Raw genomic sequence first — 72089 nt, 5'->3', positions numbered from 1 at the left:
CTTTTCAAAGTGAGCAAGGCTGATGTGTTTCCACTTGGAGTACATTTTGCCAAGGTTCCATTTCATAAATCTTGGGAAGCCTTCTTGTTGGATGGTCGGAGGAGTTTACTGTGCTCACAGTACCAGTACCGCAAAAAAAAATTGAAATATGTTAGATAGTTAGAAATATGTGGATGTTTGATATTTTTGTGTGAAGTAGTTGAGTAGTGTGTTTACCAAGAGTAACATGACGCATCCGGTGACATGCCTTAGGTTGTTGTTTGCATTTGCCATTGAATTCATCAGTGTGTCTTTTATTGCCTCAACCCAATTGTACTTCTTGATGTTGTTGAGATTGTCAACATAGTTGAGGAAACTCCAACTAAGTGTATGGCCTGTTGTAGGCATAAGAAGTTTCAAGAACAAGTAAAGGGTAATGGCCCTTGCAAGATCTTGACGATCATTGGTTGATTTTCTCTTTTTTGTTTATTGAAACATTTTACTCAAATGTTTCAATCTCTTTACTGATTTGCATCTTCGTTTGTAAAATGCAAGCTCAAAATCCTTTGGTCTTGCATAGGATTTGGTGGTGATGTTGTCTTCTCCACAGTCGATACCAAAAATAAGCTTGACATCACTGTTTCTGAGTTTCATTTCATTTTTGTCAAGTATAAATGCTCTTTTTCTTTTGTTGTAGAGTGTTGTCATTTTTGCTACAATGGAATTGTAGCATCTGCACCAAGAGGCCTTCAGTTGTGTTGAGGAGAGAGCATTTATAATGGGCCAAAAAGGAGTTTTTTCCAGCTCTGTTTGTTGGGCTTTTGTGGATTTGACCCTCTTCAACAGTTTGATTACTGTTCCGATGTTGGAACGGTAATTAAACTGTTGGACTCTCTTTACAGGGATTGTTGTTTTTTTCCCTTTTGATGCCTTGGTTTTTGTTTTGGGAGTTGATTGGCTTTCTTGGAGCTTTCTTTTTTTGGGTTAAAGGAGCTTCTTGTTTTTTGTTGGCTTTCTTTTGTTTGTTTTTGTTGTGGTTGGAGGTGTGGTTGGTGTTTGTTGTGTGGATGGGGTCTATGGTGTAGTTCTTGGGCTTTTTCTTGTAGGTAGTGTGGTTGTTTTGTAGGTTTCTGTGGTGTTTGGTTGTTTTTTGTTATGGTGGTTGGATTTTTTGTGGAAGAGGAGATGTTGGTGGCATTTCAGTGGATACAGGCGAAGGACTTTCAAAAGGGGAGATACTTAAATCCCTGATTGGATTTTTGGGCATATGGGTTTGTTTTTTCCAATATCTTCCAACGGTTATTTTTGAAAAAATGAAAGTGACAGTAGGGCATGAGTAATATAGTGACAAAGCTGTATAATTTTGCAGTTTTATATGCAGTTTAATATGAAGTTATATCTATTTGTTGTTAATAGTTACAAAACTGTATAATTTTACAGTTTTATATGCAGTTTAATATGAAATTATATCTATCTGTTGTTAATAGTTACAAAACTGTACAATTTGATAGTTTGATTTGCACTTTATAATAAGTTACCTATTTGTTTTGAATAGTGATTAAACTGTGTAATTTTGCAGTTTCATTTGTAGTTTGAATAAATTTAGATATGCTACTTATAGAGTGATGAAATGAAACTATATAATGTTGCAGTTTTTATAAACAGTATCAACAATAAGAACAACCCATTGTATTTTGTAAACAGCAACAATAACAACGAGAAAATTAAGTATTCAACGAAATGTAGCAACAATACGAAGAAGAAAAGCCAATATTGAACAACAAGAAGAAGCAAGAACAACAAGAATAAGAATAAGGTGTTGAATGTGTAAAAACAGTGAATTAGAATGTTTAAAAACAGGGAACTAGAATGTTTTAAAACAGGGGATTATATATAAAAGAGAGTTTATCCATTTTGAAGTATGTAAAATGTGTTTTACAAGGGTTTTTTTATGAAAGTGTTATTGAAACGGTATATACGAAATATGAAAGAATAATGTACAAATTTGAATGAAAAATAATGGATAGGTGAAGAGAGATGTTATTTTTTTTCCCCATTTCTGTAAATCGGAAGTCAGGAACTATGAAATTTCTTTAGAGTGGTGATAGTTCTTCGTGTTGTTGAGAGTCGCCGATTGGAGAATATGAACGGCTTGGTGTTGTGTTGAAGATGAACGGTTTCGTTTTGTGGTTAGGGTAGGGTTTCAGAGGGAATGGAGTCGAACGGAGGAGAGATGGAGGACTGCGAATGCGATCTCGAGCGGCGAAGATGTGACAATGTACTGATCAGACTGAGATGATCATGGGTGATGGTTGCGCGCGTGTAAATTGGATGATATATTGTGGGTATTTTCGTCTGATTGATAATTTGAGGACTTAATGGAGTATTAAATTTGTTTTGGGCCTAAATGGGGCATGACATATTTGGTTTGGACCTTTGGGTCAGTTTTCCAAAAATAAATAAACAAAAGAACTATCCATTAAAAATCATGGGTGGTGTATGTAAATCAAAAGTATGTTAGTGTGAAGCTAATTAATTATCATATTAGATCAGCCTTGATCAGCTCTCTTCTCCATTGAGGATCATGAATGCTCTGCATTTGACAAAAACAAAATAAAATGAGAATATATTGGAGATGCATGAATATGGACATCCTGGACTTCAGCAACTTGCTTAATAAATTCACTGAAACTGATAGATCCCAAATTAACATCCATACAGCTATTATTTCAAAACCTAGCATTTACTCAAATTTGTAAATTACTCTTCAACAATTTGCAGGAAATCATTTACAATCCATAAATCAAATCCCAAGCCCACAATAGGGTTGGGGGTACGTGTTGTGCGGCTAAGCACAGTAGGATTTGCAGCCATTTGAAACAGTAGCACTAGATTGAATTGGTTGAAATGGTTTAGTACTGTTGTGCCAAAAAGCTGCATTAATTTTATTTATTTATTTATTTTGAGGTTTTATTAGTTAAACACTTTTGAATTAAATCACAATGACCCTGTTTGGTAGAGCTGTGAGAAAGTACTTATAGCTTATGCCTCAACAGCTTATAGCTTATAACTTTCAGCTTAAGCTGATTTCCAGCTTATTCTTAAAGCATCTCCTGCCCCATTCAAAGAATATGCTGATTTCTGACTTCCAATAAGCTATAAGCTATAAGCTAAACTAAACACATCAAAATAGCTTAAATTAAGCTGAAAGCTGAAATAAGCTGTAATTAAGCTCTGCCAAACAGGCACAATGACTAAAACAAAGACCACTTTGATCATAATTTAAACAATAATCATAATAGATCACAAACACAACAATAGGTGCTAAAAATAATAAAAATAAAAGTTAAAAACTTGAATATTATAACTGAGTTATAACTACAAATCACTTAACGTATAATCAGAAGACCACAAAATGTCAGGACCGGGCATATAGTACACCCCAAAAATGGGTGTGTACTACTCAACTCTATTCAAGTGTGTCCTGTCAGATCAATTTTTATCTCCTTTAAAAATAAAAATAAAAAAAATTGAAATCAAATTTATTTATAAAAAATTACCAACTTAATACAATACGCACTGAAATTTATGACCTTATAATGCGTGAGGACATAAAGCAATCAATTGCAAATAAGTTGATGGGTTCATGATTTTAATCTTATGAATGTTTAACTAAAACCTAAAAAATAAAAATAAAAAATCAATGCAGCTTTTGCACACAACAGTGCCTGGAAATTGGCAGGAAAATCAAGCTACAATTCTCTATTTTTCAACTTTCATACAAATTTAACCCAACATATGTGAACTATATAATTAAACAAATACGGAATTGTTGTTTGTTTTTTCTAACAAAGCAAAAATTCTACAGTCATGGGTATGAATTTTCTTTGTTGTCCTCTACTTCACAATCAAACAAACTAATTTCTAGGGAAATCTCAATCCAAACATTACTACAATAAAAAGGCAGAGTTTTGTTAGACCGGTTATAACTGGTTGCCATTTTATTTTTGCATGGTCAAAATCCCATATTCTTATCTAAGGGCTCAAATGGTTTTTATATATGGTACACAAACACCACTTTTGCATGTCATAGTCGGATCCATATCTCATCAATTAATATGTTAGTTAGTACACTAATTAATACATATAACATTATTTTTTTTCATTACTTGTTTCACATTATTGATGCGACAATTTGAAGCACGTGCTACTTTTCATTGGGCCATTCTATCAACCGGACTACCGTACCAAGGTATGCTTGCAAATGTTAGAATGAGGCCCTAGGATAAAGTTAGAGGCAGAGTAAAGAGAGGACACGGAAAATACACCAGGACTAGTAGATGCTGAAGCCCAGATAAGATGATCAGCCCTGTCAATTGACAGAGATGGAGCTGAAGATAGTAGACCAAGTAAGTTAGCTTCTTCTACCAATTCCCAACTGAAAAGCACTATGTCCTCTTGTCTCACCTACAATTTGCAGATGACTCAATTCTTTTTTCTGAGGCAGATTGGGATCAAATGGTACTTATCAAAAGAATCCTTAGGTGCTTTGAAATCCTATCTGGGCTTAGAATTAATTATCACAAAAGCGTGGTGTGTGGCGTCGGTGTGTCTGATACTTTATTGCTCTCCTTTGCACATCTCCTTAACTGTAAAGTACATAGCCTTCCTTTGAAATTTCTGGGACTGCCTCTAGGTGCCAATCCTGGTAAAAAATCTACCTGGAAGCCTGTGATTGACAAGATCAGATCTAAACTCTCAGGGTGGAAGAGGAAACTACTATCCTTTGCAGGTAGATTAACCCTAATCAAGTCTACTCTATCTAGTTTACCAATGTACTTTCTTTCTTTGTTTAAGATGCCAGAAGGTGTGGCAAAAGAATTCGAAAAGATTGAGGCAGCTTTTTTATGGGGCAGTAATGATCTTAAAAGGAAAGTGCATTTAGTGAAATGGGGGGAGGTAACCAAAAGCTTGAACCAAGGGGGCCTGGGTATCAGAAGAATAAGAGATATGAATGCTTGTCTATTGCTCAAATGGTGGTGGAAATTTGGAACTCAAGTAAACTTTCTTTGGAGGAGAGCTATCTGTAGCAAATACAATATTGATGAGGCTAGTTGGCATCCACCTTTAAAGTCCTCCTACAAACATTCTAGAGTTTGGAAGGACATATTATCTATTGGGATTCATAGCACAAATGTTTACAATTTCTATATAGATAACTGCCAAATCCAAGTGGGGGATGGGAGTAGGATTAAATTTTGGCATGACAGATGGTGTGGCAGCTCTAGTCTCAAGTCTTCTTTTCCCCTTCTCTTTAATCTTTCTACAGATAAAGAAGGCTCTCTACAACAGTTCATGGCAAGAAAGTCTAGCCCAAACAATTGGAATTTTCCTATTAGGAGAGTGCTTTTCAGTTGGGAATTGGTAGAAGAAGCTAACTTACTTGGTCTACTATCTTCAGCTCCATCTCTGTCAATTGACAGGGCTGATCATCTTATCTGGGCTTCAGCATCTACTAGTCCTGGTGTATTTTCCATGTCCTCTCTTTACTCTGCCTCTAACTCTATCCTAGGGCCTCATTCTAACATTTGCAAGCATATTTGGAATGGGGCTGTCCCCCCTAAGGTTTCATTCTTTACTTGGCTGGCCTGGAAAAACAAAATTAAGACAGCAGTGTTTATGCACAGAATTGGCATCTTAGATGCTTCTGCTTCTCTCATCTGCCCATTTTGTCGTTCTGAACCTGAATCTGCTGTCCATATCTTGCTTCATTGCCCATTTTCTTGGTTGATTTGGTCATCTATAATTAATGAGTGGGGGTTCTCCTGGTGCATTCAAGGATCAGTGGATGATCTTCTCCAATGGTGGATGACTGTCAAGCTCAAAAATTTTGATAGGTTAATTTGGAGAGCCATCCCCCTTATCGTTCTTTGGTCGCTTTGGAAACTTAGGAATGAATGTGTCTTTGCAGAGGCTCAACCTAGTCTCTCTGGATTGAGTGAAAATATCAAAATTAGAGCAGTACTTTGGCTGAAAGCATCTATTAAAGATCTTCCTTATTCCGTTGATGATTTAACTTTCAATTGGCGCCAAATCAGAGGATGTTCTTAACTGTTCCGAGCTGCTTTGTGTTGAAATCTGGGTTTGTATGGATGTCCTGTGGAGTTTGTTAGCATGTAGACAGTCAGTAGTCTTCAATAATGCATGTCAGTGGCTGGGGATGGTCTGATAGTGTTTGGCTGTTGTCTTCTTATTTTTGTCTTGTTTTGTTCTGCTCCGTTTGTTGGTTTCTCACCATCTTGGAGCCTCGAGTGTGTGCTAGCAGATGATTGGGTGTGCGTTTTGGTGCCAACCTAGTTGGGATCCAAATGTTTCACTGTGATGCTTTTTGCACCCTCTTCTTTATTGATGTATTCCTATCATACTTGTTATGTTTTTCATCAATAAAGCTTTTCTTTTGCCGATCAAAAAAAAAATATATATATATATATATTATTTTTTATAGGATAAATTGCTAATAAATTCTAATAAATATACTTAATTCTCATTAAATCTTATTAACAAATTAATCCTAATAAAATCGTCATTAAAAATAATTTTTGTGACAATTTTTTATATGTTGTTAAAAATTGATAATTAGTATTTTTTTTGTCACGATTTTTATAAATTGTCGTTAAAAATTACAATTAGTGACGTTTTTCTATGACAACTGTCATTGAAAGTTGAAAACTAGTGACGTTTTTGTGACAATTTTTTTAAGTTTTTAAAACTTACAATTAGTAACTTTTTGTGACAAATTTTTCAAACTATCGTTGAAAATTAACAATTAATGACATTTTTAGTAGTGTTTGATGAAAAATGCCGTTTATTATCACGGAACTTATTGGACAATAAATTCACCTATTAAAATCTACACGTAAGTCTTCTTTTTTATATACCAAAATAGAGTGTGTGTGTGTGTGTGTGTGTATATATATCATATTTTACCCCTATTTTGGTCAACATATTTATATGGCAATTATTTTATTTTATGTTTCAAAATTTTAAAAATTTTGTATAACTTTCAAAATACATATCGATTTTTGATAAAATTTATATTTTTGAAAACTACCCGACACCTATTAAATGAGATCTTTAATGAATGTATGTAAAATGAAAAAGGAAAAAAAGTACAAATTTTGAGAAAATTAGTAAAAATCTCTCTCCAACTTTGGATAATAGGAGAGGTCTAATATGTTTTTTTCTTATTAGTTAGGGTCCTTCAATAATATTATTAGAGAAATTTCTTTGTCTATGGATGCTTGAAGGATGAGTTTCCTAGACTTTATTCTTTGTCTAAGGATAAATTTGAATCTATGAATGTGTTGCACAATAGAAGTGGCAATGAGAAGTGAAATCTGAACTTCAGAAGATCTCTCTTTGAATGGGAAGTGGAATAGTTAAGGAGGTTGAACATGATGTTACTCAGTGCACCTATTATCAGGGGAAGCCTGGCTGATAGCTTGAGGTGGAATGCAGGCAGATCCATCAGGCATATTAATTGTTTCCTCAGCCTATAAGTGGTGTGAGTTGACTTTTGGCAAAGTATATTTGGTAGTTTCCCCACTAAAGGCTCGGTTCTTTGGATGGCTAGTATGGTAACGGAGGATTAAGACCTCAAGTTACCTTCAAAGAATTAGAATTCTCAGTGATCAAGCTTGTTAATATATCATATACATTAGATATTAGATAGTACATTGTAGCTGTAAATTATCTGTAAAGGCAAACACCCACTACCACACTTTCAGCTTTAGCATTAGTGCTTATATTGTTTAATGTAACCTTTATGCTTTCGGTGCTCCATTATATCCCTCTTCTCTCTATAAAGAGAGCTCATTGTCTTTGTAAACGTACACACAACATTACAGATTAATACAGAGCTATTCAGTTGCTCTCTCTCTCTCTCTCTCTCTCTCTCTCACTCTCTCAAACTATTGTTTCATATACAGTTGCTCTCTCTCTCTCACTCTCTCAAACTATTGTTTCATGGTATCAAAGCCCAGTGTTACATTTCTGGCAATTTTCAATTTTGGTGTTTAGTCCCGTACACAGTGGCACTACATCAAACCGCTCGAAATTTTCTCACGATTCCAACGGCACCACGCCCGTCCTCAGAAACCCTTCCACGCGCCCACACGCACCGCCTTTGTCCTCGACGCGTCACCACTTCCACCACCACTCTCACACGCACCTGCATGCGCCATCTATTGCTGCTCACATCCGCCACGCGCCCACACGTCCGCGGCTGACGTCAGCCCTGCCGCTCCCGTGCGCCGCGCCTGCTACTGTATGCCTCTCGTCCGCTCCCGTGCGCCGCGCCTACTACTGTACGCCTCTCGTGCGCCGCTTCACTAGTGTGCACCCGCGTGTGCCAAAACAGCTACCGTGCGCCGCACCTGCGCCAATCCGCTACCGTGCGCCGCCGGTTTCCTGCTAATGAGCTCCTCCCTGCACTTTGCTAACGTGCGCCGCTGACATCATTGTTGACATCATCTCTACACAGCATACCTTTCCTTGCTATATTCGACCTTCCGGACTCACTGGTACACTCTGTTTTACCTAATTTTGCTCCTACAGGTCTATTCCTATTGCTTTAGCCCTATTCAACCTTTATTATGGATCGTCATGATGCCTCCCATCCCATTTTTGTTATTTTGAATGGTTCCAACTATGTTCTGTGGGCCCAAGCCATGTCTTCCTTTCTCAATGGAAAGAAGCTCTGGCGAATTATCACCGGGGATGTGACCCAACCAGTGAAAGACACTACTGAAACCACTGTTTCCACTGCTACTACTACATATGAAGACCGACTTGAGGAATGGGACAGTAAAAATTATCAAATCATTACCTGGTTTCGAACTACCTCTGTTACCTCTATCAGTCTTCAGTTTGGTCGCTTTCAGCTTGACTCTATCACTACTCCTACAAAAGACATCTGGGATTTTTTGAAAGAACGATACCAGACTACTGGTCTTACTCATCAATATCAACTTCAGAGCCAACTTCATCGGATACGCCAAGACTCTAGTTAGTCCATCAATGACTTCCTTTCTCAAATGTACTCCGTTTGGGACCAGCTTGCTCTTTTCGAACCGACTTGGCCTCACCGCGAAGATGATGTCTTATTTACTGCCCATCATAATCAACAAAGGTTGGTGCACTTTCTCATGGCTCTCACTTCATCTTTTGAGCCCGTACGTGCCTCTCTTCTTCATCGGCATCCTTTGCCCACTCTGGAACAAGCTATTTCTGAGCTGTTATCAGAGGAGACTCGTCTTGGTACTCTCCAAACTCATCATGTGGACTCTGTTCTTGCCACTCCACCGTACCGGCCATTATTTACCCAGTGGACCACTGTCTGCCTCTATTGTCAAAATCGGGGCCTTCCTTCAACACATCTCCTGGTCAATTGCCCCGTCAGAACCTGCCGATACTGCAACAAACTTAGTCCTGGTCATCTGCAACAGGATTGTTTTCGCAATCCCTCATGTTCATCCTCCAACAGCCACTCTTCTCGCAGTGGTTCTTCCCGGGGGAGCTTTCATCTTTCCGGGAATCAGTCTCATTCCGGGAATCAATCTCATCACACTGCTGCTGCTGCCTCTGAGGGGTTTTCTAAGTCTCCTGCTCCGTCTACCCCTCTCTTTTCTGCAACGGATGTAGAGGCCATGTTCAAACACCTTCTCTCCCCTTCCGGTACACCTTCTCCTACTGCTTTGTCTGTGATTCCAGGTAACTCTTCTTGGTATTTTGACTCTGCCTGTTGTAATCATATGACCTCCAGTTCTACTATATTTTCTTTTATCTCTTCATCTCCTCATATTCCCTCAATTCAAACTGCTGATGGTTCTCTCATGACTGTCCGTCATATTGGTACTGTTTCCACTTCTTCTTTATCTTTACCTCAAGTTTATCATATCCCTACTCTCACTTTAAACCTTATTTCTATTGGTCAATTATGTGAACTTGGTCTAACTGTCACATTTTCTGCTACTCATTGTTTGGTGCAGGACCCTCAGACGGGGCAGACTATTGGGATCGGCCGTAAGCACGGATGTCTCTATGAGCTCATTCACCTTCATGTTCCTGACTCTCCTCAGATCGCTGCTCCTGCATCTGCGTCCTCATTATCTCCTTTTCATCTTTGGCATTGTCGCTTAGGGCATATTTCTGTTAATCGATTAAAGTCTTTGGTTTCTAGTGGACAATTGGGTTATGTACTTCCAGATACTTTCGATTGTATACCCTGTCAACTTGCCAAACAACCTGCTTTATCATTCAATAAAAGTACTTCTATTTCCTGTGCACCTTTTGATCTTATACATTCGGATATTTGGGGCCCCTCCCCTACTACTACTATGGGGGGATCTCGTTATTTTGTTGTTTTTATTGATGATTTTTCACGATTTACTAGGATTTTTCTCATGAAAACTCGGTCTAAACTCAAAACCCTTTATTATAAATTTGCCCAAATGATCCACACCCAATTTTCCAAAACCATCAAACTTTTTCGCTCTAACAATGCTATGGAATATCGAGATTCAGATTTCCTTTCTTTTCTTCAGAGTCATGGTACACTGCCTCATCGTTCCTGTGCTGGCACGTCCCAGCAAAATGGTCGTGCTGAACGAAAACATAGGCATATTCTTGACACTACTCGCGCTCTCCTTCTCTCTTCTTCCTGCCCTGAAAACTTTTGGGGGGAAGCTGCCCTCACTGCTATCTATACTATCAATTGTGCTCCTACCCCTGTCATCCATAATCAAACTCCCTTTGAACGTCTGCATGGCACTCCTCCTCTATATACTAATCTTCGGGTTTTTGGCTCTGCCTGCTTTGTTCTACTTCAATCTCATGAGCCCACCAAGCTTGAACCTAGTTCTCGTCTTTGTTGCTTTCTTGGGTATGGAATTGAACATAAAGGCTTTCGCTGTTGGGACCCTCTCTCTAAACGTCTTCGTATCTCCCGCCATGTCGTTTTCTTGGAGCACAAAATGTTTTCCTCCCTATACTCCTTTCACTTGCCCGCACTTTCCACTAATGTCCTGTTTACTAATCCTTCCATAGATCTCTTCTCTGATGATTTTGATACAGGTTCCTCCTTCATTGAGACGCCCTTGATCACTCCTGCTCCCGACCAGACTGCTCTCCCTGAAGGTACACCTATCATTGCACCACCTCCTTCTCCACCGGTTCTTCCTCCCACCGATCCTCTTACGGGTCGACCACACCAGGTAACTCAACCTCCTATCCATCTTTGTGATTATATTGTTAGGTTTGCTGCCTTTTCTACTTGTGAACCTACCTCCTATCGTGAGCCTTGTACTAATCCTCTTTGGCAGCAAGCTATGACTGATGAACTCCAAGCTTTGGACAAAACTCATACTTGAGATCTTGTTGATCTTCCTCCTGGAAAAACTGCTATTGGCTGCAAATGGGTTTACAAAATCAAGACTCATTCTGATGGCTCTATTGAACGCTACAAAGCTCGTCTTGTTGCCAAGGGTTTCAACCAGGAATATGGGATTGATTATGAGGAAACCTTCTCCCCTGATGTTCGGCTTACCTCTGTTCGCAGTTTACTTGCTGTTGCTGCTGCTCGCCACTGGGAGCTCTTTCAAATGGATGTCAAAAATGCTTTCCTCAATGGTAATCTTCTTGAGGAGGTCTACATGCAACCTCCACCTGGGTCCACTTTTCCACCTCATAAGGTTTGCAAACTACAGCGTGCCCTCTATGGCCTCAAGCAAGCGCCCCACGCTTGGTTTGCTAAGTTCAATTCTACCATTCATGACTTCGGGTTCACCTCTAGCTCCTATGACTCTGCTCTTTTTATATGGACTACTCCTCATGGTACCACTCTTCTCCTTCTGTATGTAGATGATATGATTATCACTGGTAATGATGCAGCTGGTATTCTCCACCTCAAACGTTTTCTCCACCGTCAGTTTGAGATGAAGGACCTTGGTACTCTTAACTACTTTTTAGGCTTTGAAGTCTCTCATGATTCTACTGGTTCTTATTTATCTCAGGCCAAATATGCATCAGATCTTCTGGCTCGTGCTGGTCTTACCGATTGCAAAACTACCTCTACTCCAGTTGATCCTCAGATTCGTCTCACTCCTCTCGATGGGGATATCCTCAATGATGCTACTCTTTGTCGCTAGCTCGTCGGTAGTCTTGTCTATCTCACAGTGACTCGTCCTGTCATTGCCTATGTTGTTCACATTATTAGTCAGTACATGTCGGCTCCTCGCACTCCTCACTATACTACTCTACTCCACATCCTTCGATACCTCAAAGGCACTCTGTTCCATGGCCTTCACTACTCTACTTCCTCCTCTCTTAACCTGCGTGCCTTTTCTGATGCTGATTGGGCTGGGGATCCTACGGATCGACGCTCCACCATGGGATTTTGTTTCTTCTTAGGGGATTCTCTTATTACTTAGCGTAGCAAGAAATAATCCCTCACTGCCCGTTCTAGCACCGAAGCTGAATACCGAGCTCTTGCTGATACTACTCAGGAACTTCTCTGGCTTCACTGGCTCCTCACTGATATGGGTGTTTCCTCTTCTAGCGCTACCTCTCTTTATTGTGACAATCAGAGTGCCATTCAGATTGCTCACAATGATGTTTTTCATGATCGCACCAAGCATATTGAGATTGATTGTTATTTCATTCGACAGCATGTTACACGTGGTACTGTTCATCTTCTCCCTATTGCTTCTGCCGATCAACCTGATGATATTTTCACCAAGGCTCATCCTCCTGGGCGCTTCCGTGATCTTGTTTCCAAACTCAACTTGGTCGATGCCTACCCTCCTTGAGTTTGTAAGGGGCTGTTAATATATCATATACATTAGATATTAGATAGTACATTGTAGCTGTAAATTATCTGTAAAGGCAAACACCCACTACCACACTTTCAGCTTTAGCATTAGTGCTTATATTGTTTAATGTAACCTTTATGCTTTCGATGCTCCATTGTATCCCTCTTCTCTCTATAAAGAGAGCTCATTCTCTTTGTAAATGTACACACAACATTACATATTAATACAGAGCTATTCAGTTGCTCTCTCTCTCTCTCTCTCTCACTCTCTCAAACTATTGTTTCAAAGCTAATGAACTGCATTTTCTGCAATGATGAAGTGGAAAGTGTCAACCATGTGCTACTGTTATGCCCATTTGTTTGGCAGATTTGGTCTAATATCATAAAATGGTGGGGTTTGCAATGGGCAATACCTGGGTCTTATTTCATTCTTGGGCTGGTACTAAAATTTAAAAAAAGGAGAGCAAGATTTGGAAAGTCAACCCTTTGGTTATGCTCTGGTTCATTTGGAAACAGAGAAATGATAGTATTTTTAATGGCTCACAGCTAAATTTTGAGGTTATGTGTGAAATTATCAAAGTAAGGTGCAATATCGATCAAAGCTTCATGTCCATCTTTGGACTATTCACTTAATGACATTATTTACAACCTGCTACAAGTTAAATAATGTATCGAGGGAGTTGGCTGAGCAATTTAGGAGCAGAGTTGGAGGCGTGTATATATCAAGTTATAGGCAATTTGGTGTGGTTATCTGATATGATCAGCTGAATAAATGTTGTTGCTTGTTTTGGGTTTGATGTTGGGACATTTTGGTGACTTGGTTGATTGTTGCGTAGGTGTCTTGGTTTGGTTTGTTGTTTTTCTTCTTGTTGGCTTCTCACCATTTGAGGTTGTGTTAGTAAATGATTGGACAATCCACTACAAATGAGGTTGTAGTGTTGTTCTCGGTGTCAACTTAGTTGGAATTGTATTATTTTGTTTTGTTTTGTTTTGTTTTGATACTTTTTGCACTTCCTTTCTTTTATTGATGTATTTTCATATATAATGTATGTTAATTATCATCAAGAAAGTGTTCTTTTTGGCTGATTAAAAAAAAAAAAAAAGCACAGAGAATTTTTTCTTTTTGAAGAGTTGAAAGAGAAATTTCTTTTTGAGGAGCTAAAAATTTCTCGGTGATGTAAAAATGTTAAGAGACCCCAACTATTATAAAAATATTATATGTCATTTATCTTATAAAATTCTAATATTAAGGACCTTAAACGAAAAATCCCATATCTATTTGGTTTGTACTTAAATTTAATTGCTAAATTAATCAATTAAATTTGTTTATCTAATATGTACAAGAAGCTAAAATTTAAAATTTATTAATATGTTGAATTATCTCTTTCCATCTTTATATTGTAGTGGTGGGTTGTAATTACATGATAGTGGTGGTGAAGAAGCAATATAAATTTAGTATTTAAGTATATATAAAAAATAAAAAATAAAAAAATTGACTTAAAATTTTATCATATTTTAAAAAACTCGTTCACATTTTAAGTGGTATAAATTTTAATTATCAATCAAATTTAATTTAATTTTACTTAATGAATACTTACTAACAAAAATAAATGAACAAAGCATGATGTCAACTAAAATTAAGTCAAAAGATTTCAATGTCCAAAATTTTTCATTTTATATTTTTTGAAAATGTAAATTTATGCATATTAATTTCACATTACACTTATTATAGGTCACCCATATAAAATTAGATTAATTTGATATTCATAGTCATATAATTTTATCATAATTTTCTTCAAACAAATGATGATAACTATAATTGTGAAAATAAATTATCTATTTTTTTAGGGTAAATTATCAACAGGCCCTAATTGTTGGACTTAATTCTCATTAAATCCTATCTGTCATGACTGAAAGTTGGTTCTAGCAAAATTGTCGCTAAAAAAAACTTTTTGTGACTAAAAATTGACAATTTAATGACTTTTTTGTAACAATTTTTTAAATTGTTGCTAAAACTAACAATTGGTGACATTTTTTGGGACGGATTTTCAAATTGTCGCTGAAAACTGGCAATTAGCTACGTAGTTTTAACAGTGTTTGATAAAATTTAAAAAAAAAAAAAAAGGCCACTAATTATCACAGGACTTATTAAACAATAAGTTTATCTATTAGGACCTACACGTAGGTCCTAATTTTTTTAAGACAACTATAATAAAATTATATGGTTATAACTATGTGATCAATTTAATATTTTTATATAGATACACACAAGTCTCTGCAAAATAAATGATTCACATCGTTAGAGTAACATGTGACAGGTCCCAACAAAACCCTTGTGCAAATTTGTTTTATTTTTTTATTTTTGATTAGTAAAAATGAATTTTATTGATAAAAATTAGATTACATGACAAATGACAAACATTAATAAACAGACAGTGTAAAAAATATCAAAACAACACTGAACAATCCCAACTAAATTGATACTAAAGAGCAAGTCTAATTATTTGCTACCGCATCAGCTGGTGAGAAACCGACCAACAACATATAGTACCCAAAAAAAAAAAAAAATACAATACAACAATAGAACAACCACCACAAGAGATAGCACTAGTAGCAACCATCAAAAGAAAAATAATCTCATCTCCAGATGCACAAAGCTACCAGCATCAGAACAGCAAGGCTATAGAGCAAATGCTACTCTATAAACATTTCAATCTCACTGTGGGTGTTGATTTTTGACCACACAACCAAATGAGAAAAACTCAGCTAGAGAGCACCAGCATAATAGATTAAGCCCAACAACCTATAACAAGAAGATGAGAATCCGGCGGTAGTTCGTCCACCCGAGGGAACTCCGGCGATCAAGTCAGTAATCAATATCTCTCACAGATAGCAAATTGTACTTAAAACTCAAAAGAAAGAACTCACCTTTGACCGACGAGGGTGCTTTACTTTTATAACCAGTAGTGACCTGATCCTTTTAGAAGCCTCACTTTAGTGGACTCAGGCTCAATGCTTATCCTGGACACTCTGCTAGATAAGGATAAACTCTCCTTCGGCCTTATCTTTATCCAGATTGAGATCCTCTCCTGTTGTAGGACTCTTATCTCTTATCTACTTATCTCGGATTCTGGCATCTCTGCAGACAACCTTGGCTTAGCCGAGATCATATTAGCAAGTGTGACCAGGCCACGTAGCACCTCGACTGACACTTCGACGTCACCTTAGCCACATGTTGTCATTCACAAAATACTTCCCTACAACTGCCCCTAGGTTCTATTACCTCGACAATCTGAGGTGATGGAACCTACATTGTTTGTCCACATAACATGTCGACTCAGAATTCATTCATCTCTCCAACCGAGATCATGACTCGTCAGCTTCAAGTAACCATGACTCAGCTGGCCACTTTATCACGGATCAAGAACAAAGAATCAAGTTCTTTAAGCATCTCAATCGAGATCGCTCCTTTACCCGAGATCATTGCCTCATTATTTAAGGAATTTCAAGAGTTCCCATTACGCATGAACTGTCATACACAGTCGTTTCAACCGTTTCTTCCACGTGTCCCTTCCCCATTGGTTCGTACTTAACACGCGCTAGCAAGCCGCTTTATTTCTGTCAGCACCGCCTGACAGGCACATCATCCAAAGCACTCCATTGCATTTTTGCCATCTTTTCATATTTTTGACAAAAACCCATTCTCTCTCTCTCTCTTCGACTCTTCACTTCCGCAAATTCGATTTCCCTCTCTTGCTCAAAATTTTCTCTCTCTACACTATTTTCGTGCTTCCAAGCTCCTATAATTATTTTATTCGTCTCCTTCGGCGAGCTTTTCTTTGTTCGGTTCCAGTCGTCACCATCATCTGACTCCAGCGAACCTCATCCCGACGTCCACTTCTTTGGCCTCATTCTGTAAGTTCTCAATTTCTGCACTCTACTTTCAATTTCTTCATATAATCCTGATTTGCTGGTCACATTCTATGCTATTTGATATTGCCAATTGCTTGTTCTTGACTCTGTTAGAGACAAACTACGATTTGTCACGATGCTCTGGATATTGCCTTATGCTATATTTGTAATCACTTCTGTGTTGCTATTGAATCTATATCCAATGCTTAATCTGTCTGTACATGTGTTTTTTTTTTTTCTGGTTTGATGCTCACAAATCTGTTGTTGCTCTTGATTGCTCTGTTCATGTGTTTCTAGAGTATCATTTGCACTACTTATGGTTCTTGCACATTGTCTTACACACATCTACTTACTATTCACGAATTTTCTTGTTCTCTGTCTCTTTCTTGATTTGGGATCACATTCTTTTTTTTGTTTTTCTTGCTTGTTTCCAGATCTTTTGCCTTTGATTCTTGTTTCTGTAGTTTTTGGTTTGGGATTTGCTTAGAAACGATACACTTAGGAAAACTGAAACAAATTTCCCCTTAGATCTTCAAAATCCTCACCTTAATGCTTAGCCGACATTCTCAAACCCATACCAGTTCCCTTTCTTTGAAATCCATCACAAAACTCTTTAAGCCAATATCATGGGGATGTTCAAGTGGAGGGTAGACATCCCTGCCAAGTTAGAGTACTTTCAGCAAGAGTTCTCCATCCCAGTTGACGTTCACCTTAGGTTGGCTGGGAAAGATGACTCTATTATGCCTGACAAGGACTACATGCCATTCCCGGTGGTCACCATTATTGAGTGTGGACTTCGGTTCCCTCTAGACATCCTTTTTGGGGAGGTCCTGCACTTTTACAAACTCAACCCCATGCAAATAACTGTCAATTCGTTTTGGGTTATCAACAGTATTGCCAAGTTGGCACGTCGAGAATACGCTAGAATTACCCTTGCCGACATCCAATATTGTTATACCATGTATAGCCTTAAGTCTACCAGTGGCTACATGTACTACCTCAAGCGCAAATCCATCGCCTTCAAACTTATAGCAGACCTCCCAGACTCCAACAAAGGCGTTGGAGATGACTACCTGATCATCTCGGGCAACTAGAAATTTGCAACTGATGATGATCTTCATCTCTTTTCCCTACGCCGATGAGTTTTTAGAAAGGATGAGGGCAAGAACTGAGTACAAGTGTAAATCTTTTATGTTCCTGCATCTGTCTTGTATATCTATCTTGAAGCTTGGTGTCATTTTTCCTATTTTTGCAGTTCTTCCTCAGCCGAGCAAGTCATTTTGAGAATCCTACATACCCAGCCGATTTCTCAAGAGGCTTCTGGATCTGCCAATTGAGAAACTCAAAGTCCCACTACTGCTCAACTACATACCGACTTACAAGTCTCCCTTGTCCGGCGTTCCCAAACGAAGCAAGACTCCTTCATCTGTCACAACTCCGCCAGCCACCTCATCAACATGGCCAAACCAGGCCTCCACATCTGATCCAGCAGACCAGCCATCCACCTCTGCCCCCCACCTTATTCCACCATCGCAGCGTCAATGCCAATACCGAGCTCTACCAAACGCACCTACCAGTAAGACTTACAACCGGAAACACTGAGATTCTAAGGCATCGGCTTACGATCCAGCTAATCCTTTCATTGCCCTTTCTACAATCCACTTCGACACTAGAGTTACCACCGTTGCAACCGCTAACAAGATGGGTCGCAAACTAGCCGTGGTTAAGGACCTCCTAGCTAACATCCTAGGGGTTGTGATTGTCCAATCCTCTTCTTCTCCATGCTAGTGCAAGCCAAAGCCAGAGCAAATGAAGAAGGCCAAGGCTAAGGCCACAGTGACGTAGATTCCTTCTGAATCTGAGAAGGATCTTGATGCCTCTATGCCGATATCAAAACTGGCCGAATCCGAGAAGAGGCCAGCTGAGGCCACAACATCTAACGCCCCGCCACCGAAGAAGCCCAGGTCTGATTGCCCAAAAGGTAACAGTAGCTTCCTCTATGATTAGACTTGGGCCTCCGAGGTTATGGTTGGTGACCAACCTTTGACAACCGATAACAGTGCGATCAAAAGCGTAGAGGTCGGCGCTACTCTATCTACGGTCGTGCTCCTTCTGGCCAACATGAACCACATGGCCAATCTCCATGAGAACGAAAAATTTTCCCTTATGATGCAGCACTCTGTCTTGGTAAGTTCCCTACTGTATCCTTTTTAGCTTTCCAACACTTAGCCAAATTTTACTAATCTATTTTGTTCTTTGCAAGCCATCCAGCATGAGCATTCCTATGCGGTCAAGACCGAGATAATAAAGAATGAGTTAGTAAAGAAGACTCAAGAAGCTACCAAACTCCTCTCTTCACTCAGCCAGGCCAAAATCAGCAACTAAAGTTTGCTGGATAAGGCCAAAGTTGCCAAGCCTGCTCAAAACAAAGTCGAGGCTAAAGCCAAACCTGCTGAGGCCACTGCCAAATGCACCAAGGCCGACGATACGGCTGTCGAGGTCAGAGTAGCAGAGGTAGAGACCAAGCTTAAAGAGGCCATTGAATCGAAAGAAGCCGAAATCAAAGTGGTTAATGAAAAGGCCTTTGAAGAGGGGCAAGTCACCGTCCGTAACCAATACAAAGAGCAAGTTAACCTAGCCTGTAACAAAGGCTACTACTTGGACTGGGTTGCTGCTCTCAACCAATTGTTGGCTCTCGTTGACTCACCACTTCGGGATATCAACAAAATGTAAGATCCCTTCGCCACTTCTCTTGATACTTCTGAGGCCGAGGCCAAAGATGAAGACGAAGTTGAGACCGAAGTTGAAGCCGCAACTAAGGCAGAGGTCAATGCAATGGCCAAGTCCCCAACCCTTAACGATCAAGTCCTGGACTTGACCGGAGAGGATGAACATGAGGTCCCAAAAGACACCTCCATTGAGGTCCCAAAAGACACCTCCATTTAGAGAGCTACATCTGAGGCCGAGATCAGTTCTGCTGAGAAGAGTTTGGACTAGACCCTTCTTGAAATAGACGTCGAGATAGTAGCTGAAAAATCTCACCAAGTATCTGCCGAGGATGAAACAGCACCAGTTGCCAAGGTTGAACAGTCTGGTGAAAATCCCCCAAGATCATAGCACTTAGAATTTTTCCTTCTTGTACTTGAACAGTTTGTGACTTTTGCTTGTCGACAATGTTAGTTTCATTTTGGCCGATGTGCCCTTTACCTTGTAATTGAATAAGTTTTCTCTTTGAATACATGCTTTACTTTTTCTTTTAAGTGTTGAATGCTTGTCTTCTTATGCTTTATTTGTTTTCACTATCTTGTATGCTTCCATACTTAGAATATTTTTGTAACAACTTGTCTCAAAATGCACCTTTTGCTGCGATCTCAGCCAACTAGCACTTTATAAAAATTCTTTGAATACCTTTCAACGAGTGTTGTTTCTGTACTTGTACTTACTGTCTCTTGTCAAGACTTCACCCTTCCAACCCTTCCAAGCTTAACAACCTGGTTGGCTATCTCGAGTAACAAATACCTTGGGTATCCCCTAATTTGGTTACCTAAGCTAACTTCAATTTGTAAGATTTTTCAAAAAATTTAACAAATGTCAAGCCCATTTCTCATTCTTGCTCCATGCCCCCTAATGTGAACCTAAGTACCACTTATGTTCACATTAAGCATGCATCTCCAATTTTTGTCAAAGTCTGATTCAAACAAGTCTTAACCGAGGTTTTCTACCTCAGTGTTGTTGTCAATCAAACTAGATCAAACTTAGTTCAACTCTGCCGTCATGGAAAGTTTAAGTTATTCGTTATGTTTCATTCAAAAACATCGCCAACTTAGTTCAACTCTACCATCATGGCAAGTCTAAGTTATTCGTCATATTTCATTCGGAGACATTTCCAACATAGTTCAACTCTACCATCATGGCAAGTCTAAGTTATTCGTTATGTTTCATTCGGAAACATCCCCAACTTAGCTTCAACTCTACCGTCATGGCAAGTCTAAGTTACTTGTCATGTTTCATTTGGACACATCGTCATAAGACTTTTTGGTCTTATCATACTAAATTTCAACACTACTTTGAAAAATAAAAAGGAGCTAATATTTTGTTAAAATCTCGACTAATAGACTATTACATAGTAAAAAAAAAAAAAAAAGTCAATGGTAGAAAAACTTCAAATTGTAAGTGTTCTAGGGTCTTGGCAACTCTTCGTCATCAGTGTCTTTAAGCCGATATGCCCCATTGCCTACAACTGAGATGATACAATATGATCCTTCCTAGTTTGGGCCAACCTTGCCCTCCTTGGGGTCTTTCTTGCTACCGACAACCTTCCTTAGGATGCGGTCCCCAACCTTGAACTCCTTTGGATTGACCTTCTTGTTGTAAACCCTAGCAAGTTGCTGCTGGTATGCCTCCAGCCGAGTTGCTGCTCTCTGCCTCCTTTCGTTAATTAGGTTAAGATCTCGGGGCAAGAAATGCCTCATTGTCCCGTTTTCCACTCTCTAGGTTCGGATTCCAGAAATGCCGATTTCTAGTGGAATGACTGCTTCAGTGCCATATGCCATGGCAAAGGAAGATTCTCCAGTGGACCTTCTTGGCGTAGTCTAATATGCCTACAAGACATTAGGCAATTCCTTCACCCACCTGCCCTTGGCAGCTTCCAGCCTTTTCTTGATCCCATCCAGGATGGTCTTGTTGGATGCCTCAGCTTGACCATTACTCTAGGGAAAGTTAGGAGTAGAGTAATAGTTCTTAATCTTGTATTTTGCACAGAAGCTCTTGATCAGCTTACTATCAAACTCGGTGCCATTATCTGCTACTATGGCCCTTAGGATTCCAAATCTAGTGATTATGTTCTTCCAAATGAAATTCTTCATATCCACATCTCGGATTTTGGCCAAGGGTTCAGCCTCTACCCACTTCGTGAAGTAGTCTGTTGCTACCAGCAAGAACTTCCTCCGTCCAGTTGCCTAGGATAATTGCCTAACAAGATCCATACCGTGCTAGGCAAATGGTCAGGGACTAGATACTGGATTTAGGTCTACAGCTAGTTGGTGTATCAAAGATGTAAATCTTTAGCACTTCTCACATTTCTTCATGTAGGGCCACCAATATCCCTGAGATATGGGCCTATGAGCAAGTGATCTGCCCCAGCATAGCTTCCGGATACATCTTTATGGATCTCGTACAGAAAGTCCTCAACCTGGGATGAATGCACACATCTCAAAATGGGCCCAGTAAAGGACCTTTTGTAGAGATGGCCTTCTGTTGACAGACAGAACCTAGCCAACTTCAATCTGATTTTGTGTGCTTCTTTTCTGTCTACTGGCAGCCTGCCCCCTTTAAGAAACACAACTATGGTGTCCATCCAACTTGAACCCATCTATACACACATCGCTTCATACTCTGTTATCAGTGGCTCTATGCTTGGGCCTAACAGATAATCTACCATTATTGTCCTTGCCTCACCTGATTTCATCGCGCTGGCCAAGTTAGCCAATGCGTCGGCATGGCTATTATTATCTCGGCTAACCTCTTGTAGCCAACAACTTTCAAAAAGTGTTAGCAACTTGACAACCTCACTGACATAGGTTATCATCCTCTCATCTCAGGCTGCATACTCACATGTTGCTTGATTTACAATGAGCTAGAATTCACAAAAGACTACCACCTCGTCGGCGTCCATTGCTGTTGCTAGCCTTAGTCCAGCAATTAGTGCCTCGTACTCCACTTCATTATTCAAGGCCTTAAATCCCAAATGAATAGACTGCTTTATCATTTGCCCATTTGGCGATACCAAAACTATTTCTGTCCCTGCTCCCTATCAGTTTAAGCTACCGTCAACAAAGAGCTGGAAGGAGTCTCCGATATAGATATCGAAGGTTTTTGGTTTCTCTTCATTATTCTGCTATACTGGTGTGGGGTTCTTTGGCCCCAATTGGGTCTCTTATTGTTCTCCTGGACATCCTAAGCCACAGCTCACCAGAGCCCGTCTTGGGATCAAGCCAAGAGTGAACTTAGCCATAAAGTCAGCCAGAACCTGGCCCTTGATTGCTATTCTAAGCCTGAATTCCAAGTTGTACTGGCCTAACACCACTGCACATCTGGCTACTCTGCCTATCAGATCTCTATGCTGCAATAAGGACTTAAGGGATACTCCGTCAGTACCACAATCTTGTGGGCTTGAAAATAGTAGTTCAGTTTTTTCGCAGCCATTACCAAGGCTAGTGTTAATTTTTTCAAAAGCAGGTACCTGGTTTCTGTACTTGCTAGTTTCTTGCTAACATAGTACACTGTCTTTTGCTCTCCTTCTTCTTCTCGGACTACTACCACACTCACAGTGTGGTCTGAAACTGCTAGGTATAGGAACAGTTCTTCTCATGGTACCAAGTTTAACAACACCGATGGGGTTGTCAAGTATCTCTTCAAGTCAGTTAAAGCTACTTCGCATTCTTCTGTTCATAAAAAATCTGTGGCCTTTTTCAACAAACTAAAAAATGGTTTGCACTTGTCTGAACTTTGGCTAATGAACCTGTTCAAGGCTGCTGCTCTCCTAGTCAATATCTGTACTTGCTTGGTTGTTGTCGGCTCCTCAAGTCAAGGATGGCCTTGATCTGATATGGGCTTGCTTCAATGCCCCTGCTTATGACCAAATATCCCAGGAACTTATTAGATCCAACTCCAAATGCACATTTTAAGGCATTAAGTCGAAGCCGATATGATCTCAGGATGTTAAAGACTGCCTTCAAGTCGGCCAAATGGTTCTCAGGTTCCATGGTTTTCACAACCATATTGTCTATGTAAACCTCTACTATCTTCCCAATCAGCTGTTTGAACATCTTAGTGACCAGTCTCTGGTAAGTCGTTCCTACATTCTTCAACCCCAAAGGCATTACTCTGTAACAATAGAGTCCTTTTGGGGTGATGAATATCATTTCCTCTTCATTTGGAGCAGGCATTGCTATCTGGTGATAGCCTCTGTATGCATCTAGAAAACCTATCCTTTCATGCCCCGAAGTGGCATCTACCAGTTGGTCAATCTTGGGTAGTGGGAAACTGTCCTTAGGGCAAGCCTTATTCAAGATCGTGAAGTCTATGCAGACCCTTCACTTCTCATTCTTCTTCTTCACTACTACTGTATTAGACAACCAGGTGAGATAATTCACCTCTCTGATGGCCTGTGCCTCTAGTAGCTTGTCTACCTCTTCCTCAACTATTTGCACATGTATCAATGTCAACCTTCTTGCTTTCTGAATATCCACGTTAAGTCTGTGACAGGTGACCTCAGGATTGACCCTCGGCATTTCATAAGGTGTCCAAGAAAACACCTCTATGTTCTTCCTTAAAAAAGCCTCCAACTCCCTTTCTTCTTCTTTGGCTAAGCCAGAGCCAAGAAGAAAGAAGCGTTCATCATCTCCTTCCTGCACCAGAACCTTCTTCAGTGGTTCTTCACTCTTCTCGGCAGGTTGCTTGCCGACATCATCTAAGACCTCATGGTCTTCGCTTTCAATTTCTACACTTTCTGTCTCCTTTACATTACAACTGTACTTCATTACTACCATGGAGCAATTCTTTGCCTGTACTTGGCCCCCTCTCACTTCTTCAATCTCTTGATTTGTTGGGAATCACAATAGTTGGTTCAAAGTGGAGGGAACAACCCCCATTACATGTAACCAAGGTCGTTCCAAAATGATATTATATGGGGAGGGAATATCTATCACAGTGAACTCAGTCATTACCTTTTTACTTCCTGCCTGCACTTTTAGGCTCGTGGCTCCTAGAGGCTATGTCGGCATACCGTTGAATCTGACCATAGGGCTGTCAGATTGCTCTAGATCATCTGGGTAAAGGCTAAGTTCCTTGTAACATCTGACATGCATGATGTCACAAGAGCTGCCTTGGTCAATCAGTATGCGCCTCACCTGGCAATCTCCAATCCTCGAGGTTACCACCAGGGCATTATTATGTGGATACTGCACCATATCCAAGTCTACCTCAGTAAAAGAAACCATTAGCCCCTAGTATTAATTTGTCCTAGGCCTCTTTTGCTAGACTTGATACACATGTTGTAGGTGCCTTACTCTTTGGGTCTCCCCTCGTACTTCATTCTCATTGACCTTCGAGTGAATCACATTGATTACCCGAGGTTTATCTGCTTGCTGCGGTAGCGGTAGTAGAGGTGGTGCTACCGATGCCTGGGGAAGTCTTGCATGCTCTTCCCTTATCCTGGCCTCATCTACTAGGTCTCTCAGGTGACCCTGTCTAACCAAATCCTCCAAGTGTATCTTCAGAACCCTGCACCCTTGAGTCAAGTGCCCATCCTTATTTTGGTAAGCACAATGCTTCCCAATGCATCTTCCCATAAAATCGCCAGGGATCTTCTCCGGCGCTCTGTAATATGGCTAGTTCCTGATCCTTTCCAGAACTTTGTAGATCGAGATCCTGAATACTGTGGTGACTGCCTATGCAGCCCTTACCCCTATTTCCTACCTGTCAACTCCTGCATTCCCTCAGCCTCGCTTCAACGAGCCATTTCTTCTTTCTTGCTTTGATGTCCCTGTTCCTGGTGCGTCTTCTTCCGTTCTAGCATACTTCTCAATCCGTGTCATAAGCTCTTCCGTGCTCTTCGGTAAGGTCTTTACAAGTGACTTTCGAAGCCAACATTTATCATCCAGGCCGTTCTTGAAAGACACGACCGCCAACTCCTGGTTACATCCTAGAATCCTGTTGTACACCGCGCAATATCTCTTGGCGTAAGCCTTGAGGCCTTCGCCATTGTTGATCTTTAAAGCCAATAGGAAATCTACCCTCAGTGGCTGCGATTTGTTTGTAACAAACCTGGCCACAAACATCTCGGCCAAGCCTTCCCAACTCTTCACAATTCCTTTTGGCAACTTGTGGAACCAGTCAGATGCTATCTCTCCAAAGGATGAGAGGAATACCTTGCATAGCAGCTGTTTATTCCTGCTCCACAAAGCCATTGAATTTAAATACAAGCCAGCATGAAAGTTTGGATCAAACTTACCGTCATAAATCTGAAAACTTGACATGTTAAATCTTTTCAAGGCTTCAAACGTGTCTAACTTCACCGAGAATGGCATCCTCAGCTTGACAGTGGACGTGATCTCAGTATTCAGTCGCTTTCTCTGGAGGTAGTCCCTCAGATCCTCCTTCGTTCTACCAAGAGCTTGGCTATCAATAGACTCCAATCTCTTCACGTGCTGCTCTCGGTGAAGTTGTGCATTCTCTTGGATTTCTCCTCATCCACTGTGTCAAAACAAAGGTCATTTCCCTAGATATGCTGAGACTCTTGACATAGGTCCCCTTGGTTCGTGGTGTCTTCTGCGATTCACCTCGTACTGACTCGGTTCTCCCAGCATCCTGTGACCGCCGATGTGAGTGCTCCTGTCCCTTGCCATGATACGGGACTACTAGGATCGTTTTCTGCCTCCCTCTCTAGCATCAATCTTGGCAGCTTTTACTGGCTTGTCCTGCAATAGGAATGGTAGTTGCATCACATTATTTTGCATCATGAAGTTGATAATCGACTATAGGTCTACCAACTTGTTTTCCATTCTTTTTATCTCGTTGTGCCTCCTCAGGCATCTATCCTTCCATACCTGGAGTTCGCTTTCGTTGTAATACTCATCTCGGTCTCCCTTCTTCGGGATATTACGCTCTTTGCCAGCATTTTTTTTCCCGAGATTCAGTTCCTGGACTCTTTCATTACGATTTTTCTCCTCGATGTTAGGATCCACATGCTCTTCACTCTCACTATGGATGTCGTCCTCAATATTTTCTTCCTACCTGTTATTGGCTATCTATTCTCCTTAGGTTTCCACAAACGACACCAAATTGTGGGTGTTGATTTTTGACCACACAACCAAATGGGGGAAACTCAATTAGATAGCACCGACAAAATAGATTAAGCCCACAACTTGTAACAAGAAGACGAGAATCCAACGGTGGTTCGTCCACCCAGGGGCACTCCGACGATCAAGTCAGTAATCAATATCTCTCACAAATAGCAAATTGTACTCAAAACTCACAAGAAAGAACTCACATTTGACCCATAAGGGTGCCTTACTTTTATAACCAGCAGTGAGCTGATCCCTTTAGAAGCCTCACTTCAGTGGACTCAGGCTTAATACTTATCCTGGACCCTCAGCTAGATAGAGATAAACTCCCTTTGAGCCTTATCTTTATCCAAACTGAGATCCTCTCTTATTCTAGGACACCTGTCTCTTATCTGCTTATCCTGGATTCCGGCATCTCCGTAGATAACTTCGGCATGGCTGAGATCATCTCGGCAAGCATGACCAGGCCACGTGGCACCTCGGCTGACACTTCAGCATCACTTTAGCCACGTGTTGTCATTCACAAATTACTTCCCCACACTCACCTTCCTCTTGTACCTTTTCTGCCTACAAAATGAAAACAAAACCAGTAGCAGCAGCACAAGTCAGCACAAGTAAAGAAACAAAAACCTCTCTCAAATATAATCTCTAATACTTTGAAACTTGAATAAAAAATCACTAACTATAAGTAATCCTTCAAGTGCTTATTAGATCTAACCCAAACCACCACATTATAAATAATAATTTGCTGCACCTTAACCTAATCAGGTTGAACATTATTAAAAGTACCCTTTTTCTAAGCTTTCCATAATTCCCACAAAATCACAAAGGTAAAACTTTCCATATTATTTTTTCTTTCTTTCTCAAGGATAATCTTGCCACCCACATTAAATCCCACCACCACAAACACTTTGCCCAAACTCTCTAGCAAAATTGACATTGAAGAAAAAAAATGATCGATAGTCTCACTATTCATCTTACAAAAGGAGCAAAGGCAATTCGATCATTGATCACACCAAAAGCCTGTTACTTTCTTTTCTTTTGTTTTCTTTTCTTTTCTTTTGATCATTGAAAGTCAGTAGTTGTTAGATTAGTACTTTAGGGGAGTTAAAACTCACACCCCTACACTTTGCAATAAAAATTTTCCCTCCTATTCCACTCCTAGGAGTGGAACCCAAGACATCCCCTTAAGAGAGACTTAGTGGCCAAGAGGCTGGCCAACTAGGCTAAAGCCCCTTGGTTGCAAGTCTATTACCTTAACTCTACCATTCCAAACCAACCATTAAAAAAATTGAATACAAGATGGAGTATTACAAAAAACTTAATACGAGGTGGAGCCCAATTAATATTTAGATTTAAATTACATTATACCCCCGTATATATCACAAATATCACCTTACCCCTTCAATTTTAAAATTATAAATCTATACCGTTCAACTATCAAAATAGTTTCACTTTCACACTTATAAACGAGGGTTTTTGTACAATTTTTTTAGTTGAGAGTCTAAATACGTAGCTTTGAAGTTGAAACCGATTAGGTGATGCTATGACAATTGAAAAGAGTAAGCAATAGTTAGCCTTAATTTTAGGGGCAATTATAGAACAAAAAGGTTTGGGGAAATTATTTAAAAAATCATTAGAGAACTAAAAAAAAAATTACGGACATTGGAATCCATCATGCAATTACTAAAATGCCCCTCATCATTTCGTTTTCTCTCATCTATCCTCGGCAACTACTAACTAGCTCTCATTGTCCCTTTCCTATTGTCAATCACCATTTAGGCCACTACCTCTCCTTCTGCCTTTTCCTTACCCTTCTCCAATCCCTCAACCTACCCCTAGCCCCTCTCTCACCTTAACCCTCTTTCATCACCCTTCTTCCAAAAATAAAATAATAATAATTATAATAATAATAATAATAATAATAATAATAATAATAATAATAATAATAATAATAATAATAATAATAAATAGAAGAAGATAAAAGAGATATGAAAGAAAATTGGAGGAGTTTAATCATTTTCAACTAGAGAAGGTTGATCTAGTCATGATGGATGACATATTGGTGGTGAAGGTGCAACGAAGTTGTCGCGGTGGTAGATTTGGAAACAATGGTGGAAAAAGTGGATATAGACAAATGATTAGGAGTAGAACAAAGAGGGTGGGGATATAGTGGTTAATGGCTAGGGATGGTATGAGAGGGGTTATTGGTGGCTGGAAAATGGTGGGAGTAGGGTGATTAATGGCTGGGAAATGTGTAAAAGAGGTTGTCATTGACTAAAAAGAGTAGAGAAAAGTTAGGATGGACGGTGGTGGTGATACTATGGATAAGTATAGAAATGGCTGGTGATGGGTAAGTGAAAGTTGATGATGTGTGGCTGACAACATGGAAAAAGTGGTTAATAGCGAGAAATAAGAAGAGATGGAAGAAACAAAAAAATGGAGAAGAGAAAATAAATGAAGAGCAAAATAGTAAACTTGTCCATATTTTGTAATATATTTTTTCACCCCTTGTGATTTTGCCAACGTGCAGTTTACTCGATCATGTAGCAATAATCACACAACCCCCATGTAATTTATAGAATAAAGTGCACCACGAAATATTTTTTCTAAACTAATAGTAAATGTGAAACACATGTCAAGATATATAAAAGAGTTATGTGCTTATTTTCAAAAGTAGAGAGTAAAACATAAAGTAAAACTCATGGTGTTAAAATGAATTTTGTCTATCAAAATAATGATGAAAATCTTCATAGTTTCCACAATAAAGTTCTTTATGTATAATGATAATTTAATCTTTTCACTTAAACTATACAGCGAACTTGCCAAACCAATTATACAGCAAACTCGCCAATCGGCACTTCACCATGCTGAGATAGTGGCTAAGGAAGTAGGGAACCTACTGGAGGCAAGGGCAATTAGAGAGGTTCACTATCCCAAGTGGATCTCCAACACCGTAGTGGTGCCGAAAAAGAACGGCAAGTGGCTTGTTTGTGCGCACTACAAGACAGTCAACAAAGCATGCCCAAAAGACAGTTTTCCTCCACCGCGGATAGACCAACTGGTAGACCTAACTGCAGGTCACAACCAACTTAGATTTCTTGATGCGTATCGTGGATACCATCAGATCTCTATGTATGAACTAGACCAAGACGTTACATCCTTTACAATGCCTATGGGGTTGTATTGCTACAAGATCATGCCCTTTGGCCTAAAGAATGAAAGGGCGACGTTTCAGCGAATGGTCACCAAAATGTTGGAGCCATTGTTAAGCAGAACAATTGAAGCTTACATAGACGACATGGTGGTCAAAAGCAGGAATGATGGAAACCATCTTAATAACCTAGTTGAGATATTTAAATTTTGAATATCCACAAGCTGCGACTGAACACATCCAAATACGCGTTTGGCGTGGAGTTAGGTAAATTTCTTAGCTTTCTAGTAACCAACCGCGGTACATAAGTCGATCCCTCTCAGTTCAAGGCCATTCAAGAGCTAAAGAGGCCCAACACAGTCAAGGAACTACAGCACCTTGCAGGCCTGGCTGCGGCACTAAACCGATTCATAAGTCGGTTATCAGACAGGTGTTGACCGTTCTTCCAGGCACTTAAGGCCAAGTTTGAGTGGGATGACGAATGCGACCGAGCTTTAGAGAGCTTAAAAGAATACATGACCTCTCCACTATTGGCAACGCCAATACCAGGAGAGGAACTTTTCTTATACTTGGCAGTCACCCAGCATGCAGTTAGTGCAGTGTTGGTACGAGCCAAGAGAATACAGCACTTGCCTATCTTTTATGTGAGCAAGACACTACTGGGCACCGAAATGAGGTACTTGCCGTTGGAAAAGCTTGCCTTAGCTTTAATAATGGCTTCAAGAAAATTGTCGCACTACTGCCATGTGCACACTGTGATTGTCTTAACAGCATTTCCCTTAAAGGCCTTGTTTGAAAGGGCGGACCTTTTTGGGTAAGTATTAAAGTGGGCCATGGAGTTAGGATAATTCGACATCAGGTTCCAGCCAAGAACCGCGATAAAGGCCCCAGCTTTGGCAGACTTTATGGCAGAGTTTGCTCCAGGAAGTCATTATGTTTGCCCGGTCGACTTGACCGAGGAAACCGAGCAAAGAGGAGAATGTGTCGTAGGACCAGCGCACCCCTTATAGCAAGTCGCTCAACCGCACAGCGAGCCATTAAGCCTTACAATAGCTACATCGACCACTAATGCTGATAGCCCATCACCAAAGGGGGAAGGAGCAAACCGCGCAACTACGAACGCAATCTGCAAGGATATGCCTAAAAGGGAAATGGTAAGGCAGCCAGGCACGGAGGATCCAGTCCTAACGGCAGACAAAGACTTAGAAGAAGACGTTACCAATGCCCCTAATCCTAAAGCATCCTCAAACCCCTCCACTTGTTGGAAGTTATTCGTAGGAAAGATGTGGAAGCTCTTTGTCAATAAAGCGTCCAACAGACACGGGGCTAGGCTCGAGACAGTCATCATCTCACCAGATGGCTTGACCATTGAGCAGGTAATCACACTCATCTTTCTAGCATCCAATAATGAGGCAGAGTAGGAAGCATTGTTAACCAATTTGAAGTCAACCTACCAGATGAAGGCTACCGAGCTAATGGTGTACAGCGACTCCCAATTGGTAGTCAATCAAATATCTAGCAACTATGAAGCAAAGGATGATAGAATGGCCAAGTACCAAGAGTTGGTCAGAAATGAGATCATCAAATTTGAAGTGGTAAGGATAGAGTAAATCGGCCAAAAAGAAAATAGCAGGGCAGATGAACTGGCCGATTTTGGGTCGATAACAGATTCATCTATCCTGCACCCATTGCTAGTTGACTTTCTGCCAAGACCGAGCATTGAGGAACCTGAAGCGGCCGAGGTATGCTACGTCGAACTAGGTCCCTCCTAGATGGACCACATTGTTGTGTTCTTAACAGATAGCATCTTACCAGAAGACAAAAAGGAGGCCAACAAGATTCATGCTAAGTCGCAACGATTTTGGCTTTCCCCATCTCTAGCACTACACATAAAGTCCTTCACTGGACCGTACTTGAACTGTGTTCATCCTAGCAAGGTTGAGGCATTCCTATTTGAAATCCACGAGGGCATTTATGGAAGCCACCAAGGGGGGAGATCTTTGGTCTACCAAACTATCTCACAAAGGTATTGGTGGTCATACATGTAAGTAGGCGTAGAGAAGTATGTCAAGAAATGCAAAAAATGTTAAAAGTTCACACATCAAATCCATCAACCTGCCAAAGAGCTCCTACCTTTGACCAGCCCGCGACCTTTTGAAATACGGGGCTTCGACATAGTGGGATCACTCCTAACCGCGCTAGGCAACAGAAAGTTCTTTATCACAGCGACAGACTACTTCACAAAATGGGTGGAGGCAGAGGCACTTGCATCCATCAAAGAAAAAGACGTCAAAAGGTTTGTCTAGCAGAACATCATAACCCAGTTTGGAATTCCCAAGGCCTTGATATCTGACAATGGCTCCCAATTTGATGGAAGAATCTTTAGGGGTTTTTATGAAGAGCACAAGATTGAATTCTACAACTCCACGCCGATGTACCCTTAAGCCAATGGCTAGGCTGAAGCCTCCAACAAAGTAGTCTTAGATGGTCTAAAGGAGAAACTAGAAAAAGTTAAAGGAAAATGGGCTCAGGAACTTCTCCATGTATTATGGGCTTACCGAACTACACCTAGGCGGTCGACCGGTGCAATGCCTTTTGCCTTGGCCTATGGCATGAAAGCAAATAATCCCCTTGGAAGTTGGCCTCTCCACCAATAGAAGCAAAAATTTTGATCCGGATTTGAATAGAGAGGCCATAGCCTTGGAGCTAGATCTAGCCGAAGAACAAAGAGAAAGGGCACTAGTCCACATCGCCTCATATCAGCAGGAACTTTCTAGAAAATACAACAAGACGGTGCATCCAAGGCAATTCAGGATTGGAGATTGGATGCTACACAAAGTAATGGGAAACATCTTGGTTTCTCGCAATGGCAAATTGGGACCCAACTAGGAGGGGCCGTACAAAGTGATGGGGTTAGCAGGAAAATAAGCTTACCACTTAGAAGATATGGGCAACTGAGCTATCCTAAGGCCATGGAACACGGCCAATCTCAAGATATTCTATTTTTAGCTCTTTACACTTGTAATTTTCTTTAAACGTCTTGGTCAAATATTCAATAAAACAAGTAGACAATTTTTTTCGGTAAATTTTTTCGATACTTGTATTTATTCCGGTCTGTTTGTACAAATCTTTGCACAATTTGGGACAAAGAAGGTTGGCAGATTTGACCAACAAATTTTTAGACTTTTTAGCTGAGATGATTATCTAGACTAAAGAAGGTTAGCAGGTTTGACAAACAAATTTTTGGACTATTTAGCTGAGATGGTTATCTTGGATAAAGAAGGTTGGTAGGTTTGACCAACACATTTTTGGACTCTTTAGCCGAGATGATTATCTAGGCTACAGAAGGTTGGCAGGTTTAACCAATAAATTTTTGGACTTTTTAGACGAGATGGTTATCTAGGCTAAAGAAGATTGGCAAGTTTGACCAACAAATTTTTGAACTCTTTAGTCAAGATGATTATCCAAGCTAAAGAAGGTTAGAAGGTTTGACCAACAAATTTTTGAACTCTTTAGCCAAGATGATTATCTAGGCTAAAGAAGGTTAGTAGGTTTGACCAATAAATTTTTGAACTCTTTAGCCGAGATAGTTATCTCGGCCAAAGAAGATTGGCAGGTTTTGACCAACAAATGTTTTAGCTCTTTTAGCCAAGCTGGTTATCTCGGCTAAAGAAAGTTGGCAACTGAGATGATTATCTTGGCTAAAGACAGTTAGCAGGTTTTGACCAACAAATTTTTGAACTCTTTTAGCCAAGCTAGTTATCTTGGCCAAAGAAAGTTGGCAGTCGAGATAATTATCCATGCTAAAGGCGCTTAGCAGGATCATACAAGGCTAAGCAAACTACCTCGCCCAAGTATACATTCAAAGTTATTAAGAGAAAGACACAAAAATCATGCAAAAAGTTTGAAATTTTTTATTGATTGGAGAAATGATTACAAGGAGGGGCATGTGGCTCGCTTACATGACAAAAATAAAAACAAGAAAAGAAAAAAAACAAATTACTTTAAAAACGAGAAATACAAAAGCATCTCCATCATGGTTAGTCGAACAAGTCATCTAGCTTAGTGTCTGCACCAGCACTCTCCAGTTCAACTCCAACACCACCGTCTAGTATCAGATCAGTGATGCCTTTTTCGACGACTAGGCTTAGCTCGGCCTGGCTTGGCACTTCTGACCGAACCGACAATGAGCTCTCATGACCGAGATCACCAGCTGATAGAGAAACATCGTTCAGCACCAGGTTATCCTTCTCCTCCACTTGCAGGAACTTCTGTTGCACGGCGCTGGCATATGCCACCATATAGCTTGGAATAAAGTAGGAAGGAGGATTGAGGAAGACCTCAGAGTTAGGGGCCTGGCTGAGCTTCTCTATTGCTGCCTTCTAGCCATATTTGAAGAAGATATCCTTGGCTGCCTCGCATTGTTGGATGTAGGTATACTCGCCCTCAGCGTAACCACTATCCTCGGTATCCTTTATCTTCTTCTCAAGAGCTTTTATTTCGGTGTCCTTCTTCTTCTCTAACTTGGCCAGCTCGCATAGGTAACAGTCTTTCTTCTCAGCGAGGGCCTTTTGCTTGGCCTCCTCAGTGTTGTGGACTTGATCAGCCAACCTTTTCTTTTCCACTCGTAGCTCAGCCAGAGTTGCCTTTACCGCCTTCAGTTTCGGTATCTTTGGCCTCACCGTCCGCAATGGCCGTCTGAGCTATATTCCTTAGCTCAAGCACACGTTGGTGAGTAACGTGGCTCTTCTACACAGCCTGTAATTCGGCCAGTAAATGATCGGATAGGCCAAGTAGAAAGTTCAAGTGAAAGGGAAAAGAAAGGCAGAGCTCAAAGCTTACCAACACCAAGGACTTGGTAGCTGACCAAATAGCTTTCAGCTCAGACAGCTAATCATGCCGCTCTATGTCGACGGGCAGACACAGGCTCTTGGACAAATTAAAGGCCAAAGTATGGTCCTTTTCAGTGCTCATAGAGTTAGTGGTGGTCATAACACAGCCTTTGAAGGTCACGGCTAGTGCCCACACCGGTGAGGCAGAAAGGCCAACTTGGCCAGAACGGGCAGGTTGTGATTCAGGCAGCATGGCATTAGGAAGCGCAATCTCTTCCTCATCCACCAGACGTTGTTGTTTGCTAGATGAAGTGCGAGCACATTTGCTGGGCCAAGATGAGGTTGCCCAGGTGGTTGGAAAGGCGACGACGGTCTCACGCGGTTGATCGATTAGAACTCGCTCAGCTTGGACTTCAACGGAGGTTTGCTTGGTGATAAGAGCTCACAAGACTCTCCTCTTAGCCATTTCTTGCTCTTCAGTGAGGGGGACGAGACTGATTTGAGGAAGGCTTGGGTCTAGTTCTGGCGAAGGTTCGAGGTTGAAGTCGGTGACTTTGTTCCTCCTCTTGCCGCTATACCGGTAGGTCGGCTCAAAGCTTAATAGCTCGGTCAAATCACGATGTTGAAATCTTACGTGGTATAAAGCACATCCTGGTTAGCGTACGGGTAATTCTCTTTGAGCACATTCAGATCTACAAAGAGACGAAAGGTTAGCACGACAGTAAGTGATTAAATAGTTAAGAAGAGTAAAATCGAGTTATTCATATCGGCTATGCCTTTATTCCAGTTGATGTTATAGCCCAGTATCCTGGTCCTCTTAATTTCCAAAGACCCAGAGAAAGTCATCGTCATGCAAATCTTTGTCTGGTGTGCGCTTGATGACTTTCGCTCAGCCTGTTTTGACTTTGACATAGTAGACCCAACTGTCATCATTCTGCCCGAGCAAGTATTGATGGAATATCTTGGCCAATCCAAAGTTGAGGCCGAGACAGCGGTTGAGCTCGGTAATGCCATTTATAATCCTATATGTATTAGTGGACAATTGGGTGGGGCAGAGTTTGGTCTGCCTGAGGAATTCACAAATAAAGAGTTGGACTGGGAATCAAAGTCCACCTTCTACTATTGATAGTACAGTGAAGAGGCAACAACTAGGCTTGCCCCAAGGTACAGTGTCTTACTCAGCCAAACTGAATTGTACATCGTCTAGAATGGTGTATTCCCTTCGAAATTCGGCTATTGCGCCCGGCAAGCTTACCATGATGTGGTACTTGCCCATGATCTTAAATTAAGGGTTACGAAGTTTCGCTCGACTGTCTAGCTCAACTTTGATCTGGTTGCTCGGTTGAGCAGCACTGCCAAGTGGTTGCATGAAAGGGAGTGCCTAGCCAACCTAGTCAAGTCTACAAAGTGGAAAATAAATTTTGTTATGCCCAAGTGTTGGCCAAGCTAAGGTGACAGTGTAAATTAAATAGGTTTGTTCGCTCAGCCACGTGACCCAGCGCGTCATTTTTATCTCGAGAGCGAAAAGGGGCAAGGTTTTAGCCCGGTCCTAGCTAAGGGCAATTTGGTAGCCCAGTTAGATATAGTCGTAATATTCTTAGCTCGATCGTGATTTCTGAAAATTGTGCAAACTGGTTTTTATTTCGATTTTAGTGTGGTTTTGGATCAAATCCGCTACTTTTGACTGGTTCTAGTTCCAGCCATGGGTGGCTCATCTTGGAGCTTGATATTTTAAGGTTGTGGAAGAACTATTAGCCTGAGCACCCAAACATGAAGAAAAACTTAAATAACAGTGAAATAGCAAATGATATTGAAGGGAACTTACGGGTTTGAAACAATAAAAAATGACTCTCCAAGCGATTGCGAGTTCAATAGTGCAGGAGTTCGAGGCAATGATGGAAGAGTTAAGATGCGAGAAGGAGGCACGGGTTCTAGGGTTTGGTTGAAAATAGTGAACACTGAATGGAGTTGTCCATATATATAGGCATTATATATATACGACTTGAAAAAGTGGGACTATTCAAATTTTTGGGCAGTGTATGATGGCTGTGGCAGGGATACAGACACAATCAGGGATTGCCACGTGTCTCAAACGTGTCAGGTATGTCAGACATGTTATGCAGTTGAAAAGACTTCTGAAGACTGAGCAATCAGTGGGACCGAGCAAATGTTTTAGCTCGTTTATTTTGGGCATTTCTTAGCTTGATTAAAGGTAAGTAATCTCAATCATGCGGTGCAGATGTAATTAAGGGGTTAAGAGGGTAATTTGTGTAGACAAATGGGGCCAAGCTAGGTAAAATCCTCTTTGGAAGTTGGGCCACGCAATGGGCTGAGGTAAGAGCTTGTGTAGCTCGGTCTTGGGCGAAGCAGACACTATGCCAGTCAGAGATGTGTTGTTAGGGCTTGAACCTAGCTATCTGAAGGCAGTACTTTAGAGGACCGAGATGTCGTCAGTGAAGAGGGACGAGTTATGTGTAGCCCGGCAGGGAGCCATCCTATAACTGGGGTTGTTACAGCTCTGCCAAGGGGGCACAGAGTCGAGATAGTTCAGTTGACTGCAACGACAACTGAGCAAAAGAGTTTGAACCATCTCACCTGGTTAGTAGTGACAAGGGTGTTCTAAGGATACGCATTATCCTTTAGGAGTGTGATTCCTATGAGGACTCTACTAAGGAGAGTTAGAGTCCTACTAGGATTGTGCCAAGTGGAATCTATAAAAGTTCATAGCAGAACCTATGAATAGGTATTGCAATTCTTACTCACAAATACATAGAGCTTATTGTCTAGTGTCTACTTGCTAACTTAGGCATCAGAGGGGTTTCTGGCACACACCCGCCGACTAGCTCACGTGTGTTTTTAGGTAGCAAACGACAGCATTTGGAGGAGTGCAAACTTGATCAATAAGATTATACGAGAAGATTATTTCATACTCGTACAACTACTAATGGGTCTGATGGTGTACTTTAGTCTACAAACCAAATTGTAATGTGATTTCAAATAATAAGGAGGTAAACCACATGTGGGCTAAAACTACAAATAGTAAAGTGAATCTTGTCTTCTTTTTCTTTTTCTTTTTTTTTTTTGGAGGGTAATTATATCTACATCTCTTGAGGTTTAGTTTTAATATAGATATCTCTCTGACATTCTACAAATTATAATGCCCTCCTATCGAAGTTTGTCGACTAACCTCCTTAACATAAAAATAAAAATGACTTTAATGCCTTTATGTATCACATCCTTGATATAGATTGGGCATGGAGATTCTTCTCTATCCATTACAACATATAAGAGTTCTTAGGAACCAATTTTGGTTCCTAGATGTGAAAATTTTGTTGCAAAAGACATTTAGGGACTAATTTCTATCGTCGGGAGAATAGTCGTTAAAAGGTCATTCCGAAAAGTCAAAAACAAGACTTTTAATGACAAAGTTTTAAAAATGCCACTAATAAATACACTTTTAGAGACAAAATAATTTGATTTTAAAAAGGTTTATTTTCTGAGATAAAAAATTTGGTCCCAAAAAGATAATAATTCATCACTGATTTCTAATTTTCGTTACTAAAAATATAATAACAACACTTTTTTGCAACAAAAATATTTGGTCCCTAAAAAATAATTTTGTTCCTAAATTTTGGTCTTTAAAATTTTAATTTTTTGTAGGGGTGTAATTTGGGCCCACTTAGACCCGAGCTGGGTCGGCCCGCCTTTGGGCCGCACGGGCTCCTGCATTTTTTTAGGCTAGGTCAAACCGGCCCACTAGCCAAAAAGGCTGGCCCAGGCCCAAGCCCAAGCCCAAGCCCACTCGGATTAGGGCCTTGGGCAGGCTGGTGGGCCCTTTTTTTTGTGAAAAATAAACAATAAATATATTATATATATAGATTATGTATGAGGGATGAAAAACAAAAGGAAATTTGTACTAAAGTATTTTAGTTAAGATCAATGAGCTATTTGGTTATTTTTCATGTGGTGGTATTTAATTATGTATGACTTATGTTTTTTTGGTTAACTTATGATTAAGAAAATATAAAATTACGTAATTTTCTTCTTTTGAAATGAATAATTTTATATGTATCAAAATGAAACGAAATATTACAATCATTAAATTAAATAGATAACATTTATTTAATGAATAATTTTTATTTCAAAATGAAATAAAATATTATAAAAATTTATATCATTAAATAAAATAGATATAGATTATTGATGATGGTAGAGCAATTGCATCACTATAGGTCAAGTACATCCTAACTCGGTTGGCACCTACTAGCCTACCAATCATTTGCATTATACTTCACCTCAATAATCAAATAAAAATATTACAAAATGAGATAGCGGGAAAAAAAAAATTGTTGATCAATCATTGGAGGAGACAGACAATTCACTCGCATTGCCCGAAAATATATCATCCAAATCGCTTTGAATTCTTTCATTTTTACTATAATTTTGTCTTCTCGTTTGCGCATGCATATGATCTCTGTATATCATCAGTGTCTCAACCATTTAGAGTGTAAGCCTACTGCGGTAATCATTCAGCACCCGTCCACCTACACTAAAAGCTGTTTTAGAAGCAACAATAGAAATAGGAACAGTTAGTATATCACGAGCCATATGTGAAAGCACATGCCACATAGGTTCATTTTGTTGCCACCAATCTAAAATATCAAAATCTTCTATATCATGATGGTCTATCCAAATAATTGTAATTCAGAACTACTTACGCTTGTATGTTGAGATATTCTTTTACTTTTTATTGTTGCAAAAATATTCAATCTTCCGCCTCGAGATGAGGCTAGTGTAGTGTATCTAGGTATATTTGCAGATACAGCTGCCCTGTTTTCTTCAAATAATTTTTTTGCATGTTTTCATAATAGGGGCAAGTTGTTATTAATCAACAAAAATACGTTCTAAAAATTTTTGTAAACCAATTTATTTATGCCTAGGATCAATTATTTTGGCTAAACCTAAAAGATGAGGCAATTGATCAAAATATTTATCAAAATTTTCTTTTATTGCAGTAATAATGATTACATAATATTCATTATCCATATATTTTGTGAAACTTTCATTATTTATGCTAACATATGTAAAAATAAAAAATAAAAAAAAATAGTGAAGTAGGAATACATATATATATATATAAGAAAATAATTTTGTTACAGTATCAAAAACTTTTGAAAAATCTTTATATAAGGCTACTTGACCCCAATTAAGTTCGTGAGAGTTAGTACTCCTCCTATTAATGTTGTTGCAAAAAAATAAATCTATTATTTTTCTTTGTTTACAAGTTCTCTTTAACATATTATACATTGAATTTCACCTGATGTCTATATCTAAAATTAATTTTTTTAAATGGCATACCTTTTCGTTGTCAAATTTTCTTGTATTCCGAAATTCGGTTAACAGAAGACATAATAGTAAGAATCGCATTTTTTATTACCAGCACAGAAGTCTCGTATACATGCATGGTTTCTTTAACAATCAAGTTTAAAATATGAGTACAACAACGAACATGAAATAAATCACCATCAACAACTAATTGTAAAGTTGATTTCAAATAAGCTACAGTCTGATTGTACTGTGTTGCATTATCTAAACTAATAGTAAATATTTTATTTTGCAAAACCCACTCATATAATACATTTCTTATTCCTACACCAAGTAAATGACCAGTGTATGGAAGTTCAACTAATCTAAATGAAATAATTCTTTTATTTAATTTTCAATCAATATCAACAAAATATGCCGCGATACATTAATATTCTAACATTTTTTTTGCCACAAATCAGATGTTAAACAAACTCTTGCATTCAAATTTTTGAAAATATCAAATAATTCACTTTTAATATCCTCAAATTTCTTTAAAATCCTGTTTCTAGCAGTATTCCTTGAAAAACCTTGATATTGCGGTACAAAACCTCCATGAATCATTTCTAAAAATTGGGACATTCACTAATAGTAAAAGGTTGTTTTTTTTTAAATAATATAATAAACTACAAAATTTTGTGCACGTATAGGATCATATGAAAATATTTACAAATTACCAGTTGAGCCCCTAATTGCATTTGAGTTCTAATATAATGTTGACTTTGTAAATGTCTTTGAACATACCTTTTTAGATGGCTAGTACCCCTTACAAATGCAACACTAAATAAATGTATACAATATTTACATTTTGCTTTATATATAGTTATACCATCAGGATTAGTTATAGTTACTCTATCAAAATGCTCCCAAACAGTACTAGACGTGCCCCTAGATGATGCTGTTGCTGCTGTTGGAAGAGGGATATTAGGTACAATAGAAGGAGAATCAATAGATTCATGTTGTGTATATACATCAATATTGATATAAACATTAGTAATATTAGGATCCATAGTAATATAAGTAAAATAATATATATGAACTAACAATTAATTAAAATAATGAGTAAACAATAATGAATTTTGGAATAACAACTAATACATGTTACGAAATAATTAACGTAAAAAAAAATGAGTAACTAATAAATATTAATTCAAATAATTAATGTTACCAACTGGCAAATGCGATACAAAAATTAGTTCTTCTAATAAAAGTTTTTTCTTGCACAATTGCAATTGCCACTTAGGGACTTCAAAATTAATTAAAAGAGTTGAGAGTTAAGAGAGAATGAAAGTTTGAGAGAGATATTTGTTTGTGATAAATAAAATGGGAGAGGGGTGGTATTTATAGGAGTTGAGAGGAGGGAGGGGTTGATTTATTAATAAAAATTTGTGGTCGTTGGTGGGTGGGAGAAATGGTCATTTGACAATTTGAATCAATTTTTTTATCATTGGATTGCGCACTAACAGGGAGCTGTTAGGGGCAAGTCGGCCAAGTCGGGTCGAGGAAAAAAGTTCAAGTCGAGGTGGACCAAGCCGGGCTGTGAAACAAACGGCCCAAGCCCAGGCTCAGGGTCCCGGACCACGGATGGCCTTCGGGCAACCCATGGGTCGGCGGGCCAATTTTACGTTTTTTGTAGTGATCCCATCCACCATTCACAACCCATCTTCTCCTTTTCACCACCAATAACTTTGATCGACATTCTCTAAAATATTTCATCAAACATGAGAGGGGTACAAAAACACCACTATTTCTAATAAAAAATCAAGCAAAATAAAAGGGGGAGGGAAGAAAAGAAAGAAGCAAGTAGTTTATGACAAACAAATTAGAAAAAAATAGATACAATGTAAAGATTGTTGATTATGAAGAAGGGGCTTAGGTTGTCGGTGCCACCAATGCGATCCGTTAAGTAAATTAATTGACATTGTTAGCAAATGGAGTTAGCTAACTTAACGGATAGTTAATGAAGGAAACAATTTGTAATGAGACTATAAATTTTAAGTAGGAAAATATAATTTTCAAAATGTGAGAGAGATATCTATATTAAAGTCAAATCTCAGGGGTGTAGGCGTAATTTATCTTTCTTTTTTTTTAAATGTCATCTCTAATGTAATTAACAAAAAGGTACCTACCGTTTTGTGATTTAATTATCCTAAATCTCTATTTTATTTAATTTTTTACGCAAAATTACTATTAAGTTGTAATTCTATAAATTTATTATATATATTCATAAAAAAATTTATGATTTTAATTATCAATATTTATAAAATTATCATGTATTTATAATTAGAGTAAATTACATTAAACCCCTTTAAACTATGACCCATTTGCATTTTACTCTCCTAAATTTCAAAACTCAACAGTTATCTTGTTACAGTTAACTCTTTATGTTAAGACTTTGTTAGAGATTTACACAAAATTAGATCATATGTAAAATACATAACACATTTATTGAATTTTTAGGACAATAATGTCTTTATTTGGTAATCTCCATTTATACTTTGCTACTACGATAAGGGAGTCAATGTGCAAATGAGATCATTATATAAGGATATTATTGTCCTAAAATAATCAATAACGGATATTATTGTCTTAAAAATTTAATAAATATGTCATGTATTTTACACATAATAAGATTCTATTTAAATCTCCAGACAAGACTTTAAAAGAAAGTCTTACGTGTTACAAGATAACAGTTCAAAGTGCTCAACTGTTGCGTTTTGAAATTTTAAACAAAGTGAAAATGAGTCATAATTTAAGAAGATTTACTATAATTTACCTATATAGTTTTCAAAACTCCCACTGATTGAAATATGATCTTGTTTTTCTTTGTAGTTTTCCTATTTTTAATTCCACTCTTACTAGTTAAAGTATAAACAACAGCAGTAGTAGACAAGCAAAAGAAAAATACTCCATTAAAAGATTAAAAAAAAAAGAACAAAAAAAAAATTCTAATATGTACTCTTTTAAAAAGAGTATATTATATGTATTTATAGTTATCTTATTTTTTCAGTTATGATTTTTATTTATTTATTTATGATATTATTTTAATTATGTTTAATAAGTATATCATGTTATATTTAATTATGATATTTTTTTTTTAATTACGAGATGTTTCCCCTCCAAATAGAAAGTATGACTCAAAAGACAAGAAAAGAAAGAAAAGATGGTGACTTTTTTGTTTTTCTGAGCATAAAAAGATAACTTCAATTCATAAAGATGATGACTGACTGTTAATGGTTAAAATAAAAACTCCCCAATTTTCCATCTTCGATTTAGGGCTTTGACTCTCTCTCCTCCAACGATTCCACTCTCTCTCTCTCTCTCTCTCTCTCTCTCTCTATAGCTCTCCACTCGTAAGTTTTCGATTTCTCTGCAACTCTTTAATGGCGGTTTCTCTGTTTCTTTCTCTGATCACCACCCTACTTATACCTAGAGCAAGTTTTTCTTACAAATCGTTGACAGAGCTAAATTCTGAGTACATGTTAGTTGTTTGTGTTGTTTCTAGTCTTTAATTTTTGTTTATCTTTGATGTTTTTGTCTTGCATATGAAGCTTGGTTTGAGGGTTTTGATGTTTTAGTGTTTCTATCTGTTGAGCTTCTGTTTTTGGTTCCTCTGAATACTGTTGAATCTGCAAGGTTGAAATATGAAAGTGGATTTTCTATTTTGATTGCTGAGTTCAGCTCAAGCTCGTATGTTTTCGAATTTGTTTTGTGTTGTATTATTGATTTGCTAAATTAGTTAAACATTGTCATTTGATAAGTTAGCATTGAATAATTGAATGACTGGTTTGTTGATTTGTGCATAGAGACTTGATCTTAAGTACATAAGTTGTAGTTTGTTGAACAAATAGTATTTAGTTGTGGGAATTGTTGTTTAATTCTGCTTGTTTATTAACGCTGTGTTTGATTGGGGGATTTAAGAAGGGATTTAGAAAGAGAAAGGAAAAATGTAGGTGAAATGTGAATAAAATATATCTTCTACATTTTATCTAGTTTCACACACTTTTTCCCTTTCCCTTTCCATTTCCAAATCTCTTCCCAAATCCCCCAACCAAACACAGCGTAATGTTGTTCTCTTTGAAATTTTGTTTAGTCCCAGTTTTAAATGAAGGCCCTTCCTATTTTAAACCATTAGAACAACTCCAGTATAGTAGTTTTACTGTGCTATGTTCTCCCTCTCCTCCAATGTACCAAAAAAAAAAAAATTACATTTTATATCAAATTGATGTGAGCTACTCCAATATTGTATACAGAGGCTCCTCCAACTTTCTGAAATTTTTCAATTTTACATATAATCTATTATCAATTTTATTTTATTTTTTTTTATTTTTTATTTTTTATTTTTGTGTATATTGCATGATAGCCCCCCCAAATTCAATTTATCAATCTCAAAAAATTGGTAAAGTTCACACTGGAATAGAGTTGCCTTTCAAAATTACTCGTATAATGTTCCCATAAACATTTACAATAATGTTATGATAATCATATTTCTTACCATATTTTGTTTACCATCCCATGTGTCAATATTATATTAATATCAAGCATGAGTGTTAAAGGTAATAAACATATTGTGATAAAAAAAGATGATCATCCTAACATTATTGAAAATTTTAATCCGGCCCATGTTAAAAAGTTATTAGTAATAACATGTTAAAAAATCTTGAAATAAACAAATAATATAATTTATTTAATTGGCATGAAATCATATTAAACCAAAAAAATTTACTAACAACGATCAATTTTTTCAAGAAAGAATATAGTCTACTTGTGAGTTCTTATAATTTATTTAATGGAATCACTTGTTAAACTTTATTGACCTAAGGATATTAACGTCCTTACCGCTTATCTATAAATCTCTACATTTTGACATCCTTAATTGTAAAATTTATACAAATAATATTTAATTCAGACTATTATCTTATAATTTTATCGGTCCAATTGGCTTCTATTGAGTAATATTTAATAATGATTTAATCAACTAAAACATGAGCTGATCCATCAACGTCTTGACATATCTATCATATGCCTTCCCTTTGGCAATGCCACCTGTGAAGCACCAACACCTCAAAACAAATGTTGTATCCGTGTTGGACACACGGACACTTTGAGAACACGCAAACACGGAAAGGACACGTATGGGACACACCACATGACATGTCTCCTTATTTAATTAATTTATTTTCAGGAAACACGCCGGGAATACACTAGGGACATGCCAAGTTGCCTTTTCTTTCTTTTTATTTAGTGCTTTTGATGAATGTTAAATGTTTATTATTTTTTTCTTAAGTTTAAATACTTAGATCATCCATAAAAAAAGATATAAACTGTAAGCGTAAAGTATTTTTTTTAATATATATATATATTCACAATTAGAGTTAGTTTTGGTTAATATTGATTGTTTGTGAATGTAATATTAATCTAAATAACAAATAAAAATATATTTTATTTCCGTGTTCCCGCCGTGTCTATGTCTCCATTTTTTTAAAATTGTCGTGTCTCATGTCCATGTTCGTGTCCACATCCGTATCCGTATCCGTATCCGTGCTTCTTAGAATGCCACGTAATGGAGTGGCCCACGAAAGGAATCTATTGATTCTCTTCCAATTTGTTGGAGTGTAGGTGCGATCATTTACTCCTACAATTGTTATACCTAAATCTCGTTACATGTAAAACTTAACAAGTTATGATGAAGTTGTCGACAAATATTTGTTTCCAAGAAGAAAACTACACGAGCCAAAAACCCCTCCAAGAAATGAAGAAAGAATAGGAAAGTTATTAATGGATTCCTCATTATTTATAAAACTGATCGTACAATGGGGCTGGGCACACCTAAAGGAATCTATTGATTCTCTGCCGATTGATTGCGCTGTAGGTGCGATGATTTACTCCTACATTTATTATACCTAGATCTCATAACATGTAAAACTTACAAGTTATGACAAAGTTGTTGACAAATATTTGTTTCCAGGAAGAAAACTACACAAGATAAAACCCCCTTCAAAAAATAAAGAAAAGGAAAGTTATTAATGGATTCATCATTCCATATAAAGTTGATCATGCAATACCTACAATAAATGTAGATGTGTCGCCACACAACAAACTAGAAAGTCTGTCTTTGCATTCTTGTTCCGTATTTTGTTGAACTCCAAATTCTTTGTGAGCTTGCATATACCTTTTGCTAGTGCTGGTGCTAGTGCTAGTAGTAGTATTTTCTTCCTGACTGCTCTTCCCGTTTTCAAATTCCTATGATATTGCATTTGTATCAAAGAATAAAGATTAGAAGCTAACTAATCAAACTTGCTCTAAATTAGCTTAATTATTTGACTAAGTTTTACTTTAACATAATTGGAAGTGTTGATTTGAGATACAATGAGGTTAAGACATACTATTTGGATTGGGGACAGAATAAAAGAGAGACAGAGAAAGAGAAAGTCACAGCTCCTTTGTTCACATTCCATTATGTTGCATCTGCTTTTTGAATGAATAAGTGCAAGTTTGGGAAGTTTGGATAATAGTCAAAAAGCTGCTAAAAAAGTCAAAAAGCCAAAAAACTATACAAACCTCTACTTTTTGCACATTTTTTCGTAAAAAGTCAAAAAAAAATCCCAAACATACTAATTTTGTGTTTGGCAATCGTAATTTGGGTCTACACAGTTCAGTGCTTTCATGAAATCCTTCTCCACTTTTCTTTGTTGGTCCTGCATAACGTTGTAGTTTGCATACCTGTATCAGATAGCAGCACTATAGAAGCAACAACAGTATTTTCATTGAAAGTTATTTTTCCATATGAGCTCTTCTAAAAGCTCTTGCTTGTTGGGTGTTTCTGCTGCCTTTTATTTATCAGGTTTTATCAGATTTCAGTCTCGAGTGTAAGACTGCATCAGTATCTTTGCAGGCCATGCGCTGTTTGTGAAGAAGTTTTATTTTTATTTTTTTTCCAGGTAATTCTGTTGCTACTGCTTTTCTGTTTTCTTGGACACTATCTTGACCGAAGCATGTGGCGGCTTCGTACAGTTCGACCAGATTGAATTCATATTTGATGGGTTCTCTTTCACCTGATACTGGATTTATGCTCGAGTTTTGTGCACAGAAGATTCGGCAAATGAATGGATTTCTACTTTTCATGTCTACCTGTTGAGGGTAATGTAGTCCTGCATTTTCTCTCATCCACATTATTTTCTAATATTGGAGTAAATTATGTGTTCCTAATTCGTTTCTAAGAGTACGTTTCAGAACAAAGTTTTCAAAATTTATTTTTCTTTAAGGCCATGTTTGATTCACAATACTAATAGTGAGGTATTAATAATTCTATCAAATTAGTGTGGTATTAACTATCCCACCCTTACCCCATTACTAATTATCCTACAAATTTGTTGGATTAATTATCCATTGGATTAATAGTTCTAAACCAAATGTCAAAACAAACATAGGATGGTTGGGTCCACGGATTAATAATCCTAATCCCATACTTTAATCCTTCCAATCAAACATACCCTAAGTGTTTAGATGTTGAGTTACAGGGTTCCTAGTCTGGGTACCTGTTTGATGCTCATTTGGCTGCATGTGGCTCTTCTAGTAGAGGTCTGAAAGTTGAAGCTAGTATTACAGTTATTGCCAACTGTTGAGATCAGATGGATGACAGTGGGCATCGTGAAAATGGAAGACACAAACCACTTCCGGGTCAGGTACAGGCAATAAGTAATTTTTTTACTTGAAAGAAATGATTTGTGGTGTGTTGTAAACCATGCACTATAATAATTTTTTCTTCCAAATTTCCACTTGTGACTGATAGTTTGTCCAACTACTTTATTTCAGTGGTTGATGCAGCATCAGCCATCAATGAAGCAAATAATGGCCATTATGGCTGAAAGAGATTCCGCTATTCAAGAAAGAAATCTGGCAGTTTCTGAGAAAAAGGCAGCCTTGGCAGAGCGAGACATGGCTATCCTGCAGCGCGATTCAGCAATGGCAGAACGAAACAGTGCTATTATGGAACGAGACAATGCCATTGCAACTCTTCAATATCGGGAAACTGCAATGACTAGCAGTAGTATGTCTCCATGCCCTCCGGGTTGCCAAATTTCACGTGGAGTGAAACACTTGCACCACCCACAGCAACACATGCACCATCATCCTCACACGAGTGAAGCACAATACAATTTGAGGGATATGCACACAAGCGATGGCCTCTCGATGTCACCGGTTGCCTCTGAGCCTGCAAAGTCTAGGCAGACTAAACGAACAAAGGAGGCCAAGGCAACGGCATCTAACAGAAAGCCTTCCAAATCTTTGAAAAAGGTCAAGAGGGAAGGGGAGGACCTGAATAAGATGATGTTTGGCAGACAGGATACGGGTAGTGGAGGTGATGATCTTGACAAACAGTTGGGCATGTCAAAGCCCGATTGGAAGGATCAGGACCTGGGTTTGAATCAGGTTGCATTTGATGATTCTATGCCAGTGCCAGTTTGCTCGTGCACAGGAATCCTACGGCCGTGCTACAAATGGGGAAATGGTGGTTGGCAATCTTCATGCTGCACAACCACCATGTCGATGTATCCACTCCCTGCTGTGCCTAACAAACGCCATGCACGGGTTGGTGGTCGAAAGATGAGTGGAAGTGCATTCAACAAATTGATTAGCCGGCTTGCTGCTGAAGGACATGATCTATCACATCCAGTGGATCTCAAGGACCATTGGGCAAAGCACGGGACAAATCGCTACATCACCATCAAGTAGTATGTGAGGAATCTTTCGATGCATGGAGTGAACTTAAAATTCAGATAACTACTTTCAGAGGGGCAGGTATAGATCCTTAATTCTACTTTAGTTATGGGGAAGAAACAGTGACGTAACAGATATTATGGAATAAGAGACAACCAGCCTACCAAGTACTTGCGTAATTTGGGAACATTTTGACTCTCTCTCTCTCTCTCTCTCTCTCTCTCTCTCTCTCTCTCTCTCTCAGAGTTCTTGTTTCGTTTCCCAATCCATATGGCTGCTGTTGTTATTCTCTTGGCTTAACACTAGTTGAATGTGTGAATTGTAAAGTAGAGCCGTAGTAATATTTCGAAGTTTTGTTGTAATTGCATGAATAGTAATGAATTTGTTCCAAAAGTATTTCCATGTTGTGGAGTATCGTTGGTAGTGTTCTCACAACAGCTGTTTGGAGAAGTGATAAATGAAACAAAAGGCTTTGGAACATATATATCTGTATTTGTTGTTTTTCGGATGCTTTTCTGAAGTTGGGAGATTATTGCCCTGTTGTTCCTGCAGTTCCTTATTGGTGTTTGTTTATTTGAGATTCTTTCCATTTGCCAATAGATTATAAGAAGTGTTTGTGTATAAGGAGCATATCATGTACACTTACTTAAATTCTCGCATATTTACATAAGTTATTTCACAAAATCGTATAAATTTATATAAATATACGCAAATTGTGATTTTTTAAATTTTTATGAATTAACTCATGTATGTTTGTAAAAATTTATACGATTTTGTGAAATAATTTGTAAATATTTGCGAAAATTTAGGCAAGTACATATAGTATGTAATTGTATGTGAGTTATATACATAAATTCGTTTATTTAATACCTGATAAATCCCTTAAAAACTAATGAACACCCCATTTATTTTGACTGAATTATAATAAATGTTTTTCATAACAATATGTTATTTTATATTTAGCTACATTTTTAAAATTACTAATTTACTAGTGGCAATGGTGGGAGTTATCTTTATATATTAGCAAGCCACAATCACGGAAAATAAAATTTGCAATCCCACAAAATATCAAACCAAATTTGAATTTGAATCATATTTTCCATTTTTCGTATGTTCACAACCTTTCTCTAAAGGAGTAATAATATATAAACATATATATATATATATATATATATATTAAATCAAAAGACTCGTCAAAGTGGGATAAATGCACTAATTAGTGTAGCAATAAATATACCAATACACACATCCACATGAAATTCACCATTTGATGATGTATAACATGAGATTCACTTAGCATTGTGTCTATTAATATGTTTGTTAGAACACTAACTAGAATTTCTAACATTACTGTAAAAAATATCACTAGAGTATCATTTTAGTAAGTTTTTCTGCATAAATTTTCTATTTGCAAATAACCAACATCTTTCTCTCAATTCTTGGTGCTCTCTAGCATTACTAACTAGTTCATTCCATTGAACTACATTGAACATATTAGTAAATGGAACCAAACAATACTTTCAAACAACAGACCTAAATTTGCAAGTTCCTTCAGCTTAAATCCTTAGTTTAAACAAAATTCTCAGATTAGTCCCCCAAAAAAGCTAATTAGGTTGTCAAAAATTCAAAATAATGGATGGCATCACAATATCATACAAATCTATACCCAATTTGTTACAATACATGAGCACAACACATTTGAAACCACATGTGACTAGGGAAGGCAGAGCAAGGCAGCCATTTCATATTGTCATATGAACATTGTAGAAAATGAATTAATGATGCAATAATTTCCTTGCCAACTTGTATACTTGCTATGCTAAACAATACATCATCCAATCAAAAAACACAAAATAAAAATGCATCGTCCATTCACATATGAAAGTGCACTCACATATACCACACAACACTTAAATTTTTATAAAGAACTAGAATAGACTTTCTGATATGCCATAAATCTAGTAAACACAGATTTTTCTGTGGCAACCTTAGTTGACCATTGGCATAGACAAACACCAGGGTGGGATCTTAGATGCATCTAAGATGTGAGCGACAAAACTCAATGCCCATGAGTAGAATCTTCCAAAAGTTGCCGCTGCCAAGACTGTCAGCTTCCATCCCTGCATTTCAGCTGCAGACATCACGTCATCCAACCAACAATAGCTTCAACCCTAGGGATTCATTCTTGACTAACCTATACACTTGCATTGCAAAATGGCTCTGCAGGAAAGCAGAATTAAGAGAAAGGGAGGGCTTGGAAGAAAGATGAAAGTCTGAACATATTATCTTTGGGACGGACCTAGTACATTTACTGCAGAAGCGAAGAAAAATGTACTTGCAATCAGTTACCTTAACTGACTATTTCAGAATCTTCGCCCAAAAAAGAAGACTCCAGTAAGGTGCCTTGCATTAAAGGGTAAGGGATGAGAAATACTCAAGGACAATGGATAAAAAAAACAAAAAACACGGGATTATAAATGAAATAATTTATATCACAAGATTCAGGGAAGATTAGTCCTGAGGTGAAGGATAACTAATCCCATGGGGGGAGGTATCCATTTTCCCACAAAATGGTGGCATAAACAAAACTAGTCATACTACTAGTTCAGACTATATGGCCCAATCAAGCAAGGAACTTGGAGAATTGGTGACAATGGAGGGACAATGCCACTAATCCCCATCAACAACCCTCCTTATCCCACAAAATAAAAGTGGCCCAAATATATATAGGAATGTAACCAAAATATACATTTTGGCCATGTTTGATTGTGGGATATGGAGAGGGTAAAGTCCCGTTTGTTTTCAGAGATAGAATGGAGGGGATTAATAGTGAGGGGATTAATAGTGAGGGCATTGTTAGTGAGGGGATTGATAGTAAGGGGATTAATAGTGAGGAATTGTTAAATTATTATTATATAAAATAATAAAACAAATAAAAAAATATAAAAAATTAAACATTATATTTAAAAAAAATTCCAAATATATAAAAAATAAAAAAAAATTCTAATCCCCTCACTATTTTTCTAATACCATCTCTACCTCCTCCTTACCAATCCCCCTTCCAAGGGGACTACTAATAGCAAGAGACTAATAGTCCCCTCCCCATCTCTTAAAACACACACTCCATTAGTAATATCAAGAGATTAGTAATCTCAATCACTTCCCTATAACCCCAAACAAATGGGGCCAAAGAGGTTTCTAATTTCATAGGCCCAACCCAACATGTTCCCCTTGCCCCATGTCACAAACCATTGTTTGGTTTCATTTTTGTATCCAGGTATATGAAAGCAGTCCATATCCCAAAAATCATTAAAAAAAAATACCGTCCCAAGGATATATGTATCCTCACATTCCTTGCATCTAATGACCACAAATAATATTTAATTTTATCCCATTTTTTTATCTGATCGTAACCATATATATCCCATAATGTTAAGACTCACTAACTAATGTATCAACAAACATACCAATTAGACACAATGTTTGCACATGAGTCCCACCACTTTGGATGAAACCCATTTAACATTGTTTCTAATTGATATGTTTATCGGTATATTAATTAGTGTGCCTAGCATTATTGACAACTGTCTCATAAAATATATAATCTCATTCATATCTTTAAATAGTACTAATCTCATCCATAATCCTTCAATATTACATTTCCACGAATCCAATCCATATGGGATGTATTAACTTACATTGGAGACCATTCTAAATAGAGTGTTCTGCTTGTAACCTCAAGAACAATTCCACCAAATTGAATGAGTATTTATCCCCAAATATGCCCAGCCACCAATGTTCCCACGGGGTGTATATAATCAAATACGTAGGGTATCACTGATGTGAACTAATACAACCTAGATGCAATTTGAAATTAGAGTACATTATTCAAAAATGAAAAGCAAGCCATAGCTAAACAATTATTGGTATATAAAAACAAACTAAAATATAGTGTTTGTGTCAGATCACAAAAGGTCAGCACAAATATATCAGACAGGGATAACTGTGATGTTTTTTTTTATCATCATCCACAAGCACTAGAGAAATATATAAGCAACAAAATTAAGAAGCCAAATGTTTTACAAGACAAAAGGGACACCAATGGGAGCTATTTATTTCCATTAAAGTTTTGGAACTTTTCTATCATAAAATAAAAATGAAAACCAATTTCAAATGTTTCATGTTCACTTAATTTAATCGATAAATACAAATATACAAAGTGATACGAATGACAAATAAACAAATGCATAATACAAATGTACTGCAAGGTGCAAAGCCTCAGACCGTCCTAGTTCAAGAATTTCAACACCACAGCAAATATTAAAAACTTGCATTTCGGTCAATTTACAATTTGTCATCATTGGCTAGCAGCTTCAGATTCAAAACTTGGAAATCTGGGAACAAGTGGAAATTACAATTCAGTGGCTCTTTCACAAAATAATTACAGATTCATGGAAAAAATTATAACTTTAATTATTAATGTTCATAAAGTTTACCACTTATCTGAACTTATTTTTAAAAAATTATACTGAATTGTAATTTCCCAAAAAAAAAAAACAAAGCAAGTTAACAGTAAGAAAGTTTTTCACCTAAAAATCTTATTATAGTTAACAAAATCATAAATGAAGAGATTAAACATCTGAAAATTAAACAAAAAACAATGATGGCAATGCAAAAATGTAAGACTTTGAGAGGTTCCAGCACAGCACTGAATAAATCAGACAGGGATACTGTATAAGGAAAGTTGCTCCTCATTTTCCACAGCTTTCACAGGAAACAAACAGAAACAAAAACAAAAGGAGAGATCATCGTAAAATAAGGGATGAGATGACAGGATTTAAACGCAAATCTAAATAATAATTTAAAAAAATTGCTCAGATCACCATTCAGCAGAGACGTAGAGACAGCAAAGGCACAAAGTAGGAAACAGCGAAGCATTTTGGTCCCTAGGGTTTTCACATGCATCATAAAGGTTAGCCAACGACTCTGCAATTAACAAGAGAGAAGCGAGATTTAATCGTACGGCCAGGATTTTGTGTTGAGACAGCTTCTTTTTCTTTTTTTTTTCTTTTTTTCAATAAGATAGGATGTTACTCCAAGATAAGACGCAAAATGCCTCGTAAAAGTAAACCCAAAAGTACTATCTAGGAGTGGGTGTGGGTCGGTTGCAGTCACGGAACCTTTAATTCATCATTCGTTCATCAAATTGATAGATTGAAGAAAATCAATTTGTATCCGTTCGTCAATTCGACGGATGTGGATTGAGCGAATTGACAGTTTGACGGTTTAACGGCTGGTTGCGAATCGGTTTAGCGATTTAAAATTTATAAATTTTTAACATAATTCAACTTATGCACTTCCTTAAAAATAAAAAAGAAGAAGAAAGTATTACAATTAATGACTTAAAAAAATATTACAATCACTACATGCCACATCCAAAGTAAGAAAGTTTGAAACTTTAGAATATCACAATCACTGCATGCCTCATCCACATAAAGTATTATAATCTGTGGTTCTTAAAATATAAAAATAATTCAAACCACAGAAACCATGAACAGAACAGTAGTAGAGATTGTATGGCTCTGTATGGTTACATCTATTTCTGTTTTTGAAAACAAAAAACAACCAGCATATATCATATTTTCTATTTATTATTTTTAGAGATAGATTTAAAAATCAAAAAATATAGATAAATAATACGTTTATTTTTTTCAATTCAAAAAAGATATTCAAGTTAAAAAAAAATTTCAACAGAATATTTAAACTCTTTTTTAATTGAAAACGCAAACAAAATATTTAAACAAACTGAAAATACAAAGTCTTATAAATTACTAGGGGTGTTCGCGGTATGGCGGTTCGATTGCGGCTAAAGAAATCTCAAATCCGTCATCCGTCCGTCAGATTGGCGGATTGGAGAAAATCAATCCGCAATCGTCTACTTGTCATCACGCATCCGTCCAAAATGCGGCGGATTGGTTCGGTTTGGTTGGTTTTGGCGGTTCAGTATATCCGCTGCTCACCCCTAATCTATATTTTGTTTAATTAATTTAGTTATTGTGCACTTTAACTATACTTTTTATTATTTTAATTAATTAATCAAGAAAAATATTATGAATTCTAAATAATTTATTAAATTTTTTATCAAATATCTCATATGTATGTGGGACTCACACAATTTTACATATGTATAGGTCTCATGCTCATATGAAAAATTTGGTAGATTATTTGGGACCTTAGCACAACTCATAAATCAAACTAATTTAATTAATTTTTTTTATAAAAATAGGGCAAATTACAAAAATGGTCCCCATAGTTTACTCATGGTTTCATTTTGATCCCTACACTTCTAAATGTATCAATTTTGCCCCTGCAGTTTGGTTTTTGACTCGAACTGATCCAATAGTTAACCGCCGTTGGGATTTTGGACAAAAATTCCACGCGTACAAGGAACGCACAAGGCAATTTTGATTTTTTTTGACTTTCTTGAACAATTTTGACTTTCTGTTTTGTTTAATTTCATTATTTAATTATTATTATTTTTTAAATAAATTTATTTAAACTTTTAATTAAAAAATAACATATATTTTTATTGATACTTTATTTATTTGCACATTTATCCTTATTCAGTCCGTCGAACCAAACATTAGATTCACTAAAAATAGTCCTTTTTAGACATCTAATCCCATGAGAAAACAAACATGGGATACACATTCAATCCAACCAAATAGTCCAGGAGATTCACAGTCTTAGGATTCAAGTCCGATGGATTCTAGTCCCCCATTTTCTAATTGTTTACTAAGTAATAGCATGATGGTAAAATAGACATTTCACACATTACTCTCATGGGATACCAGTCTCATGAGAATAATCTCACCACGCCAAGATTGTTTAGTCCCTCATATGAGGGATATAGAGTCCGACGGACTAAATTATTAATAAAAAATAATTTATTAACAACCATCCGGATCAAACAATGGATAAACAATAAAAAAATATAAATTTTAAATTTAATTTTAATTTTAATTTATAAGGCCATAAATTTTAATTTATTATTTTTAATTAAATTAAATTTATAGTTTATAATTTATAATTTATATTTTTTATTAATATATAATTTTAAATTAACAACACTAAAAAAATAATCTATAAATGTTTATATTTTCTATTAATATATTTATAAATGTGTATTTTAATAATTTAGTCTGTCGGACATAGAGTCCGGCCGAACTCCATATCCCTCATATGGAGGACTAAACAATCCTAAGGGAGGATTATTTCCAGAGGATTGGTATCCTATGAGACTAATGTGTGAAATGTTTATTTTACCGTCATGCTATTACTTAGTAAACAATTAGAAAATTAGGGATTAGAATCTATTAGACTTAAATCCTAGGACTGTGAATCCTCAGACTATTTGGTTAGATTGGATGTGTATCCTGTGTTTGTTTTCTCATTGGCTTAGATGTCTGGAAATGACTATTTTTTGTGAATCTAATGTTTGGTTGGATGAATTGGATAAGGATAAATGTGCAAAAAACTATTTTACCATTTTTTAATTGTGTACTAAGTAATAGCAATATTAAACATATCTTTAATATTTTAATTATTTTTTTAGCTAGATTAAATAAAAATTTATTTTATTTTATTTTTTACACAATTAAATAAATTTATTTTTAAAAATAAAATAAATAAAATATCAATGAAAATATATGTTATTTTTTTTAATTAAAATTTTAAATAAATTTATTTTAAAAAATAAAATAATGAAATTAAATAAAACAAAAAGTCAAAATTGTTCAAGAAAGACAAGAAAGTCAAAATTGTCTCGTGCGTGCCTTGCACGAGTGGAATTTCTGTCGAAAATCCCAACGGCGGTTAACTATTGGACCAGTTCGAGCCAAAAAAAAAACTGCAGGGGCAAAATTGACACATTTAGAAGTGCAGGGACCAAAATGAAACTACGGGTAAACTATAGGGACCATTTCTGTAATTTGTCTAAAAAAATTACAAACATAAATAAATAAATATATACTAAATTATTTTTTTTTAAATATTTTCCAACTGTCATATTTTGAAATGATAATGTTTTCTCAACGGTCATATTTTCAAACGGTAATCTTCTCTCCACAATCATATTCTCTAACGTTGTGTTTAGTTGAGGGATTTGCGGAGGAATTTTGAAAAGAAAATGAAAAAAGCGTGTGAAATTAAGTGAAATATAAGTATATTTTATTTATATTTCACTTACTTATTCTATTTCTCTTTCTAATCCCTTCTCAAATTCTCCAATCAAACATAGTATAAGGGACATATTTCCAACTGTCATCTATTTTTGTTTATAAAAGCGATTTGCTCTTTCATTTTTACCAATTGGAATTACATTTCTCAACTTCATTCAATTTTTAATTACCATGGTTCAATACCATGAAAATGATTCTTAACGACTCTGATATTGATAGCGTATTGCCACTAATAATGACTTTGATGCCAACAATTAGGGTTTTTTTTTTTTTTATTTCTTCATCTTCTAAACACTATATTTGGCTTAGGGTTTTCAAATTCATTATTAGTATTTTATTTTTTTTGGCAATTAAAGTTCACAATGTCTTATTCATCATACTTTATGGTTTTATTATTTGTACATGTGAAACTTGATATTTTTGGGGCATTTTTAATAATATCAAGTTTTATTCCTATTTTGGCATTTTTTATTTCTAGAGTTTTAGTCCCGATTAGCAAAGAAACTTTCTAGCTATGAATTGGGTATAAAACCAATAGGCGATGCCTGGTTACAATTTTGAATATGTTATTGTATGTTTGCTCTAGTTTTTGTCGTTTTTTATGTTGAAACGATTTTTGTTTATCCATGGGCAATGAGTTTCGATGTATGTACTCTTGAAATAGCACAAGCTAATTTGAAGAAAGCGGAAGGTAAGAGACAAATAATTGAGGCAATAACTCTCAGACAAGCTAGGACACGAGTCAAAGCTATCAGTTTGATTTTGTAACTAGTCTAGTTGGTGCTTCTATATAGCAATTCTAGTTTAGAACCAACCCATTTGATATTCTGGATCTGAGTTTTATTGTATTATATAGTTGATTATGTTTTGTTTCTCCTTATTCCTCATTAAGTTTGGTTATTGTAGGATTATTGTCGTGTTTGGAACAGGTTGGTATCTTGTTTTCCAAAGAGTTGATTGCCCAAATTTCTGCTTGTTTGCTAGAGCGACGCTTCTTGTGCTCGAGCGGTCTTTTACAGTTCACAAACTACTGAGAGGTTGATATCTACGCTTGAGTGATGCTTTTTGCGCTCGAGCAAACCTTTGCATGTCTGAGTTACTGGGAGTGTGCATTGTGCACTCAAGCGACCATTCTTGCGCTCGAGCGGTATCTTCGTTGTGTCTGATTGCTCAAGCGACCATTCTTGCGCTCGAGCGATCTGTGCGTATATCAGTCCGAGGAAGTCACTTTTTGACTCACTTTTCATATATCTGTCTCTCTCTCTAAACTTTCAAAAAAACCCTAGATCTAGAGCTTCTCTCTCTAAAACTCACATTCTCTCTACAAATGCACTATCATCCATTGATTTCTTCACCCTATTGCCTTTGTTAAGAAGGTAGAGCTCATCTAGAGTTTCATTTTAATCGGAACAAAGTTGGATTTCAGTATTTTTGAAGTTTCTCCGTTCACTCTCTCATCTTTTAAGCTTGAGGTAGGGAATTCTCTACACTTTCTTATGATTTTTAACTTAGCTATTTGTGTTTTGAAACAATATTGTGATTTAGGGATTTTTGAACAAATCTAGGGTTTTGGGCAAAAAAAAAAAAATCAAAAGAGGGGTTTTCAAATGAATTCTTGAAAATGATTGTGGGATTGGAAATGAGGTTGAGTTGTGATAAATGGCTGGTCTTTATACTTGGAATTGATTTTGGAAGAAAATGAGATTTTGCCCTAAATATTTCAAATATTGATTTTGTATAAATAAATGGAATTGATGAAGGAAATGCAAAATTGGATTGATATTGATGAGGATGGTAGAGTTGGATATGTATTACCACTCACATCTTGGAATTGGAAAGTCTATCTTTACGAAAGTTATTTATCTATTTAGATATATCTGTTTTGGGCTATCAGTGGATGATAACTATGATTGTTATAGAAATTGCATGAGAATTAGGAGAATCGAAACTATTTTCTCAGCCATGACGTTGAGCATTGTGGCATATTTACTACATTGAAAATGTGCATCGTTACTATATGTAGTACATTTACATATTTACTATATTTACTAATAATGTGTATGTCTTCCAATCCTCATTTCTTTCTCCCTTTTATTTACTTGTTTATGATGGATAGCGTAGAGCATCATGTTTCTTTTAGCATTTTCCATGATTTGCATCCATTTGTCTCACATGCATAGGGTTCGGTGCAGCATTCTAACGGCATTGTCATTTATTACTTCCTGTGCGCTACCTCATGCTATCAAAGTGATTCACATGACATACTAGACAACCGAACCTATTAGTTGCATCTTTGTATGTGTTGCATTAGTCATTTGCATTGTTAGGATCATACATTTTTCTAACTATTTCATTTCTTTTGGCTTGCCTCGGTTGAGTACTAGGTGAGCACTTATTACTTTAGCATATCGCATGTGTGTGATTGTTGCCATATCAAGCATATTTTCCATGAGGCTAAGTGCTTAAGTGATATACTTGTTTGAATGCCTATGGATGAAGACTAATTGCTCAAATTGGGATGATTTGATTAATGTACATACGAGATCACTTTTTCAAGTGGTACATATTCAAAACAAATTACGAATAAGCATGAAATCAAAGTGTTCTAACTTTTGCAAATTAGTCTATACTTGTGTGCGTCACGTAGTAAAGATTAGCCTAATAATCAGAACAAAAGCTTATAATGTAAATAAGAATCACATCATGATTAGTAGAGGCCGATCTTTGATCGGGTGAGTATGGTGCTCAATTCATGACCTTTCCCTCTTATACCTAAGTTCTCAAACCGAGACACTTTGATGATGACGGACTAATGACCTTTGGCACGAGTCTAGGGTTTCCTAAATTTTTCAAAAATATTTAGGTGGCGACTCTAAAATCTGGAAAAGTAGTCCATTTTTTGCATTTTGATTCAAAATTAATTTTCCAAAAGATTTGCCAGATTTGGACTCATTTATGTTTATCTATTTCACATTGCACTTGTGAAATCAGATTTAGAACCACGGGAGTCCGACCTGTAGGGCTAATCATTATCAAAAAGGAGCACGAAAAGCAAGCTACATAAATCTTTTTTCTTCTTCTTTTTCTTCATAGATGGGTTTAGGCTTCTTCATTTCCTAAAAGGTTAGCAAATAGGAATGAGCAATTTCCCCAGTAGAAAATAACTTTAACCAAGTATATAAACATTTGATTTAAATATGCATAACCTTGATTAATGCCCAAGAGTTCCTATTTATTTTAAACTTTATTATACAACACACAATTCACAATCAACCACCACATTTTTCCATCCTGACACGAATGGCTTGTGGACGCCTCAAACCTTTCCACTTTCGTCGTTCTCACATGAACCGACCAGTGCATACCTCACAATATCCCCACATTCGTTGCCCTCACGTGAATCAGGCAAGTAAGCACCTCAAACACAACCCCGCATTCATCATCCTCACACGAACCAAGCAAGTGGGCACCTCAAACACATTTCAAAACATTAACATTTTACATCCAATACCAACAACCACAAGGATTCTATAGCGTTTCTGGCTTAAAGCCGGCCCATTGTATGTCTTGAATCCAAGTTTCGTTGTCTTTTGTAGTTATCCATGTCTTGTTTCCCCTTATATCTCTTTGAGTTTGGCTTTTGGGTTGTGTTAATTGCATTTGGAACAGGTTGGCAACTTGTTTTTCAAACTTTTGTTGCCCGAATTTTTGTTCCTTCACTCGAGCGAAGCTTCTTGCGCTCGAGTTGTCTTTGTGAACATCTAGCATTTTTGCAGGTCTGCAAAACTACTGGGAGTTTGTATTCTTCGCTCAAGCAAAACTTCTTGTGCTCGAGCAACGATCTCTGTCTACAAAACTACTAGGAGTGTGTATTCTACGCTCGAGCGAAGCTTCTTGTGCTCAAGCCGAACAACTTATTGTGTCTAGTCGTTCGAGTGACAACTCTTGGGCTCGAGAGAACTATGCGTATATCAGTTCGTAAACAGGTCATTTTACATTACTTTTTCATCTCTTTCTCTCTCAAACATTTCAAAACCGTAAGTTGAGACCCTCTCTCTCTAAAACTCACATTCTCTGTACAAATTCACCAAGATCTAGTAATTTCTCCACCCTACTCTCTTTGTTAAAAAGGTAAAGCTCACTTATTGCTTCATTTTCATCTGAATAGAGTTGGGTTTCGGCTTCATCCAAGTTTCATCTGTGTTTATCTCATCTTCTAGCTTTGAGGTAAGGATTCTCTACACTCTTTTATGATTTTTTAACTTAGCTATTTATCTTTATAAAACAATCTCTTGATTTTGGAGAATTTTAGACAAACCTAGGGTTTTGGTTTAAAATCAAAAGAGGGGTTTTTAAATGGAGGTATTGAAAATGGTTGGGGGAGTGGAAATAAGGTTAAGTTGTGATAAAATTATTGATTTGGATACACGAAATATGTTTGGGGAAAAAAAAAAGGGTTTTACCCTATTGTCTCAAATGTTTATTTTGTATAAATAAATGGAATTGGTATTAGAAATGTGAAATTGGGTTAGTATTAATGAGGATGGTAAAGTTGGATATGTATTATTACTCTCCTCTTGATTTGGAAAGTTTACCTTTATGGAATATAAATTATATGTTTAGAAATATCTGTTTTAGGCTATCGGTAGAGGATAGCTATGATTGTTGTAGAAATTACATGTGAATTAGGAGAATTGAAACTATTTTCTCATTCATTGCATCAAACATTATTTCACACTTATACATTTGAAAATGTTTATAGTTTTGAGAAAAAGGGTGAATCTGGGAAATATGAATTGAAATGTTGAGCTAAGTTGGCCTGAGTGTCCAGGGTGAAAATCCCGAAAACCGTGCATATACATGGGTGCCGATCCCGCGGATGAAATTTCTGTGAAATGGCAATAGAAGTGCCTTTAGAGCCTACATTTACATGGGTCTCGGTTTACGGTTTCCTCCGAAAAAAATTTCCAAGAAAAGTTGTATTTGTTTTGAAACTCCCAAAATGTGATTCGCTGCCCTATTTTCTATTGTAATGGAAATTATTTATGAATCAATATATTAACTTAGCATTGCATAGTTTTGAAAAGAGATATAAAAATGTTTTAGCACAAGCATTGCATATGCATTTACCTTATAGTTTTGTTAAGATTCATATATTGTGTTGGATTATTTTTACTTGGTTTTGACTCACCCTATGTCAGAAAAACATTTTAGGTGTTGATGATATGCCTCCGCCAAGGCAGTAGCTTGGGAGGATTTGGAGTAAGAGCTTTTTTTTGTTGTTGTATTCACTTTGTATAGCCAAAGGCTTTAAATGTATGGGACCTAAAGCCCACTTTCGTTGTAACCAAGAACTATCTTGGAAAGTTGTAAGCCTTTAGGACATTTCTTATCAGTTTACTTTTCACTTTTTTCTTTAGTTCACAACATATGCTATGGATTCAGGGCCTGGCACTATGAATGTATACCGCATATGCTTCCCTTTTTGTAAACTCAAATGGATGTAATGGAAGATAATCACTTTATCGTTGTTGTCATTTATCGATAATGTGGATGGGTTATTGTAATTATTTCGGGCGTTACAACTTGGTATCAGAGCGTACTAGGTTTGAATACTTTGGGTAGATAGGAAGTGATTATTACCACAATGGGTTTGTCTTGCTTAATGGAGATATTTGTATGTATGGTATGCTTATGTGATAACATGCTTATGTGGTTATATGGGTATGGGATTTAGTTCCTAAAATATTGATTGGGTCTACGGGTTTCTAGAAGTCCTATTAAAAAAGAACTTGATCACTATTATTTCTAATTGGAACTCTAGCAATGTCGTGGGACAGTCATTATCTAAGAAGGAAATTCGTATGTGTTTATGTGTTTATGTGCTTATGTGCTTATGTGGAGTGAATTACTGTTGGTCATCGCATTAGGGCGCGAGTGAGTTAGCTTCGACAAATTTGTAAACGTGCTAATCTCTTTTGTTACCTTCATTAGGATGTTAGGACGTGAACGTGGTGGTGGTAGGTGTAGTAGGCCTAGAAGGCATGAGGTGCTTTTACATGATGAGATTCTGGCACAAGAAGAAGGGATTGGTCAAGCCAATGTGGTCGAATCAGTTGGTCAGCAGGCCATCGGTGCTTTGGCCTATGAGATGGGCGGAGCCTTACAGGAATCCATGGACATTCTCTGGGCTGAGAATCAAGTCCAGGCCCAAATTGCTGAAGTAGGGTCGTCTTTCTTGAAAATGAAGTTCTTCCAGTGTAATCCGGACTAATTTTTTGGTGATCCGAATGAGCCACTAAAGGCAGATGAGTGGCTAGAACAAATGATGAAAATATTTGAAATGCTTGGCATCGAAGACGATGGGCTGAGAGTGACCTAGGCATCCTTTCATCTGAAGAGGGATGCGGGTCAATGGTGGAAATATGCGCGGGGCCGCAATAGTGTGACTTGGGAGGCCTTTGTCAACACCTTCCAGGACAAGTTCTTGCCTCCCACTGCTATGGAGAAGTTGAGAGACTAGTTTCTAAAGCTCAAGCATCTTAGTTTTCCAGTAGCCGAGTTTAAGGCAGCTTTCACAAGCCTATCTAAATTTGCACCGGAACTTGTGGCGATAGAGGAACGCCGTTATATCGAGTTTGAGACGAGGTTAAGGACTGAGTTTCTTTTCAAAGTTGCTGGGTCGATGATTAGGGACTACAGACACCTTGTAGAGGCGAAACTTATCTTGAGACTGCAGTTCAGGCAGAGGAGAAGAGGATAAGGGGCTCTAGGAGGAGTCAGGAGGTTTAGAGGGAGAGTTGAGACAGTGAGAGGCAAAGTGGTCCCGCTCCACAATAATCCTAGGTTGCACAGTCTAGGTCCACCGTTCTTGTGCCGAGTTCGGGTTCAGGGAGAGGTAATCCAGAAGGCTTCTCCTGTTATAAATGTGGCCAGCTGGGTCACAAGCCTTCAGCTTAGCCGTAGAGCGGAGGAGGGCAACAGTCAGCACGGCCTGTGGCTTGTTCTCAGAGCCAGAGTCAGGGGAGAGGTTAGCCAGCCACTTGTTATCAGTGTGGATAGTCAGGGCATATGAAGAGGTTTTGCTCTTAGTTGGGTAGCACACTTGGTACGTCTGGTTCGAGGCAGACACAGAGCCACCAGCCTGCACAGTCAGCACAAGCTTCGAAGGCCAATCAAGAAGTCTCTTCGGCTTAGTCAGTGCATCAAACTTATGCTCCGAGGGGTGAGTAGGTGGAGCAGAGACCTACAGGCCGTGTGTATACTATTACCACACCAGACCTAGTGTCAGCACCTTCAGTTATGAGAGGTACTTTCTTGTTATGCAATTCTATTGTCAATGTGTTAATTGATACGCGTACATCCCATTCATTCATCTCGTCTGCATTTGCATCAACATTGGGGTTAGAATTGGCTCGGTTAGCATCTCCACTCACTGTAGAGTTACCTATTGGTGGTGAGATTGTTTTGGAACAAGGATGTCGAGGTTGTGATATAGAGGTTGCTGATCGCCAAGTTCCTTTTGCATTTGTATTGATTGATATGTCAAGTTTTGATGTTATATTGGGTATGGATTAGTTATCTTCATATCGGGTTGTCATAGATTGTTACCATCAGAGGGTTATTATATGTACCTTAAGCGGTAATTATTTTTATTTCGTGGGGAACAGAGTCGATAGAGTCTTATCTCCAATATATGATCCGCATGGGCGAAGTGAGCTTAGTTATCTTCTTGCCAACTTCTTGGGTAATGAGTGTGATGAAGTCCGAGTCGAATTGGCAAGAGTAGTTTGTGAATACCCGAACATTTTCCCTAAGGTTCTCACTAGTTTGCCACCCTATTGAGAGATTGAGTTCTCCATTGATTTAGTGTCTGGCACGGCACCGATCTCTATGGCACCGTATATACTTGCACCCGCTGAGTTGAGTGAGTTAAACATTCAACTCCAAGAATTGCTAGATAAGGGTTTCATTCGCCCTAGTACTTCGCCTTGGGGAGCACCGGCTCTTTTTACTAAGAAAAATGATGGTGCATTGTGGCTTTACATTGATTACCAGAAGTTGAACCAGGTAACTGTTAAGAACAAGTACCCAATGCCTTGCATAAATGATTTGTTTGACTAGTTGAAGGGGTCTTGTTGTTTCTCTAAGACAGACTTGAGATCGGGTTATCATTAGTTGAGGGTAAGGGAGGAAGATATCTAGAAGACTGCATTTCGTACACGGTATGGCCATTATGAGTTCCTAGTGATGCCTTTTGGGCTGATCAATGCACCGACCGTGTTTGTGGATCTAATGAATCGAATATTTCGTGAGTTTTTAGATCACTTTGTAATCGTCTTCATTGACGACATTCTGATTTACTCACCCTTTGAGGAGGAACACGAGGAACACCTGCAGGTTATGCTTAAGTTGCTTAGAGTCCACAAATTATATGATATGTTCGGGAAGTGTAAATTCTAGTTAAGAGAAGTAAAGTTCATAGGCCATGTGGTATCCGGAGGAGGGGTAACTGTAGATTCATCCAAGATAGAAACAATACAAGATTTGGAGTAACCTAAGAATGCTTTTGAGATCCGTAGTTTCTTGGGGTTGGTCGGGTATTACCGTCGATTTGTGAAAGATTTCTCTAGATTAGTCTCACTGTTGACTAGGCTGAGGAGGAATGGAATCAAATTTTTGTGGAGTAAGACTTGTGAGAAGTCATTTCAAGAGTTTAAGGTTAGACTTACCACAGCTCCAGTGTTAATTATTTCGAAGAGGGGTATTTGGTGCATTGTCATGCTTCACGGGAAGGTTTGGGTTGTGTTTTGATGCAAGAGAAAAAGGTAGTAACCTATGGCTCATGTCAATTGAAAACACATAAGATGAACTATCCTGCCCACAATTTAAAATTAGCAGTTGTGATCTTTGCCCTGAAAATTTGGAGGCATTACCTTTATGGTGAGAAATTCGAGGTGTTCTCTAATCACAAGAGTCTGAAGTACCTATTTTCACAAAAAGATCTAAATTTGAGGCAGATGAGGTGGATCAAGTTTATGGAAGACCATGACTTTGAGTTGTACTATCATCCGGAAAAGGCCAATTGTAATAACCAGACCCTCTTACATGCTTTACATCTTTAATTATATGTGTAATTATATGTTTGATGTGAAATTCCATGTGAAATTGTGTTTAATTATGTGAATTATATGATTATGAAATTATATCTGTCGGTTATGAGAAAATCTGTTGAAATTGCGACATTTGGATTAAAAATTGAAAGCCTTAGAAGCGAGATAACCTGAAATTGACTTTATAGTCATGATGAGCATGATTTTTAGGACATAATATGAAGTTTTGTAAAAATTTGATTCGTAACATTTTAATTGGATTTATGTAGCTAAACTCTTAATTAAGTCTAATTTAGGCTCAATAAGCTTAAATAGATATAGATATGTATACTTGAGCCTTAATGTTAGGACTTAGACTCAACACAACACAAAAATATCTACTGGCGAAAAAGAGAGAAGAAGAGAAAAGGGAGAGAATGAGAGAACTCAACATAAGCTTGGAGATTGGAAGAAATTGAAAGAGTAGCTCAAGAATTGGCTTAAGGCAATTGTTAATCTTGAAATATCTCCTCAATTAGGTAGAATCAAGCCTTAAAATGAAGTTTTAGCATTCATGAAAGCTAGGGTTTTGGCTTATGATCTAATCTTAACAAATCTCAAGAAATGAGCATGTAATCTTTGGGTTTGTTTAGCCAAAGGGTTGATTCTTGTGTTTGAGTTATGTTAGGATAGATTGTGAAGAAGTATTTCCTAATTTTGCCTCTTTGCATCCTTTGAGCTCATGTATATATGTATATATATATATATAGATATGAAAAAATGAAGAATTATGGAAGTTAGGGCCTCTAATTGGAATTTGAAGGAAGTTTTGATCTAATTGAGTTTGGATTTAATGTTTATTATGCTCATATATGTAGACATCCCATTTTTGACCGACTTCAAGACTTAGACGTCATCGTTTGTGTACTCAATGATTGTGCTTGTTTGTGCTCGTTTTGAGTGCCCGAAGTTCTCAGCGGAACGCCTTGTCTTTGAGCCTCTAAACCCTCTTTGTTTTGTGCTTGTTTGTGGACCAAACCTTGGTGCCTCTTGCCTGGAGGGCGGAAGGGCCTTGTCGGTCACTTTTTGGCCTTGTCCGCCACTTTTCCCCCTTGTCGGCCACTTTTCTCCTTTTTCAGATATTTTCTTTGCCAGCTGTGCCAGCAGTTGATCACTGAATGACATCTCCATACACGTGTATGGAGGGATGAATGCAAGCCTTTGGCTTGAATTTCTATATAATGGGGGGTCTCTCCCCCATTTGAAGAGGTTGGATATTTTGTGAGCAAATTTCCTCTATCTCTCTCTTTAAAATTTTCTCTCTCTCCTTATTTTGTGCTTGAAAGTGGGAATTCTCTACACTTTTGCAAAGCGACCCTTAACCCAATATCCTCATCTTGGAGCTGAGGTTCTTTTAGACCTAGTTTGAGCTCTTAAGGTTGGTTTGAGCTGGAATTTGGACCTGTTTAGTGTTGTGCTTCAAGAGGTATAAGAGTTACCTTGTAAGCTTTGTTTTAGTTGCTTGAATTGCCATCTTTTTACACTATTTTTGGCCTGGTTTTCAACTACAAAAAACTCTGATTTTTTGTGGCTTAACATGTTAGTTTGAGACCATTTTGTGCAAAGGGGTTATCTACCCTTCTTGTTGCCTAATTGTAAAGCTTCTTGCATCATCTTTTAGCATATTCAAATCAAACCTTTTGGCCCTTCAAACTACTAAAATTCAGAGTTATTTCAGTGGTAAAAAGTATGTTTTGAAGTCCAAAAATGGAGGGGGTAGCCTCCCCTCCTTGTGTCTCACTTCCATGCCTAGTTAGCATCCTATGGTAGCATGTTTTTATGGCTTAACCTAGCTTAATTCAGGCATGTTTTAGGCTCTGATTTGACATGATTTAGCTCTATTTTGGGCTACTTTGATCATATGAAGCATGTTTTGTATAGTTATAGTGCAAATGCCTTCACTAGTTTAGTGTTTTAGGCCTCTAAACATGTTTTGCTTGAGATGATTGCATGTTGTAGCATCATTTAACATGTGATTTCAGTATATGTAGCTCTGTCACACTCTCACTTATTTCGCTCTTTCATTGCTTTTGAGAGTTGTGTCTTGGGTCTTTTTTGCAAGCTAACATACGAGCATGTTTTTTTCTAGCCTTTCATGTTTCAATCTCAGCATGTTTTAGCCACTGTTTTGGCATGTTTTAACTCTGTCCAAAGCCGGTTTGGTCAGTTGAGCTTTGTGTTGCATGCTTATAGTGTTGTGATCTTCACTAGTTTGATGCTTTTGGCTTTTAACATGTTGTGCATGTGTTGCTTGCATGATTTAGTGTCATTTTGCATACCATATTAGCACTAAAATGTTTGCAACCTCCCTCTATTCTTCACTTTTTACTTTGTTTTGAAAGTGGCCTTGAGCCCCTTGTTGGCTTGAGTGTGGAATTGAGGCTCTCATGCCTAATGGTTTTAATCCTCCCTTGAGGGTTTCTACTAACCAACGCCATGAGGCCTCTTTCATGCTCAAGGCACTTGTGGCTTAGGACCTCTTCCAATTAGAGCACTTTCACTTTGGACTTAATCAGTTAAAGGACTAATCGGTAATGTAAAATGTGTAAACAAGACATGACAAGTAAAACCTGAGCAAGTTAAGCATGTTGTGCTGCATTGCATGTGTTTGGATCAAACGTTAATCCAAACACAAGAAAAATGGGACGTTTCATACTCAAAGTGATGAAACGTGCCACTTTTCTTGGTCACCGACACCCTTGATCGTGTGTGATAGGGTGAAGGTCCTTCGAGTCTTATTTGTTCATTCATTTAGCTTGTACAAGCTTGGTTTTCTAGCCATCATGCATTGAAAATGCTTGGTTGATGGCTTGAGAGCCAAGGGCTATACTCCTTTGAGCTTGAGAAATGGTAAAGAGGGTGACAGTACACATATCCCTTGAAAAATGCATTGCTTTGCCTCTGCTCTCTATTGCAGCAAAAACAGAAATCTGGAAAAAAGGGTGGCCGACTGGCTGCCTGAAATAGCCGACCGGCCACTTAAACTAGCCGACCGGCCACCAGTCAATTTTTATGCAAATGTGTTCCTGTGTTAGAGCAGAGGCATTCTGGAAGTTGGTATGATGTTCAGAGATCATAGTAAATGCAAATAGAGGCAACCGATGGCAAGGCGATGGATTTTTGGGAAGAAGCCAACCAAGCATGCATGTCACCCTCGCCTCCGAGGCCATTTACTTGCTTTATTTAAATTGCTCTAGTTAGTTAGCGTAGTTAATTGTTCAATTCAAGTGTTGTAATTAATAAGTTTAATTTGGTTTGTAATATTTTAGCTAGCTTAGAATAGTTAGTTAATTTATTTCAATTGTTGTAATTAATTAGCTAGAATAGTTAATTAGTTCGTTTTGTAATAATTAGCTTAGCTTAGTATAGCTTAGCTTATTTATTCGGACCCTCCTTCGAGAGGGCGTGATGTTGTAATAAGTGTGCGTGCGTGTGTGCATGTCTTCCAACCCCACGTCTTTCTCCCTTTTATTTAATCACTTTCGATGGCTAGATTAGAGACATTTTCAATTAGCATACCTTATGCTCACATGTTTGCATCATTCATTTGTCTTGCATGCACTGAGACTCAGCGCATCATTCAAACTGCATCGTTATTTCAATACACTTATTTGAATACGTGTTTCAAAGCATGCTATCAAAGTGTTGCAAATACCATGATTAGGTAGCCAAGCCTATCTTATTGCATTATCGCATGTGTTGCATTAGGCATCTTGTATAGTTAGGATCATGCATATTTCTAACTAGCTTTTGTTTTGGCTTGGAGTACACTGTAAGTTTTACGCTTTAGCATACTTGCATGAGTGTGAGTGTTGCCATGTTTCGCATGCTTGCCATGAGGCTATGTGTTTACTTGATAAACTGCATGAATGCCTGTGGATGAAGGCTTGGTTGCTGGAATTAGGACAATTCAACGAATGTGAGTTTTAAGCCCATTTTGCGAAGTGGCAAATCATGTTTTAAACCCATCATGTTTGATGGAAAATCCACGTTTTAGTCTACTTAAGGGTGGCAAGTCCAAACCATTTTCGAAAGCAAACATGAGTTGAAATGTTTCAATTCTTACGATTTTTAGTCTATACTTGCTTGTGTGCATCACGTAGTAAAGTTAGCTAATAATCGGAATAAGAACACATAAGGTTTATAAAACAACATATCATGCTTAGTAGAGGCCGATCCTTTGATCGGGCGAGTGGAAGTGCTCATTTCAGGACCTTCCCCTCTCGTACCCAAGTTCTCCAGCCGAGGTAACTTTGGTGATGACAGACACGTGGCCTTTGGCACAAGTCAGGGTTTCTTAAATTTCCCAAAAATAAAATATTTAGGTGGCGACTCTGTAATCTGGCAAAGCAGTCCAGTTTTGGCATTATTTGATTTAAAATCTAATTTTCCAAAATGATTTACCAGATTGGACTTTTTGGTGTTTATCAGTTTCACATTGCACTTTGTGAAATTAGATTCAGAACCGTGATAGGAGTCCGAACTGTAGGACCAATTCGAGCTCTCCGAAAGGGGGCGCGAAGAAAGTCGAGTCTACAATATACCATGTTTTTGAAGTGGAATTGCTTGGTTTGAGTCTTAAAATGCATGTGGGAAGATTGAACTTGTTAGAGATTTTTGGACTGGCATTTTCAACGCAGATCGCTCATGTGGCGTAGGCCACCGCCCGAGTGGCCAACCCTGTTTTGGCCAAATTCGATTCTAAAGTTCGCCCGCTCGTGCGGCCAAGGCCATAGCACATGCAACCCGCAGGGTTGATTTTTTTGATTTTGTTTCCTTTCCATTTTTGGACTTCCGGACCTCTAATTGCATGGTTTTCAACTAGTTTATGTGCATATGTTATGTATAAAAACAAGAAAAAATGAATGAGAACGGGTTAGAGTTAGTCACAGAAGCTAAGAAAAGGATACATTGCTTATCACTTTGTGTGTGATATATAAGTCACTCACTGGAAGGAACCACCGCACGACCGGATCACTGTGAGTAATAGCAGTGTAATGACACGTTGAAAGTTATGAATTATATATTCTTGTTCATGAATGATATGGTTTGTACAACTTGTGCTTCGGTTAAACTGATTGATTACTTGACCGCAATGACATGTGAATTGGGCCTGAGGCCGTTTTGTTATTATTGGGCCTGAGGCCATTTTATTATTATTGGGCCCGAGGCCATTTTGTTATTAGTGGGCCCGAGGCCGTTTTGTTTTAGTGGGCTTGAGGCCATTATGATGAAAAGGACATACATGTATTATGTAAATATTCTTCAGGACTCGTGCTAATTTATATACCTTAATACATTGTTATTATTCACTGAGCCTATCTCATTCCGTATTCATGTATGTTTCGTAGGTGGTCAGCTTGGACACCAGCCCTAGGTAAGCTTCAAGCGTCTTTTGAGGTCTTACTTTGTTAAGCCCAAAGTTGGAGTCTTTTACCCTTTTAACGAGTCCCTTTAATGCCGCTTTTTTTTTTGTTCAAGTTCTTGGTGGCTTTGGTTAAACATTTTATGGTTATGTAACTTTTGGGTTATTACTCTTTGTATATGCATATGCTTTGGATTTGCATTTATTTGAACTGTGTATGTGGATTTCTCCATCTACACTCAGTTATGTAATGATCCCGGCATATCTGCACTCCTTAGTAGACATTTTACTATTTAATTGCTTCCATTTTGGGCCCCGTTAGTGAATAAATTATTATTAAGGAAAATTTGTTTTGAGGCCTAGGTATAGGCCGGTCATGTCCTAAACTTTTAAGGGCAGGTTTGGGTCGTGACACCAATGTAATGGCCGATGCCTTGAGTAGGAAATCCATTAGTAATGTAGCTTGTATTGCCATCTGAGAATGGGAGATGTTGGGTACTATTGGTGAATTTGACTTGCATATTAGTGAGTCTGTTGAGTCCATAGCTTTGTTTTCGGTTGTTGCACAACCTACGCTTGTGAGTCAAGTTATAGAAGCACAGAGGGGTGACCTTGAGGTAGAATCCCTCCAGGAGAAGATCTGTAATGAAAAGGTAG

General features: G+C 37.7%; 1 protein-coding gene, 1 long non-coding RNA gene and 2 other non-coding genes across 18 annotated transcripts; 1 reads left to right on the top strand and 3 right to left on the bottom strand.

Moving 5' to 3' along the window:
- Positions 1-43107: 43107 nt before the first annotated feature.
- On the top strand, positions 43108-49155 carry LOC114256278 (protein BASIC PENTACYSTEINE6). 14 transcript variants are annotated; one of them, XM_028195911.2, is made up of 4 exons: positions 43108-43307; positions 46896-47094; positions 47454-47639; positions 47770-49155. In XM_028195911.2, the coding sequence occupies exons 3-4, from the start codon at positions 47586-47588 to the stop codon at positions 48688-48690; spliced, it is 975 nt and encodes a 324-aa protein (XP_028051712.2). In that variant the 5' UTR covers positions 43108-43307; positions 46896-47094; positions 47454-47585; the 3' UTR covers positions 48691-49155. The 14 variants fall into 14 exon arrangements, with proteins under 14 accessions (XP_028051712.2, XP_028051715.2, XP_082729632.1 ...); XM_028195914.2 differs by having other exon boundaries at positions 46799-47094; positions 47475-47639; XM_082873506.1 differs by having other exon boundaries at positions 46799-47094; positions 47461-47639.
- A 1231-nt stretch (positions 49156-50386) lies between these two features.
- On the bottom strand, positions 50387-53772 carry LOC114256280 (uncharacterized). 2 transcript variants are annotated; one of them, XR_014332087.1, is made up of 2 exons: positions 53559-53772; positions 50387-50986 (listed from the first exon to the last, which is right to left on the bottom strand). It is a non-coding gene; the product is annotated as an uncharacterized LOC114256280 (long non-coding RNA). The 2 variants fall into 2 exon arrangements; XR_014332088.1 differs by lacking the exon at positions 53559-53772 and adding an exon at positions 52374-52707.
- LOC114256296 (small nucleolar RNA R38) lies at positions 52629-52711 on the bottom strand. Its single transcript, XR_003627147.2, has one exon. It is a non-coding gene; the product is annotated as a small nucleolar RNA R38 (small nucleolar RNA).
- LOC114256297 (small nucleolar RNA snoR20a) lies at positions 52951-53040 on the bottom strand. Its single transcript, XR_003627148.1, has one exon. It is a non-coding gene; the product is annotated as a small nucleolar RNA snoR20a (small nucleolar RNA).
- Positions 53773-72089: the final 18317 nt, after the last annotated feature.

The sequence above is a fragment of the Camellia sinensis genome, chromosome 6 (assembly GCF_055761805.1).
Source record: "Camellia sinensis isolate YWXY chromosome 6, ASM5576180v1, whole genome shotgun sequence".
Classification (NCBI taxonomy): Eukaryota; Viridiplantae; Streptophyta; class Magnoliopsida; order Ericales; family Theaceae; genus Camellia; species Camellia sinensis.
Note: the sequence above shows the minus strand (reverse complement) of the source record. Positions and strands in the feature narration are given on the sequence as shown.

Coding starts and splice junctions, on each gene's coding strand:
- LOC114256278 (XM_028195911.2), top strand. CDS start 47,586: ATGGATGACAGTGGGCATCGTGAAAATGGAAGACACAAACCACTTCCG. Junction 47,640..47,769: donor ACAAACCACTTCCGGGTCAG/GTACAGGCAATA, acceptor ACTTTATTTCAG/TGGTTGATGCAGCATCAGCC.